Source organism: Furipterus horrens, unplaced genomic scaffold (assembly GCF_987537825.1).
Source record: "Furipterus horrens unplaced genomic scaffold, mFurHor1.1.pri manual_scaffold_10, whole genome shotgun sequence".
Taxonomy (NCBI): Eukaryota; Metazoa; Chordata; class Mammalia; order Chiroptera; family Furipteridae; genus Furipterus; species Furipterus horrens.
The window spans coordinates 13,438,928-13,511,016 of record NW_028327180.1 but is presented as its reverse complement, the minus strand read 5'-3'; the positions used below and the strand labels follow the sequence as shown (position 1 = coordinate 13,511,016).

Below are 72,089 nucleotides of genomic sequence, written 5' to 3'. Positions count from 1 at the left end.
TTCATTTTAAAGCAAATGTACGAATGTGTGAAACTGAAATTTTGTCAAGAGTTTCATTATTAGCTATGATGATGTGTTGGGCTTTTTTTTTTTTAACTTTATTTTTTTTGCATGTGGTGTAATGAATTGTATTACTTTTAATGTGATGGTGAGATCCAAACCACAGTGTTGAATTACTACTGGCATGTGTCCCAGCTGGATCATACCATTCATGTCATATGGCCATCTATTAGAATTCCCTCTCAAATTAATATTATCCTGGTGACCGGACATTGAGAACTGTTTACTCTCACAGCTCCTAAGAAATGAAAAAGGTTTTCCTGCTTGTGACCCTCATTTGGGGAAGGCAAAGTTGTGCATTGTGCTTGCACGCACGTAACATTGTTTTGCCAAATCAGACAATCTTTCCTCACGGGATGAGGTTATAATGGCATTGCAAAGTAGTTCTCTTGAAACCTTCTAAAACAGATTATGTTCTTAAAAAATGTGATGCTTGACTCTGCATGTTTTGGCACTGCATTCCATTAAATCTGTGTTTGAAGTTACTAGGATTTGCTAAAATATTTGATAATGCCTAAGCAGATAAGAAATTATATGCTTTCGGTATATTGTGGACGGATTTGTTCCAGCTTGGATACAGGGTATTAATTGGCCACCTACAGTGAGCAGTGTTGAATATTTTGCCCCCACCCTCCCCCTCACTCGTTTCTCGCTGCTTTTCAGGCAGAAGAGCATGTAAAGTATTCTCGGAGCTAGATTTGCTCACTTTCTGGAACACATTTAAACAATGTGTGCTCCTTGTGTCATATTACATTAACTTCACTTCTAAAGACAAGTTGTATATCTCTGCAATAAATAGCCCCTCAGGGATCAGATCAAGATTAAGGGAGAGAAAGTATACTGCCGGAGTTAAGTAATTTACAGTATCTCAGTAAATGCTTGCAAAGAAATGTTTGCCTCACTAGAGCTGGTAAGCAGAGTTATGGACGTTCATGTTAAACTCCCCACTGGAAAGTTAGAAACACTTGGGCTCCGATTTAAAAAAAAAATTAACCTTTAACTCTATATACTGTTTGATACTACATCGTCCACCATACAGAGAATGTTTACCACAGAGAAGCACCATTTTTCAACAGACGATCATGGGCACAGGGCATTGGCCCTGGGAGTGGGGGAGGGGTGATGTTGGGGAGAATAATCTCCGTGGTCATGAGGTTGAGATTTGTGTAAGAGTGCATGTGACGTTCAAAAAACTATCTCTGGCATGCTCGTTTTAAATCAAAGTATTCGTAATTAATCAGAATAACACAGAGAAGAAAAATACAAATATTTATGGGTAGAGCACAGTCAAGTTGAGCAAAGGGCCGATGAACCAGGATGTGTGGGGTTATAGTAACCGACCGCGCAGAGGAGCCGAGGAGCCTACAAGACTGGCCCTTTCCCTAGTGTGAGGTTAGAATAGCCCACGATGAGTGGGTGGGCCCTGAACTTAGGATCTGCTCAGATTCACCTGCAGACATGGAAACCCGGTATCACAGGATTTAAAAGTTGGTCTTTTTCCCCTTCAAATTTGTTTAGTCCTGTTCCAGATTTGAACTTAAACCAAGTCACTTCTGGATGATTCGTATCTGAATGACATTCAGCAAATCTTGTTTTGGGGTTTGGGCAGATTTCAGCCATTCCTATGGCAAGTAGTTGGCAGCAATGTCCTGGGAAGCCAGAACGCTTAACTGTGTCTTGTCTTTCAGGAAAGTTCTGAGAGAGAGGTGATTTCCATCAATTGACTTCAGAAGTTAGTCAATTTCTGGACTGAACTGAACAGAGGAAGCAAATGAAGAATCTAAGCAGCTCCCTGCCTTCTCTGAGACATCTATCCATTGTGAGTTCATACCTGCTGTTTAGTGTAAAGTGAATTGAACATCAAATGCACTCTTATACAAAAACTCAAAAATGAAATCAAATTTCCTTTAAAATCCTCAAAGAAAAAAAAAGGTTGTAGCAGGTGTGCCTCAGCCATGATGGAAGGCATTACAATGTTTATTGTTTAGCCTCATTGCACACATAGGTGGGGCCTCCCTGGTTAATTAGAATACCACAGACACCCAGGGCTACCTGGCCTTTTGCAGGGGGCTTTTAAGTATCTTGATGGTGTCCACAAAGGAAGGCCAAATAGCCCAAGGAACATCTTGAGGTACCAGGATGGCAGTCTAGTCAAGCTGGGCTTGCTGAGGTGAGGATGTTCTCACCTAACGGTGATGGATGCTTCTTGCTCCTGTGAAGGTGCTAGGAGGCGACTTAACCCAGCGAAGGGCCCCCAAGGCAATCCTTTGAGAGGAGGCCCGCCTTTCTATCCCCCTCAGCCTTTCCATCTTGCTCTCACTGTGCCTCACACAGGCTGCCAGGAAGCAGGTTCTGAAATCCATCTAATTTCTTCTCCAGTGTTCTCTCTCTGGTCAAGGGAAATTTCAGAGAAACAGCAGGAACCACCACCTTTGACGGATTCTCTCTCGTCTGATAACTTGTCATACCTAAGAAGCAACTACAGTAGTCTTAATGGATTTGTTTTGGGAAATCAAAGCCAGGAAAGCCTTATTTCTCTGCTTTTCCCTCTTTTCTAACTATCTCTGATGCAATGAACCCCAGCCCACAGTCCGCTGGGAGGAGCTGATGGGAAGGATGGCAGAGAACAATAAAGTGCAGAAAGGATTAGAGTTAATGCTCTTTTAAGAGACTCTGTCCTCAATTACTATTTTTTGGATTGTCCATAACCTTGTTCATCCCCTTAGACTGCATAACTGATAGCTCTTTGGACAAACGAGAGCTTCCCTTCCTTCCGGAAGCCTAGCTTTTAAGAAATCTGAGGTCATGAGGTTTTTGTTGGTTCAACAGATTTTGAGAGTTCTCGTGCAGCTCAATGCGTATCGTGTACCTGAAAGGCGATCATTGCTTCTAAGAGATGCACCACCGGTTTATATCTTTGAAAGAGTTTAGTTCTAATTGTCATACTTCCTTTGTGTTATTTTTATAAATATAAAACAAAGCTATTTTCATTTTCCATTACTTACGAACTTCATTTTTAAAAAGGCAATAAAATAAAGGTTATGCCAAGTAGTGAAGACCAACCTGATTTTCCAACACCTGTTTAGACTACATTTGGAGGGATCTTTAATAACTTCAAGCAATGCCATGAAATTATCTCTTAATTCAGTGCCTCCAGTTAAAATAAGACAGGAAAGTTTACGTGCCTTTATATATCCCTCTAATCTTCAAAATAAATTTATACTGAGTAAAATTTTACAAGACATGATAGTTTATGTAAAAATCAACTACAGAATGATAAAATGTGATAATATCAAAGATTCTGAGAATAATTGGCCTAAAAAATATAAACACTTATTTTACTACTTTTTTTCCTAGTCTTTCCAATTCAGCTCCACCATTATTGCCATTTTGTATTTGAAAAATGAAGCACAGAACTATAACGTGAAGTCCAAAGTTCGCAAAAATGCACCTATTTTTGACAAAACAAACTTTAAGTTTCCCAGCTTTATAGATTTCTCTCCACTAAGTTCCAGTCCTGGCTTTGGCTTTTTATTTTCCCAGGGGAAAAGCTCATTGCTTGATAGAGAAATTATTAACTAATTTGCTTTTTAAAAATAAATTCAGTTCTGTGATTTTTCAGGATGGATTGATTAAATTTTTACTGTGACACATGAAGAGGTAAGACACATGCCTACTTTTGTGAAAGTACTTCCTAGTATAGCTGAAGCCTTCAGCATGGTGCTATAGTACACTATGAATAAAGGATTGCTCAAGGTCTGGAAAAATGACTATTCCCTGGAAGAGCTGAATTAATTTGTTCCCAGTTAATGATTTGGGAGTATAATGACAATGGCCTGGACTCTCTTCTTCATCCTCCCAGATAAGTAGGTATTCGTGGGTGCAGAACGAGTCTCTGCTCTGGAGTCTAATCTTATTTCTAATCCTATGCTTTTTCTTGCCTAGAGTAAAACACTTACTAACTGCTCCTCTTTCAGTTCTCCCGTTGCGAGAAGACCATATGATAATAACCTTTTCTTTCCTACTGTAGCGTTAGGAGCAATATTTAGTTAAAGCTTGAAAAGTATGTTGACAGTAATAAGATAGCATTTCATAGCAGATTCTTCATGCTCTTATGGCTAACCAACCACTGAAATATCTGCATAGAACATACCCAACGTAATGTTGGTATGTGAGCAAAGGATTCTGGAAATTACATTATCTTTTTCTTTTGGGGGCAGAAACTTTAACTTCTCAAGAATAAAAGAAAAGAGAAGAAATAATGGACTTACATTGGTTTTGTAAATATGCAATCATAGAGGTAGATTTTTCCCCCATTCAAGTCCCCAGTACTGCTAAGTCTCACTTTGGAGGGGGAATTTGAAGTAGTGTATGAGTACTGAATATGTGACGAAACAATTTTAATGGTTTTCTTAGCAATATGGTTTACAAATTAGTATATATCCAATTCTAAGGATACATGATATTTTGATGTCATTGTAACACTTTAATCTGGGGACTGTAATTGCCATTGAAACCGGGTTTTTCCATGTTCTCAGAGACTTCATTTCTTTTTTTCATCTCCACCCTGGGATGCCAGTACAAACATGGAGTCCCCTTGACCTCAAAGGGAGCTTTGTGCTTAGATTCACTGCTTTGGACCTGAAGCAAATTGAAAAAAAAAAAAAGGGACATGAAGTTCTAAATTCCACCTGATTTAGGTATTTCTCTAAAATGCTATATTTTTTCTTAATGGTTTTGTTTTAATTATAAAAACCAGCAACCAAACAAACAAAGAAAACTGGATTTAACATTTTATACCAATGCACAATACTTTGTGCCCATGCAAGAATAAGTTCAAGTTGCTACGGTATCATGTCTGCACCAGGCTATGTGGTCACGTACATTTCAGAAACCTGTACAGCCTTCGTTGTTTTCTTTTTGAAATTTCAATGAAAATAGTCTTAGAGCTGTATCAAGTGCAACCAAAATAAAACAAAATAAATTGCAAACCTACCACAACTTCAAGAATTATGTGGACACCATCTAAGTTACTTTAACGTAAGATATAAATCCAGAGATTTCTCATGCCATCATTTTGTAAATAATTACAGTTCTGCTGAATCTGTTGTATAAAGTTTACATGGGAGGTTCAGCGCACCCTTGCTCTTGTTTAGACCATTCGGAACCACCAGAGAGCCGTTGATATATGACTGCGCTGTTTCAGTGCCTAAGACATCTACTACACGGAGCATAATAAACAGGGGCATAAAGACAGGTTTGTGCAAGCAGTTCGGAGTGACCTTTTTGGCAGCTGAAATCCATCTTGAGTACATGGTGCTGATGTGGACAGACATGTAAACTTAGTCTTGTTACCACAACTACTAGCTCTACAAATATACTCAGATGCCCAAAATGTGCATCACTCTTAGAAAAGTGATTTTAAATGGAGAGTTGTAGTGGAGGAGCTGCAATTCAGAGCAGCTCACAAACCGTATACCAAGAAATCTCTGTGACTGAGTGCACAGAAGGGGGGAAAGTAAGGAGTTAGGTAGATTTAATCCAGAAGGTAAGATCTTCTTGATAACTTGTGTAGATCAAAAGGTAGAGCGTGGTAATTTTATTTTTTTTTAAGTATAGAAATGCATTTGATGCTTGCTTCTGAAAGTTAAACAACGTAAGAACAGCAAAGTCAAGTATAAAGGATCCAAGGACATGAACGACAAGGTGGGGATTGACTGGGGGGTTGGGGGGTGTGCAGGGCAGGGGAGAGCAATGGGGGAAAAATTGGGACAACTGTAACTGAACAACAATAAAAGAAAAGAAAAAATAGCAAAGTCAATGTATCTATAACAATAGGTTTAAATATAAGTGTGGTTATACTTACCTCGTAATTTGAGAAACACAAGAGAGTTGTTGAATTTGAACAACTGGGGAGCAGTTAAACTTTAGTTCCATACTGAAATATCTCTTGGCCCACGAGGTCAGCTCGGTCTCTGACACCAACACCACTCTCCTGGCTTGTCTGCTCTTTCTAGGGCAGCAGTGACAGGGAAGCCCTCGGACTTGGCCAAGTGAGTTTGGCTCCTTCTCCACTAGCAGTAGACACACCAGTGACATCAATTTTAGTCTCCCGCTGTGGTTTGTGCCTCAGAGCACTTGGGTTTCCTTGCTGTTGATTCAGACAAGCCTCTTGATGAATCCACTCCTTGTTTCTTTGGGGATGACTCACACCTTTTCAGGAAATGTTTCAAGCTATCTTCAGTTACTATTTGTTAAAAAGCTTTGCAGATCGTTGACTAAGCATTGTCATCCCATCAATGAATATGAAACCTGAAATTACCAGAAACTTTACAGGGAAAGCCCTGAAGTCGCCATGTGAAGAATACTGGTTTGGAAATAAGGAAGGGTAATGTGTGGGAGGTGGCCTGGAGGGGATGTCAATTCCCCACTCCTCCGTCTGCCTCCAAGAGAGATTTTCCCTGCGTTCCTGCTCTCTTGTCTCCCAGCCCCCACTCCCTGCTCATCCATAAAAGTAGAAAGATTGATCAGATTGACGAATTGGGGGAAAGAACCCGGCTTGTGTAAGCTGATCCTTCTTCCCCATTTTCTACTTAGGAGCCGAATGCTTAGGAGCAGAAAGAACAACCTCTGGCCTGATTCTTCCTGCTCAGAGTATCCACAACCAGGGCTCCATATGGGAAGGGGCCAGGTCGCCATATGCTGTGGTCTCCGGTTGTGGTGTTGTGTCTGTGCCTGGCTGGACTGATCCATTTAATTCTGGGGTTGCATATAAAACATCTATTCTCTAACCTAGACCTCATCCATAAAAAAGTGACATCTTAACCTGCCTCTGCCTTTTTCCTTGTTTTCTCTCTTCACTGGGGAACCTGTGAAGAAAAACCTTGTTCTAGGAACAAATGGTATTTATTTCTGGGTCTACTCAAAACCGAACAAAGAGAACCGAAACATTTTAAAGGTAAATTTGTTTATTGGTAAACTTTAGATCCATTCTAATGTAGTTAATATCTATAGCATATGAGAATCCGTCCCTAAAACTGTGCTATTGAATTGCCATTTACAAACTTTCCAGGAGGAGAGGCATGGCTCTCTCTTACTGAGAAAACTATGCTTAAACCAGTGGCCAGAGAAATGGATTGACTGACCAATCAGACAAGACTCTCCCATATAGTGGTCCATTCAGCAAAAATCTTTATACAGTTATCCCTCTGACTACTGTTGTTAGATGTGTGAATTGAATAAAGGCTGTGTTCAGAGCTTGTGAGAAATGACTAGCCCTTTCATGCTTAGGTAGAAGTTTAGGTTCAAAGGGAATGGATGAGTTTAATTTTTCAAAATAAGTGAATCCTGAAAACAAGTTTGGCAACTTGATATTCTCTTTCCTAATTAGTTTTCCTTTTTAAAATATCTATTTTCAAGGCTACTTTTTCTGGTTAAAAGTAATGTTTTAAAGAAACACACAGGTGTCAGAGATTTGAGAATAACATTTACACATGTGCATTTATATACATCAATATCAATATGTAATCAGCCTCTGATCAGGAAACTCCCATCTTTAAAGCCTCAAATGGTTTTCTCAGCAACAAAGATAACTTATTAACAGCCTCATAGTTGCATGCGATGCTGTTAAGTGCCTGAGAAAGAGAACAATGGCATAACTCCAATTCCTAGCTTTTAAGGAGCTTCTAACCTCAGGCAGGGCGAAAACCCTTTAAGGGACAAAGATCACTCAGAAACATTCTTATAGGCAAAAAGAGAGGACACAGTGTTAGTTAGGAATTAGCCCAGGTTCTTAAAAATTAAGATGAAAGGTAAGGGTGCCTACAATAACCCAGGGGTCTATTTCGCTCTCATGTAAAATTAAATCCAGGGATAAGCAGCCCAGGGACCATTCAGAGTCTCCACAATATCATCAGCATCCCAGACTCCTTTTATTGTGTCTATTGTAGACTCATTAGTGCCGGGTCCCAAAGTCACTTCACGTTTGAAACACGGTCCCCATTGCTCCGGCCATCATGTCCACATTCTAGATAAGAACAAGGAGAGAGGAGGAGTAAAAGAGCTGTTAGAACTATGGAAGAACTTTTCTGGAAGCTCTGCTCATCAGCATCCTCTTATGTACCATGGTCTTCCCCTATCTGTAAGGGAGGCTAGGAAATCAAAATATGTTACATTGCTTTAAAAGAGGCAGAATTGATGTGAGGGACCTAATATCTAATTCAGCAGTTTCTACCACAGGAACTTGAGAGATGGTTTCATCAAGTAATGCCAAGACCTGCAAGGTGGCATGAAGTTAAAAAGGAAATGTGGTAGAATGCAAAGGGCGGACAGTTTAAGACATTGATCAAGCCTCCTATCTATGTTTAGTATCAAGGAACAGGTATGTTCATTCTTTGTCCAAAATGGAGACACCCTTATTTTGGACAAAGAATAAAATACTCTTTCTATTAAAACTTAGATTTATTTCCTAAATATACATGTTAATTTTGCAGATAAAAACCTTCCAGGGTTTAAAGAAATGGCCATCTCCCAAGTTTTTAATATATTTGAAGGAATTGGTCTTTTAAGGCAGATCTGCAAAATATGGTAGAGTTCCTGAACCCTAAGACATACAAATGCATGGAGATATTTTATGATAAATGATAATAACCATCATAGTAGCAAATTCTCCTAGAGCATGTCCTATGTGCTTGGCTCTCAAAGCTTCACATTCATTAAGTCATTTGTGGAAGCTTACTTAGATGTCTGCAGAGGCCTTCCCATGATGCATGAGAATGAGGCAGTGACACATGACTTTTGAGGACATCTTCTTGATTCCTAGGTGGCATTCTGATCTGAAACTGGCAGCTCAAATTCTACAATCACAGGGCAGATTTGACCTTACTGCAATACAGACATAATTTTGGTTGACACAGATGTGCAGAGAATACTGGTTTCAATGTTCATGAAGCGTTTGTTCTCATGGGCCTTGGGAACTTTTGAAAAACCTTGGCTTCCCAGTGTGTGTTCATGAAGAACTCCAAGCTGTTTAATGAAGATTTGTCCAGTTGTGTCCCCATTGACAGCAGCATGGTCAGTGCATTCCTCATTACCAATGGACTGAAACAGAGACTTGTGTAATAGGTCAGTTTTTATTAAATCCATATTCCGCAGCCATGTTCAAAGACGCAACAAAGGAAGTTAGATTTACTCAATGTAAGATTTTCATTGGCAACATGGCTAAAAACCATCACTGAATTCTCTTTCCTTGGCAGCACTGTGTCTAAGTGTGTTGATTGACCAAGATGCAAAAAATTAAATCCATAAGGCCAGGAGGTCTTTCAGGGGACTGGTGGACAGGAGGAGACACCATTCTATCAAGCATCACTTTCAGAAACCAAAACTTTTTCCAAAGCAGTATTCGTGCCAATCTTTTTTTGCTGCTCCAAGACTTGGACCTGCTACAGGAATTGATTCAGGCTCTTTAGTAATTCATCAAAATCACTTATGCCATTAGTTAACATTAACTAGCAGGGGCGAATGAACAAAAGTCTGTAATGTAGCCAATCCTACAGCACTGACATGGAGATTACTCCTCGGTAAGACATATGTGAAGAAGGAATGACAGCACAGACCACAGTGGTCATTGTCTGTCCACTGCAGCTTAGACGTGAAGACTCTAAAATATCCTGGGGCAGAATTTCTCATTGCAGCTGCAAGTAAACCAAGGATAGGGGCCACTACAATCAGGAAAATTATTACTGCAGAAGCCATGAAGCTTATAAAAGTACAGGAAGGAGCTGCTAGCTGTGATAGCTTTTGCTAATGATGGCTGCGATTTCAAAAAACTGCTCAGCCCTTGGGGGGCCTCTCTTGAAGTAGAATTTTTGTGGAAGTCATCTTCTGACTAAATGTCAATTGTTCAAAATAGAGAACATATATATGGGTCTCCATGCATACATACATGGCTCATTTGTATTTGTTTGTGAATAGATGTATCACTTCCACATTTCTAATCCTGGTGTTCTAGACCTTCCATAACCTTGACTTGATCTACTTAGTCAGCCTTATTTTGTATGCACTGTTATTTTATGTGCTAATTTTATCTGCACTATTCCTAGCAGAGATTTTTGATCCAGTCAAACTAGCAAGGGACCACCCTGTACTGAGAAGACACTTAACACAGAGCTGTGCACATTCTAGTAAGCATCACTCTTAGAACCAAAGCTTCTCCTGAAGTGGTATTTTTATAGATCTTTTATGCTGCTCCAACCCTTGAACCTACTATGGAGTTGACTCAGGCTCCATTTTGGTAATTCATCGCAATCGCTTGTGCCATTAGTAAACACAAACTAACAGGAGTAAACAACCGTGTTTTCAAAGCACTCGACGCACTGATCACAACTTTACTAATGGCACTCCGCGGGGATAGCAGAACAGAGGTCAGTATTTGCATCTTAAAGATGAAGAATGTGAAGCCCTGAGACTATGGAACACCTTGTCTAGTGATATAGTTAATGACAAGGCTGGGAATAGAATCCATATTTACCATTCTCAACATTACTGACGAAAATAATTTGATATAAAAAACATAATCAGGAACGTCCACCTGGATTTTCTATACTCAGCTTTTGCTCTGAATCTGCGAAGAAAACGTTATCAGACCTAGTCTTCTAGAGGAATTGGCGTGCAAAATAGTCGGGCCCCTGTTAGTCACCGATCGTTCCATTGTTCAATGGCCTACTCTTTGGGGACTCTTTCCACAGGGTTCCAAATGAAACTCGGAGTTGACGAGCTTACAAAGTGAAGCTTCCTGCATAGTTCAGCTATCTGGTGGCATTTAAGTATGAAAACTGCCACTGATGACTTCTTTTTCTATTCATTCCCACAATACAAACAACGTTATTCAACGTAAACTGTCAGAGATATGCTTACAAGTCGAGTCTCTCCAATCTCGCCCCACTTCCCTTAATACATAGGCAGGGGAAGGGAGCGGGCAGGAGATGGGGCCGCTGGCTGCCGCCAATCCACTCGCTGCCTCCTTAATGGTGCTTTGCATCATTACCTATTACATCTGTGAAAGGCTTTTCTATTTGCACTGTCAAAGCCTCATTTTTCCCTTCATGTAACTGAGGCATCAAAAGCAAAGGCCTAGCGATGAGAATGACTGAACTCCGATGCCCACTCACTCTTTCAGGATCCATTCATTCCCTTCCACCCCTTACAACACAGGCAGAGATCCACTCAGGGCAGCCACATGGCTCAGGTCCACATCGAGGGGGGGAGTGGGCCTCGGCGCTCCAAGCTGTAACAGGATAGATAACAAGGACGCACTTAGGACTGCAAGGTTAAATAAAGGACACCGCAAAAAACCTGCATTTCAGATTTAAACACTTTCTTTTTAGTATGAGTAAACCCCATGCACTATTTGGGACATACTTACACAACAGATTATTCATTGTTTATCTGCAATTCTAATTTTGCTGGTCATTCTATGTTTTTGTTTATTACCTCCGGCAGCCCTAGATGTACCATTCGAGACCTGTAATGCCCACTTTTTTCATCAGGGTCCCAGAGCAGTGGGCCCTTGTACAGTGAGTCCCTAGGTGGGGGCATTACCCCTTTCCCTGGATGGAACTGCTCTGTCACAGAAAAAAAAAAAAGAATCAGCACAGTGACAAGAGCTTCTTTGCCTTCGAAGGACGCCTTCTGCTCCTGCTCCATGTTGAAGGCAGAGAAGAACGGCCTGTGTCTCAAGGTAATGCCACAGAAGCAGAATTTCCTCTGCAATATTTTAATTGTTGCTAAAAAGAAATTAGATGTTAGAGCACCATTTAGGCCAGTAATTGGTTTTGATACTATGTATTACTTAGTTCATAAATAAATAATTTTTTTTTTCTCTTAAAAAACTCACAGGAAAATAAGGAACTCAATATTTAGCAACATAACCTGTGATTTAAAAAAACAAAAAAAAAAAACACAAAACTGGGCTTGAATTCTAAGGAAATTACTGGAAGTGCCATTGAAGAAATCAGCACCTTAGAGCAGTGATTCATGAACAGGTAGCTTTCAAATTCATATGGGCACATTAACTCTGTATGTTGATGAGAAGGGTAGAAGCTGCTTGTTCTGTTTATGATTTATAACCAAGATATATTCCAGAGATGTGTCTGAATAGCACATGCATATATTATAGGGCTTGGAATCTAATAATCACTTCTCAGAAAGGTTTGTCTCATATATATTACTGAAAACAACAAATGCCAGATCTTTCATAGACACGGTGATGTGTTGAAGATAACTTTAGAGATGACTTAAAAACTGAGATACATCTTATTCACGAAGTCTGGTAGAACTCGTCTGACAATTCACAAAAGAAAACAAATCCTTCCTTAAGTGAGCTTCATCCATTTGCAGAGTGCTGATCCACTAATCATCAAGCCCTGGTTAGGCACTAAAGACAGAGCAGTGAAAAACAGATCAAAATTTCTTCAAGCTTACCACTGCTGGGAGACAGATGCTAATATGTACAATATATTCTTTGATGAATAGTATTAAGTGCTAAAGAGAGAAAATATAAATGACAACGCTTTCAAAATGCAGTTTTCTGCATTTGATTTGATTATAACCATTTGTTAAATAGAGAAAAAAAAAAAAAACCACCTAGTTTAAGATCTTGTTAAAAGTCTTTCTAAATAATATGCACTGTACTTTCAAGGACTATGTAGAGACATCCCAGGGACACTACGCTAATATCCAAGGCAGGCTGGCCCTGCCCCTGTGTGCTGGAAATCTTAATCATGCTCCCTCGCCTTCCTCTTCCCTTGAATCGAAAGCCTTATGGCTTTATTACCCACTTCTTCCTGGGTATGCTCTCTACTGGTTTTTCTATCATCCTCCTTTATTACCTCACTATTCTGGACCCCAGATTTTTAGGCTGCTTTCCAACCACAGTTGCACCGAGATCTTGAGCGCTTTCGGTAACCACCTGAACAACAACAACAAACAATAGCATCCAGTACAGCAGCCTTCCGGTTTCTTCATTCGCAGCTCCAAAGACCACCACTCCCCTTGAGCCAACCTCTCCTCCTCTGGGCTCACCTTGAGCAATGTTATTGTGAGAAACCTCTCCAACTCTGAAATCTAATCTCCAGCGTCCCCCCATCTGTCTGCGCTCCCTCTCTGATTTCCTGCCTCGTAGCCCTGAGGGTGCCTTTTAGGATGATCAACTCATGTTGTCATTCTCTCAACAAATGTTCACTGAGCATCTGCTGTGAGCAGAGCACCATGAAAGACACAGGATGTGGTCGTAAATATGAGAAACACGCTCAATGAACTTGAAATATGTAGGGGAAGAAAGAGGGGGTGAGTCATTTCAAGCGTGGTGAGCATTAGGGAATAGAGTGCAGGTGCGGGGGCCGCCTACCGAGGTAGGGAACGAAGGCTGCTTCTCTGAGAAGCTTGTCTCTGAGAGTTTCTACATTTAAGTAGAAACTGAAGAAGGCAGAGAAGCTTAGCCAGGCAGAGTTTGAAGGCTATTCCCATAGAAAGATCGGTGTGAGATATTTGCACATTCAAGGTGTGTGTGAAGGAACTGAAAATGTCCCAGGGAGTCTGGGGCATAGAAGCTGTGCCAAAGAATGAAGGCTGACAGAGCCGTCGCAGGGGATAAACCATGTGTGTTAGTGGGTCACTGTATAAGGATTTTGAACTTTATCCAAAAAGCCCTAAAGAGCATTTGCCCAACCTAGACTTCCTAGTCAATCACATAACATACTCTCTTACCAGTACCTATGACGTTTTTGAACTCCAAACCTGGAACAAATTAAAACCTGCTTCCTCTAATCCTTGTCCTTTATAGCTCAGCGCTATTGAGGGAAATTGCATAGCCAAGATATTGCAATCTCTTGCCTTCCCAGCTCCTTTGCAAGTTTTTTGACATTGATCCAGCTCTTCACTCCTTGTTGGTCAGCTCTCTTGTTCTTCTCAGGGGATAGACCAACCGTGTCTATCCTTCGTAATCTTCTATTTCCTATCCCACCCCACCCCACCACACAGAAAATGTTGTTTCCAATACCAGCAGGAACACTGAGCAAGAACTCAATGTCATGCCTGCCCTGCTTAAACACGGTCCAATACTTCACTTCCACAATTACCTCTTTGCCTCTCTATTCATGGGTTGGGGGTCATTTTCCCTACTGAGCTTGTATTTCTCTACTTTTACTTTTGATCGTCTGACTCCTTCATATATCCCATTGTTCTTCTGAACCTTTAGCCTGCCTACCACCTCTGTTTTGTGTCTGTGTGGTGCATATATTCTTTTGTATCTCACCTCACACTGTCATGCCATAATCTGCTAGTATATCCATCTTGCCTAATGGACCACATGCTCCTCGAGGGTGGGGACCATGTGTTCCCTCTGTGGCCCCGACCACAGCTATCACCTTTCGCTTTCCCTTCCCCCCAGGCCTTTCTGAAATGGAGCACAGGTGATCGTGTCTTCCCCTTCCCATACTTGTTTTTGAGGTTTTATATGCGCTAATAAAACAAGAAACGGAGAGGATAAAAAGATTCCCCAGGTCCAGCAGCGAAGGTATGTTAGATAGTAATGGTAGTCTTAGGACACTTTAGAGGCATGCCTAGACCCAGGGGTCCCCGGGTGTTTTGTTACAGAAGGAGGCCAGGATGAGGAGCATCTGGAAGGAATGTGGAAATAGAGAGATGAGGAGGAGGGGGCTGGATGCTGCCCAAAGCATTTGGCTATTTGCCCTCAAAGGTCCTTATTCAAACACTGACTATCCAGGGCCAAAATGGAGGCTGGGGAGAATCAGAAACTTGGTTTGAAGGTGTGGGATACTAAGATGCAATAGGGATCCAGTGTTGAGAAGGAAAAAGGAAAAGGGAAGAAAGACACATTCGACACTCTTGGGGGCCCACTCATAATGGACACACGTCAGTCGTAAAGTAATCCACTTTAATGCCACTATCCTCATCGCTCAATGTTCCAGCTTCGCAATGCTTTAGCTCACAACCTCTGTGGGGTAAAGCTTTCCAGTCCACGTGCGTCCAAATGATGTAGTTCCTACACAAGGCTCTCAGTATGCGCGCGCACACAGTTTCAGCCACACAAAGGACAACCAGTTCTGGCTGAGTTTAACTCAACGAAAGAAAGTTGCAAATTATACAGCATAAGAGCTCATCTTCCCAGTAACTGATGTCTATTAATAAATGAAAGGAATTTGTTTCTGAACTTTGTCTTAAATTCCATCAGTTTTCAGTAGAGTTTGTATTCTTCTGGAATATTTTCTTTGTAATTGTTTACCTTCTCCTGTAGGGCAGAGACCCCCCACAGATGGGCGCACAGGCCATTTTGTCTATATGTTGTGTGTCCATTGTGGTTAGATGGACATGCAACTATTTCCAAGAGGAATTGGGCAGGTCCCAGAAAAGCAGCTAGAAAGCATGCAACAGTTGGCCTAATTCTTCCGAGCCCTCTGACTCAGGAACGAGGCTCAGAGCATCTGTTCAAGAATATTTTATTTCTCAATGACATGGAAAATCCGTGCACACAAAGAGAGAAATGAAAGTCATTCCACAAAGAGGAGTGAGAGTTTGTGAGCAAAGGGTTTTTGTTTAAAATGCTTTTGGTGCACCGTGGAAGGAGCTTGTTATTACATAAAGCTGTATGTAATCTAGCAAATGAAGAGTTTAATGACCACATTTTTAATGGGCTGTAGGTTATCAGCAGGTGGGTTTGCTTGCCTTCTTGCTGTGATTTCTAGGGCATGGACTGTTGACAGTTGGAATTGCTTCACTATGACCCTATGATTCCCATATTGTCATAAATGTACCAGTGATCTTGCCCTCCTCCCTGGTGGGCATGAGTCACAAAATCACAACATAATGTGTCCCAGTGTGGACCGATTGGCTATCCTGTCTTAAAGCTGTGACAAGGCGACTGAAGATGAGGATTTTGGAGACATTTTAGGCAGAGTTTTGATCACGGAGGAATTGCCTGTTTTATCCTGACTTTCAGTAAAGATTAAATAAGTCTATTTAAGAACCTCATTCTCTTCAATAATAAAAACAACAACAAAACCTTACAAATCTCCAAATTACAAACTTGCCAGACAACAGGGAAGCTCTTCGTGGGGATACAAGTGACCAGCCCTCATTTCGCTTCACATTCCTTCAGGATCCTACACCCTACCCGTGCACGGGTCTTTGGGTCATCATTAGAATCCCTTTTTGCCAAACTTTAAACTTTACATGGAGGAAGGCCTAATAGATTTGGGGGTGGGGGACGGTCCCAAATGGCAGTTCTGTTAGACTGGGGCAGTTGTTTAAAGTCCAGCACACTTGAACAAATCAAGTCAAAAACCCCCATCCCTCCGCCTGAGCAAGCGTCCTCCCCTCCCCCTCCCCCGCCCCCACCTCCCACAGAAAGCCTGCTTAACCTAATGAGCCTCGGTATGCTGATGGCAGGGCAGTGGCCGGCTAAGAGTTGTGTTTAAAATTCCTGTTTCTTATCTTATTTACTGATTGATGGGGACGTGACTTCGCAGACCTCCCTTCCCGGCCATCTTTCTCCCGGCGGAGTGAATCATTTGACACAGGGAACATTTAGGCAACACGTTTGCTTCCTTGTTAAATCCCGATTGGCGATTGGTCGTATCCTGCAGCCGGACGCGCAGCCCCCCGGGTTGTGTCTGCATTATGTCTTATCGGAACCCCCTGAAGAGCCCGGCCACACAGGGTGGCCTTCCTTAATTTAAAACCCACAGAGGGGGAAGGGAAAAAAAGAAAAAAAAATTTTTTTTTTTTGGTCAGCAAACTCCAACATATGACAAAAGGCATGCATGTGGCTTTATTTTTCGACCTACTCTCCTTCTGAAATCGGGCTTCTTGGTTTTTTAACAAATAAACAAACAAATAAACAAGTCTCCAGGTTACTCTCAGAGAGATCACATTTAAAAAAAAAAAAAAACCCAAACGATTTCCTACAGCCAGGCTGTTGTGCAGTGTTTCTCCTTGTTTTTCTTTTTCTGCTCTCTCTCTCTTTTTTTTTTTCCCTCCCCTGTAGATTCTGAAAAGAAAACGCGGCTGCAGGCATCGCCTGTGGCTCGCTGGTCCTGCTCCTTGGGTGGTCCGAGCCGACTTTATGATTTATTCAGCTAATGGGAAGGGAGCATGACCCCCAGTGGCCACAGAAAGAGAGCTGCATGTGGGTTTAATGCTTTCACCACAAAAATGTCTGCTATGACTAAGCTCTGCGGCTGAAGTCACTGTCTGAATGGTGCTAAAAAGGAACTTAGGCATTAAGTGTGCACTATTTACTATAGATCGGCTCTTGGGATTAGGCCAAGGGGTTCGCACTCAGTTTCAAAGAATAGCATGGAAGCTGCTAGGAAAATTAGAGCCGTGCAATTTATTTTTACCAGTCTCCCTGGTGAGTTCCTGGTGAAGGATTTACCTCATAGGCATTTTTTTCCCCTCCCCTCTGTTACTAAAGAGTCATTTAAAACGTGCCAGTTTGGGCATTTTATAGAGTTTTATTGTGGTGGTGTCCCTACTTTTTTGTTTATCGCAGCCGTGAATCACTATGTCATTGTGCTTTAATGTGCATTGGAAACCAGAAAAGAATGTCTAATGTTGAGGGGGAGAGAGGGAGAGAGGCTGGAGTAAAGCCACACACGGTCCTGCAAGAGAGGCCTCTTTGATCCAGCGAGGGTCCCCCTCCCCGACGGCAGCGCTGCTGGTGGAAAGGAATGAACACATTCCGCTTCACGTTGCTTCTTTGACCGTGAAGGAAGGGAGTGGACGGGGCAGGGCGGAGGGAAGCAAGGAGCCCTGTTTGTAACTTTGACTAAGATGGATGATCTTTACAGTCCGTGTAATACCTGCTGTGGAAGTTTGCTTCGGGAGGACTCAACGAATGTGCAGAATTACGCAGTGAACCGCTCTGAAGTCGGCCGCTCCGGTTCCTGCGTTCAGAAGGCAGGGAGCCTTTTTGGAACGCGCCTCCCCAGTATTTTGTACTTCAAGGTCCACCGCACACCTGGGCAGTCCGAGTCGCTGGCTTTCAAACATCACACGTAGGAGGGAAGTCCCACGTGACTTAGCTGCCTGGCGATCGCAGCTCAAACCAACTGCAAATTACTAGACTCAGCTCCGTGCCAGCCGGAGTTCATTACTACCGGAATACGGACCCCGCTCCCCGCCCCCACCCGACCACATGTACTAAAGGACTCCATTTTCAGTTTCTGCTCCAAACGTTTCCTTGTAAAAGCTTTGGCCTTGCATCCCTGCAAATCAATGCCGTTGCGAGCAATAAGGATTGGGGTTAGCAGTTTCGGCTTCAGGGCTGAGCTTGAGTCCCCCCAAATCAAGCCTTAGTCTTGTGCCACGTTTGACAGGCCGTTGGGATCCAAGCACGGCAGTTTGGAGGCAAAGCTTCATTTCCGCCACCTCTGAGATGGAAAGGAATGCAGGGCTGCATCAGACTAATTGGCTGTGGGGCCCCCAGAGATTAACAAGGTTATCAAAAGAGAGTACTTGACCTTTCTTTTTCCCAGGGCTGAGAAGACAGGCAGGGTCAGGAAGGCGCTTTTCTAAGTCATTCTGTTCTGGCTGCAGGTCGATTAAAAAATATGAAAATCACAGGAGCTTTCCCGGTCTTTTGGCTTTGTCTCGTTTCCTTCCTATCTCCTTTTCCGAATTTTACAGATGAAGGGGAGGGAGGAGGGTACCTAACTTCTTCCTCCAGGTGGTGAAATCACGACAATAGAACACCTACTGAGCACAGACAAATAGCTCATTTAGCTCCCAACAAAACCCACATGCAGGGGGGATGGCCTGGATTAGATCCTAGTACGGAAAAAGGAGGTTCGTGGAAAAGCTGGTGGCATCTGAATCAAGTCTGTCATGTAGTTAACAGTATTCCACTGATATTAATTTCTCGGTTTGGATACGTGTACCATGGTTACATAAGATGATCATATTATGGGAAGCTTTGTGTAAGATATACAGGAACTCTCTGTACTATCTGAATCTCTTCTGTCATCTGATGTTATCTCGAAATAAAAAGTATTAAAAAAGAAAACAACAAAATATTACTATCCAGAAACTGATTTCTTTTTGGCCCTGACTGATATTCTCCCTCTCTCCCCACACCTATCCATTCCCCGCACCTCAGCACACTTTTTAGCATTTGCATAATCCTCAGAGTTTAAAGACCTGCTAATTTGGCATGCTACCTCTTAACATATTATTCTCACAGAGTTGTTACTAGCTACTTGCACCACGTTGGAAACTGTACTAAGCAATTTAGACTCATTCTGTGTTCTCGAAGGACATTGCCCTCTGAGAGAAAAAGAAATCAGGTTGTAAATAAAAGCATAAGCATAAAGATGGGGACAATTAAATCTATTAAATGTGACATTGTTTTTACAGTATATAGTGCGGGCATTTTTACTGCCTTCATCCTCGAGCTCTGATGAGGCCTCTTTGCCAGCTGCCATACCTCCCGCGCTTAGCACAATATCAGGCATGTTAGTGCTCAATAAATATTTTCAGCGTGAAGAAAGCTCAGCACATATTTCACGTGTGCTAAAGAGTCACAGCCATCACAGAAAGGACAGGCTTTTTATGAGTATTGCGTTGTTTTTCTTTCCATTTGTCCTTCCAGCCCAGATCACAAAGGCAGGATAAATAGTGATGGAGGGAAGCTACCACATGAACGAGGACTGCCTTTGGGCCTTTTAAAAGCCAAAGAGTGCTAGTGAGAGGGAGAGAGAGAAGCGAGAAGAATTGCAGCGGAATGGGGATAATGAGGACCAAAGGAAGCTTTCCCTGCAGTGTGGGTTTCCCGCCCTAATTGCTCGCCACCCCAAAACCACCAGGCGGCTGGGCAGATGGGTCTGCAGCACTGTGTGCCTGTCTACATCTGTGTGTTTCTGGAACACAGGTGTTTCAGCTTTATTCAGCCAGGAAGCAGCTTTTCCCCCTTCATTTTCAGAGTTTTGGGGAGGTGGGAACACCCACGATTGTTTCTGAGAATAAGAAGGCGGCAGGGGTTGGGGGAGGGAGCGCAGCCCACCCACCGCTTAGAGATTCAGGCTTTCCTGCAGGTCAGCCTTATTCTGCAAGGTGTAAATCAGAGGGCAGATGCATGATCTGGGAAGTTTTCCAGATGCACGTTGCACAAAGGCCCATGTGTTCTCATTGTGCGGAAATAACATGCCATCAGAGCAGGCCTGGGACACCAGACCTGTGTTGGGACATCTCATCCTGTCTGCACGTCTTCCACTTTGCAGAGAATGATCTTGCAGACACAGTGTAAGAAGCTTGAGAGCCAAGGGAGTGGACAGTTAAAAAGCTGCCTTGTCCCTTGGTAGAGGCTGCAGACAGGCCTGCTGGGCTGCTCCAGGAGCCCAGTGCCAAACAGTGCCTGCCAGATGTGCTTGGGAGGGGCGAGACCCACCAAAGTCAAGGGGAAGCAGTTCCACATGGGCCCCCAGAGCTCCGGGAGCCTCTGCATAACTGCTCCTCCGCCATGTACTGGCAGCAGCTCCAAACCGACAGAAAATGTTCAGTTCTTGCTCCTTCTACCTGTAATTGGCTCTGACTTTCTAGGGCCCAAGCAGTTTTATATGTATATATATAAGCTCCCTCCCCCATTTTTGAAGTGAATTTTCTGGGCAGAATCTGAGAGTAAACTGTTTTCTTGAAAGTAAATCATATGCTAGGAGGTTACTTTAACTTCCAGATCATTCGGGTGACATTTGGTTATTTCCTGCCCCAATCTGGAATTAATTTTGCATCCAGAAACCTCTTAAGGGAGGGCTTTTGCATAGGGAACATACATTTCCAATTGTGTTAACTTCTCTCCTATTCAAATCTTTTCTGCTGTCCTTTTAGCAGAATCCTTTTACTCCTTTTGGGTGGAGCAAGAACTCGGGACTGTCCCTGTTGTCACTCCCGAGTCGGACTGCACAGCCATTCTCGGCGGTGCAGATAGACTCTCAAGAAGCTACGCCATCGTCTCTCGAGACGGACGGCTGCCGACGACGACGAATTGCTCTTCCAGAGCTTGTTCCAGTCTTTTAGTCTAACTTATCCTCACAACACGAGGAAACGTGTTTCCGTGATGGCTGGGAATGTGAGCACGTACGTTTCTCCTCGTTTGTCATAAGGCTGCATAGGCTACTATCATGGTACAGCTATTTCTTCTTTTAGTCACATATCTCTGTTTCTTTTTGTTCTCTTTAATGAGTCCATTTCTCTGGCATTTGTGCCAAGCCCCCTCAATTCCTTTTAGGAAGTTGTTAGCATATAAAACAATTAATTAGTGAAATGCAGAATGAAGAGTAAAGGCTAACAGGCCAGGAAATAGGCTTGGGATCCCAAAGAGGATATTGCCCTAGCCCCAAAGGCTCCAGAAATAACCAATAATAGGATTGTGAATTATGGAAATTCCATTCTCCAGAACCCACTTGAGGTCATAATCCAACTGGAAATGATCTTGGTTTTTCTGGCTTATTTTCCCACCCTATTTGCAATCCTGTTTTCTAGTCTCCCCCAAAACCGCTAAAAAAAATTCCAGACATATAACTTCTATTAAGAAAAATAAATTTCTGATCCACCTGTTAATTGGACTCAAACGCTAGGTAGGTTGAGAACGGAATATGTGTTACCCCACCTCGCTCTCTAAGCCCAGCACTAACGGATAGAGGTGAATGTATTAAAATGAAACTGCTTTTTTGTACCTTAAGAAATTGTAACCGAATACCTTTTAAATTTTTATTCTTTCTACAAAGGAAGAATTTTTCTTTTCTAAGCAAAACAAACTGTACCACCTGGCACCAAAATTAGAAGCTTGCTTTAAAGGTACAGCACTAGTAATTGTGTTTTTATTCTTTGCCAAAATCTAAAATAACATGATAGAGTAGATACTTTATTCATAGCTACAATGCAAATGAAAGGTATTAATAATCAGGCAGGTGTTGAGGTTGAGTAGTATTTGCATTTACCTTTAGAACCGGCATTCTTTGGGTTTAGAGTGTATGGAGTACTTAATGCATTATTGCCTTCATGTCTTGCTGATTTACAGTTACGTCTTCATTTGTTGTCTTACAAGCTTTCTGGAGTGATATTGTCACCAGTCACGACAGGAAGGTTTATTATTTCTTTGGACTCTTCCTCTCTCTAATAGCCAGTGTTGGTCATGGTTAACGTGTGCCAGGTCCCACTTAGCCGTGACTTTCACACCTGCATCTCTTCACGCTGCGTCTTTACTATCTTGAGTTCTCCCAGGAGACATCTTGCTGGCCCTGGATGAAGATTTCCTTCTTTCACACTTTCTTTCTTTTCTTTTTTTTTTTACCATGACATCCTGTGTGGAACCACACAAGCTACAATTTTTATTTTAAAACTAGCAGTATGCTATGGGAGTATCTCAAAGGAGATTTTCAGTCTCTGGTTTTTTCTTAAGAAACTTTTTCTTCTTCATTAATCTGGGTCACCACTTGAGAGACTGAGAAGCATATTATTGCTAATAAAATGAGTGCAGGTGTATTGAGTGTTTACCATGTGCTACCAACCCCGCTAAATGTTCTAATCCTTAGAACAATTCAAGAGATAGATACTATTGATAGGTTAGTCTTTTTAGAGGTGAAAAAAGTCTGGGCTTCCACAAGTCACTTTAGTCAACATTAGTAAGTGGCTGAACAAACCCTGGAGCCAAGTCTATGTGAGTCCACCATTAGTCCTCTTAACCAACACAACAGATACTTCCCGGATGGCTTGCCTTGTCTCTGTTGGGGGATTTCCTTTTAGTGATTTTTTATTTTCTAATTACAGTTGACATACGTTATTATATAAATTTCGGGTGATTAGATATTTGTATATTTTACAAAGTGATCATCCCAATAAATCTAGACCCCATCTGACACCACACATAGTTATGACAATTCAGTATCATTGACTATATCCCCTGTGCTGTACTTTATTTACATCCATCCCCATGACTGTTCTGTAATTACCCATTTGTCCTTCTTAATTCCTTCACTGCTTTTACCCATCCCCCCAACCCCCTCCCATCTGTCAACCATCAAAATGTTGTCTGTATCTGTGAGTTTATTTCTGTTTTGTTTGTTTGTTAATTCTGTTTTCTAGATTCCCCAAATAAGTGAAATCATATCGCATTTGTCTTTCTCTGACTTATTTCACTGAACACAATACTTTCTAGGTCAATCCATGTTGTTGCAGATGGCAAGCTTTTATTGTTTGTATGGTTGAGTGATATTTCATTGCATACATGCACCACTTCTTCATCAGTCTATTGATGGACGCATAGCTTGCCTATTGTAAATAATGCTACAGCAAATGTATAGATACATATGTCTTTCTGAGCCAGTGTTTTGGGTTTCTTCAGACGAATACTTAGACGTGAAATTACTGGATCCTCCTTTGTCTCCTTATAGCCTTTGTTTTAAAGTCTATTTTGTCTGGTATAAATATTGCTACTCTGGCTTTTTTGGGTGTTTCCATTTTCGTGAAATATTTTTTTCCATCCCTTCACTTTCAGTCTGTGTATGTCTTTAGATCTAAGGTGAGTCTCTTATAGCAAGCACATGGAAAGGTCTGTTTTCTTATCTATTCAGCTACTCTGTCGTTTAATTGAAACATTTATTTACATTTAAAGTAATTGTTGATAGATATGTAGTTATTACCATTTTATTATTCATATTTTTTATCTTTGTTTCTTCATCTTAAAGAAGTCCCTTTCACATTTCTTGGTTTCTCTAGGGTAAATGTTATTAATGACAATTGTGTCCTACGGCAGCATATCTTTGAAAACTATACAAAAGGAACCTGAACTTCAGAAGTTTTTTAAAATGCTATGTTTTGAAGTTATATATGACTAGAGATGTCTTACATACATTCAGTTTCTTGTTCTTTAATAAAATTTATATAAACTTCCTGTGTTATATCACTCCTTCCTCATATAAGCACACATTGCAATTTTAAACAAATGGTATCTTTTAAAGCAAATAACTCAAAATAATGAATCCCAACGTTTTCCTTATCAGTTTATTACAGCTATTGTTAAGAAACTCCTCATGCTGAAGGTTTTTATTCTACTGAATTTCAGTTGTTAAATGACGATACATTGATTTCATCTGTTTAAGGAGTTAACAACTATGATTCAGCAGCAATGCTTCACATGATTAAAGGCTACTGAGGATATGTATGAGAGCCCTGTACAGCCTAGAAATATAACCACCTAAACAACGAAACGGACACTTGGTGCCACTGACTGACTAAAACACAACTCAGCACTTCTCCCTGAGTCTGTCCAGAATGAAAGGCTTTAGTGGAGGAGAGTCTTTCTAATTGCCTCAGTTTCTTGTGGCACACGCCCAGGGATAGCCGAGACCATTTCAGGACTAGCTGTGAGTGATAAACCGAGTTAAATAACTCATTCAACTGACATAGAATTATAAAAATTAAGTTGACCCTTTTAGGCAGTGAACTCGCTTGGCACTGATGCAGTGCCAGGAGTTGGGGGCCCTGTGTGCTCTGGGAGCAGAAAACCAGCATTCAGTCACCACCTTCGTGACTCTTTGTAACCCAGACCTCGCAGGATCTCGGACCAGAACTTTCCCTTTTTTCCTTGACTTGGTTCCTTTTATGGAAAGCATGCAGAAAGGGGCCGGGCAATGTGCCTGAATGCATTATTTTACCACTGCCTCGTTCCTACTTCTTTCACTAGAAACAAGGACACTTTTTTTTTTCCTTTTAAAGTAGGACCAACGCTCTCTGTTCTCTCCCTTGCGGTTGGGGCAACGAACACGTAGAGATGAGCCTCATGAAAGTGAGCCCAGAAGGTGGGGGCTGGAGATGGATGTTTCTCCTAAGAGTCGTAGAAAGCTATTCCTTACAAATAGAGCAGTTGCTGTGAAGAGGTACAAAACCACATTGTTCCTTTCTTTAGTTCTGAATGAAGTTGGTTAAGCTTCCAGCCTAAGTGTGAAAAAGGCAAGAGAAAGAAGAACATATCCTTGGTAAGTGACTCTGAGTAAAAGAGATGGAGGGGGACAGTGGCAGCGGTTATAAAACGTTCAGAATTTGTCAATGAGACTGTGGTTTAATTAGTTTCTGAACTATCATCTAAAAGGAAGTTCACTGAAGGAATAATATTACAGCACATTGAATGTGCAACCTCTCAGCATTAGGGAAAATTATAGCATCATCATCACCTCCTTTTAATGCCCAGGAAATATGTATTTAAAATATCAGCATTCATCAGTCATGTCCAACAATATAATTTCTCTAGTGTCTTCAAGTGTCTGTCCTGAAAGATGAAATGAGAGGACCAGGACCACAATTATCAAATCTTTGAGTTGTTACCTATCTCTATGTTGAATTTCTTAATGATTTATAATATGAAGATACTCCAGGCAAAAGCTCACTTCATTACTGGTGTTCATTCATTTATGCGTTTACTGTTCTAAGGATGCCAGATGCATTATCTTCTGGCATGGCCTTCTGGGAAAAGCCGTGTTTGAACTCCTTGATCCTTTAGAACAAAATCTGAGTTAGGGACAAGTTCCAGCAATTTGCATCTCTTCTCTGGCTCTTGGGCATTCAGAAGCACAGCCTGCGTGTGGGAGTCACCAATAGGCTCTTCCTGACTACACTTGTTTCTCAGTTAGCAAAGGCAGAAAGCATCAGAGAAAGAGTGGCCAAACTCAGAGAGATGAGAATCTGATTTCCAGTTTAAGTTTAAATGTGTAATCTCTTTTCTCTGCTCACTCGAAGCTTCTTCCACTATCACAGTTGCCCGTTTATGAGTTCCTAAAGACTCCATGTGGGTGTCTCTACCTGTAGGGGCGGGAGAGTGGGGAGGTATGTTCACTTTAGAGTACTCTATACCTGATGGGTCACTCATTTTTTATAGCATTTATAGGTAACTGACATGCTCATAAAACAATAACCTGGGAAAATAATTTCAGTAACATTGATTTAAGTTGGGCTTTTAAGGAAATTTTTTATGTTTTACTTAGCCCTTTCAATTTCAAAGTTGAACATATGCTAAATATTCCTGATCATAGTGGAAGTGAATTTTCTACAGTGTGTGTGAGCTTAAATTTATTAAACTTATAGGGAAGACAATAATAAGATTTTCTCAGAAAAAAGTCAAATTACATTTGCAAAGGAGAAGACTAATTAGTAGTAGTGGTGGGTGAGAAAGGATAATTAAATTTGGCACTTGGTGGTTTGAGTTTTTAGATGCTACTAGAGAGCACTAAAAAAAACAAACAAACAAAAAAAAAACCCTGATATACTAACTGCTGTTACTGTACAGGCATAAATTTCCTCACTTGTGAAATGGAGATAATAGTAATATCTACTTCAGGTGTTGTGAGGATTAAATTAAATAGTAATAATAATGTGCTAACACAGTGCCTAACACATAGTAGTTGCTGAATTAATGCTAGTCATTGTTACTGTTATTATTATTACTATTATAATGCTCTAAAGCTGAGATTAAATGCCCATTAGAACTAAATCTTAAGGGTAAAATTTTTCTGATAAAATTAGGAAGGAAATTGGGAGAGAAGCTGAAGGAGGAAAATAACCTCACCATATGTGCTGATGGAACTTGATGACTCAGATCAGAAGGAAACTAAGAATCTCCATTATCAGTTGAAAAATTAGCCAAGCAGTACCTGGAGGCAGGAACAGGGGCATCAGAACTTCATGTTAGCCCAGTACCAGGGAAGCCCCTTAGAACGGAAGTCAAGTGGGTCCAGTGGACTCAAACTGTTTGGCTTTAGTTCTTTAGAGAGCCATGGACTAAAGGACAAAGCCAAGCCTGAGCCAGGGGAGGAAACTGGAATCTATTCTACAAGCCAGATGTACAAGTGAAAAATGATCACCACAGGAGCCATTGTCCAGGGGAAGAAGTGGCTCTTTCTTGGAAAGAGAGATAATAAGGAAAAGGAATCTTTACTATGCCCAGAAAATGCCTGGCACATAGTACATACTCAAATATTTGTTGATCGAATGACCAACTAATTGAATGAATGAATGAATGAATGGTCACTGGCTCAGGGGAATGGTTTTTAGAAATTATCTCAGTCTCTTTTTTGCTCCTGGAAACAAAGAGTTCCCCAAACCATTGGCAAATGAGGATCTAGGGGAGGGGTTTCTGTGTGCACTTCTGCACGTACACTCTCAGAGGATGTTCTTTCTGGTCACACTATGAAAGTGACACACTGTTTAGAATATTGGCTCTATATTAATAGATTTAAAGACTTCAAATATTTGGCAACTTTGTCAGGCATTGTGTTACCTCATTCATTCTTTCTTTCTTTAGCAGACTTTTATCGAACATTATGTACCGTGGCTATTGAAAAGGACACACACAAAAGTGTTTCAATTACACTATAAGTTGCACAGGTGGGACAGTTTTGTAAGAAAGCCAGAGAAAACACTTACCAAACTAGCAAAGTAATATAATATAGACTCAGAGATTTGGATGACTGGAAAATACAGACAAGCCAGAGAATAATCAGAGATTCTGTCTCATGTTAGGTTTTTGCCGGGCTTTGAAGAAGAGGTGGGATTCGGGTAGATTGAAAAAAGTAGAAAAGCAGCTCTGTGGCAAAGGTTGTGTGTAGCTGTGTGTGTGTGTGTGTGTGTGTGTGTGTGTGTGTAAAAGTGCCTGTGTGGTTTATTTCTGAAACAGGAAGGGGATGGAAGGTACTGGATGCTCATATCAGTTAGTAATGACAACTATTAATTGGATAAGGGAGGATATATTCAATAATGGAGATTGTTAGTTGAAGAGATTATACTTCCTTTTCTCAGTATGAAATATATTAGATATTTGGGAACAGACAATGACCTGGTGATTTTTCTCAATGTTTAAGTTTAATAATAGAAAAAGATGGTGGGAAGCAAAGTATATATATATAGGCAAAAGACCACTGATATAATCAGGTAGAATTAGGCAATGAGAGTGGATCCTGCTGCTTTGGGCTGTAGCGAGGGAAGGAAAGAATCAAAGGAGTGGGGGGGAAAAAAGAGTCAAGTTTTTGAACCACGTAAGATGCTGGGAAAGCGTGGCAGCTGTGATGAAAATGTGGCCATACGTAAGGTTTCAGAAGATGTGCTAGTAGAGAAAGTGTCAGGTAGGTGTGGTTATTTAGAATTCAAATTTATAATAGATCTCATAAAAAAAAGAAAGTGTTTCTCTTATTAATTTTGCGTCAGAGGCATTAACATTTCTGAAAAGAAGACTACGGTTCGAATTGATAGATAAATCTGATGTTCACTCTGTGTGGGAATGAGAAAGTCACTTCATTTCAGCAACCTGGGTTTCCTGCTACACCCAACATGGGAACTGGATGGCTTACACCTGGGTCTCCTCCAGTCCTGCCATAGGCCCAGCACCTGCTTTTCGTTTAAGCTCTAACATGAGTTTCTTATTTCTTGAACCCTGCCTTTCTAGTCGGCTGCCACATTTATTACCAGGCTTTCAGTCATTTCCTTTTATTCTAAAGAGAATCTATATCCAGTTTTTCAGCTTTAGCTTTTCTGTATTATAATCTCATAGCATTGAACCACTTTTGTGAGAACAGCTGCTAAAGTCATCTTTCAGTGGTAGACACGGTCATGGTTGTAAAGCTACATTGGTCAGGCTACCTTTGGAACACTAATCCTGAGACAGTGGTTTCCCGCCTTTGATGAGAATTCAAAGTGATGTCTTATATTGGAAGCTGTTTTAACTTATCTGGAGCAAGAAGGAATGCCTTGTGACAGCCCCCTATCCTGGACTTCATTATTTCCACCTCAGGCTCCCTGCCTCTGATTCCTACCGTTTCAGTAGAGGTCTCTTTGTGGATTCAAGTGATCTGTTTTTTATTATTCAGTTGCTTCTTTTTCACTTCTCTTCTCTTTATTCTGTTACCACAGCATTAACTGTCATTCATTATCAGTCATCCAAATTAGTCCATGCTTTCAGCCAGGCACCTAAGTAAAATGAGGACTTCAAGGAAAAATGACATCAGGCCTAAAGACATTCTGGTAGAATTTAGGGTGGGTGGACACTGACCCTCTCTTTCCATGACCAGGAGATACTTTTTGGTGGGCCAGACAAAAGGACAATATCCAGAACTCTTTGCTGACCTGCTGTAGATGGGATCTGCATCATGACAGTCAATAGGGAAATTTCGTCTTTGTAGATTCTGGATGTACTTGATTCTCTAGTAGTGGATTGAAATATCAAGAAGACTGCATGATAAGGCAGTCCTGTCTGTGAGATATCTTACCTACGTATCTGTGAGATATCTTCCCTACGTACCCTTTCCCAGGCCCCTGAAACTACCTGATCTATCAACACATCCGCCTGCAGAAAGGCATGAAGTCATCCAAAAAGAACAGTTCTCCTCTCGGGCATTCACCCAGACCACCCACCTTCTCATCCTCTCAACCCATTAATCCTTCCTTCTTGATGCCTCTTATTGCTTTCCAGATCCCTGTGCCTGCTCCAAGACTTCTTCATTGCGCTGGCAATCTTTTCAGACTCCAGCTCTGGCTTAATGAGTGGGCCCCTTCTAAGGGATAATGTTCAAAATATTGAATAACACGTCTGGCAGGGACACTGACCAATCGGGAAGCTGGCTGTAAACAACCAGAACACCCACTTAGGGTGTTCCCAGCAAGCAGCTTCCATCTGTTCTACTGGCTCCTGGCTCTGGCTTCTCCTTAAGGTCCTGCAGAGGAAGGCCTTCCCTGCCTGAGCCCCAGAGGATAGCCACCAGGGGCCCTTAGCTCCCCTGCCAACCTCCCCCATTTCTATGCCTCAACCAGGGATGATGGATAAGAAGAATCCTGCGACAAGAATTGAAGATGGTGTTATAAGATCGTCAAGTTGCCATTTCTATAACTTTACTTATTTGGCAGGCAGGGGTTTGTTTCCTCACTCCTGGTGAAAAAGCATAGCAGATGCTATTGAAGCCCCATTTGTGTGCCTTCAGGGCTTACTCTTCCCATGAGAATAGGCTTGACTTTCTCAGGTGACAGTGATCTCTTTGACTGGGGACTTTGGAGAATGGAGTCAGCTCTGCCCTGTGCATGTGGCAGAAGGGGAGTGCTAGAGAATTAATGCCCCTCCTGGGAACTTGGTGGATAAAGAACCCAGCTCCTTAGCCTCTGGGGTGGAGTAACTCTGAGATGAATATGTGACCCAAAAATATGCCACTTTGACATATTGATTATTTTGAGCTAAAGACACCTGAGAAAGATCAGACGTAGGGATTGCTCTCTGGCCTTCCCTATCTACCTAAAAGCAGGACATACATTTTTTGTGGAAAAGACTCCCCAACACACACCAGGAAAAAGAGAACACTCTTATTGATGGAGACAGGAAGTCGATGCCAAGATGAATTTATGCAAACAAACCTACAAAATGATCCTTATCTCCCGTTAGTTTCCTCCATACATTTCCTAGTCACTTTCCCACAACTTACCTCTTTTAGCCCAAATCCCTTTTACTTTTGTCTCGTCACATCACAATTTATCTTTTTTGTCGTTGTTGTTAGAATGCTATGTAAGTGCTACCACTTCTTTGGGTCTTCATTTTCTTTTCTATGAAGGGTCTCATGCCAGGTAACAGTACTAACTTCAAATAAAACTTGTATGCTTTTCTCCTGTTGACCTGTCTTTTGTCTGTTTAATTCTCAGGCCAGCCCAGAGAACATGAGAAGACAGAGGAGAAGTCTTTCCTGCCCTACCGAGGCGTATGTCCTTCACTGATTCCCAGGGTCCCCAGGAGGCTGAAGCTCCCATTACCCATCATGTAAGTGGAAGGTTTTAAAACATGCTCCTCATCCGCTGCCTTCCCTTCTCTGTCTCACATCCCCGGAGCCCTAGCGGTGTTGACTGGCATCACCTTCTGAGTAAACTCCTTGTACTTGGATTGTTTGCTTTGGGTCCACTTCAGGCAGAGCCCCAATTGAAGTAGAAGACACTTTTTAATTTTTTAATTCAAATATGCATTGTGGCGTCAGCCTGCGAGCCAAGTGTCGCTGGTTCGATTCCCAGTCAGGGTACATGACTAGGTTGCACGTCAGGACCCCAGTTGGGGGCGCGAGTGAGAGGCAACCACACAGTGATATTTCTCTCCCTCACTTTCTCCTGTCCCCTCTCTCTAAAAATAAACAAACAAATAAATTATTTAAAAAAATAAAATAGTCATCTTTAAAAAAAGAAAGCATTGTGTACCTTCTAGATACCAGTTATTATGTGAGGATACAAGAATAAAAAAATTCAGACAAAAACCCCTGCCCTCTCAGGGCTTGTAATAAATATAATAATTAAGTGATTATCTACAGAATGTTAGAAGGTGATAAATTCTAGAGAATAAAAGGATTAGAAGGTGTAGGGATAGAGTGTGGGTTACTCATTTCAATAGCATAGTCAGGGCAGGTATCCCTAAGAAAGGGGCATTTGACCAAGTACTTGAAGAAGGTGAGAGAACCAGCCATTTCGATATTGCACGCAATACCTTGTCACCTAACGAGGGCAGCAAGAGCGAAGCACCTGAGATTAAAATGTGTCTGGGGCATTTGAAGAAGAGCAAAAGACTGGTTTTGCTGAAACAGTAGGCAAAAGGGAGAACAGTAGGTGAGATCTGAGAGGGACTGGTCAGATGATACAGGGCTTGCCGGCCCCTTGGGTGGACTGGGTAAGATGGGGAGACTCTGAGGGCTTTGACCAGCGCAGTGACATGATCTGACTTACCTTTCAGTGGGTTTATGCAGACGGCTGTTGGAAAGGACTGTGGGCTGGGCTGCTGTGCACAGGTGCAGGGTTGTGTTTTGCATATGGACATTCAATCTCAACTCTGTTCTCTGACTTATGTACCTTGGCATGGGCGGTATCTACCTGGAGTGACACCTTTTCTCTTTTTCTTTTTTTTTAAGTATATTTTATTCATTATGTTATTACAATAGTCCCCAATTTTTCCCCTTTGCTCCCCTCTGCCCAGTAACCCCCTTCCCTTCAGCATTCCCACCTCCCTTAATTCATGTCCATAGGTTGTGCATATATGTTCTTTGGCTTCACCCTTTCTTATATTATTCTTAACTTCCCCCTGTCTATTTTGTGCCAAATGATTATGCTTCTTAATCCCTGCACCATTTCCCTATTTCTCCCCCCCTTCCCCTTTCCAGCTGATAACCCTCCAAACCATCCCCATACCTATGATTCTGCTCCTATTCTGGTTTGCTTAGTTGGATTTTGTTTTTAGTTTTTAGATTCAGTTGTTGATACTTGTGAATTTGTTGTCATTTTAATGTTCATAATTTTGATCTTCTTTTTCTTTAATATGTCCCTTTCACATTTCATATAATAATGGCTTGGTGATGATGAACTCTTTTAGCTTTATCTTGTCTGGGACGTGCTTCATCTGCCCTTCCATTCTAAATGATAGCTTTGCTGAATAGAATAATCTTGGTTGTAGGTCCTTGCTTTTCATCACATTGAATACTTCTTGCCAGTCCCTTCTTGCCTGCAAAGTGTCTTTTGAGAAATAAGCTGACAGTCTTTAGGCACCCCTTTGTAGGTAACTCTCTGCTTTTCTCTTGCTGCTTTTAAGATTCTCTCTTTATCTTTAACCTTGGGCATTTTAATTATGATGTGTCTTGGAGTGATCCTTTTTGGGTCTTGCTTGTTTGGGACTCTCTGTGCTTCCTGGACTTGTATGTCTATTTCCTTCACAAAATTTGGGGAATTTTTCTTCATTATTTTCTCATATAAGTTTTCAATTTCTTGCTTTTCCTTTTCTCCTTCTGGCACCCCTATGATTCGAATGTTGGTATGTTTAAAGTTGTCCCAGAGGTCCCTAAGCCTCTCCTCATTTTTTTCAATTCTTGTTTCCTCATTCTGTACTGGTTGACTGTTTTTTTCTTCCTTATGTTACAAATCATTGATTTAAATCCCGGTTTCCTTCCCTTCACCATTGGTTTTGTGTGGCTTTTCCTTCGTTTCACTTATCATAGCCTTCACTTCTTCCCTTATGCGTTTGCCATACTCAAGCATATCTGTCAAGCCTGTGAGCATCTTTATCACCAGTGTTTTGAACTCTATGTCTGTTAGGTTGGCTATCTCCTCGTCACTTAGTTCTGCCACTGGAACCTTGCTCTGTTCCCCTTTTTGGCCATACATCTCTATTGCCTCATCTTTACAGTCTCCTGTGTTCATTTGCCTCTGTGTCTTAGGTAGAGCTGTTGCACCTGTTACATGTAAGGGGCAGAGCCTTAGGTATTCATCATATGGGTGATTCATTTCACCATGTTGTGCTGCTGTATGTGGAGGAGGGGTCTAAGAGGGAACAATGCCACTTGCTCAGCACTTGCTCCTTTTCCGGGCACTTTTCCCACTTCTGTATGGGACTTGCACCTCTCTAGCTGTTGCCCTGGCTGTCGTTCCCAAGAGTGGGTGGGTCCACAGACATTCTAGGACCCTGGGGGCCCTTTAAACAAGCAGACTCTGGTGAGAGACCAGCAGTTTCTCCCTTCACCCCAACCCCCACTGGTTTGCACAGTCAGAAGCAATGAGGCTTGATTTTCCCCGGTGCTAGGACAATAATCTGTGTGGTCTGGTCTGGTGCTGGGAGTGCTCCCCAGGTGTCACTCCTGATTTTTAAAATGTGTGACTGTGCTTTCTTTTGGCCTGCCGCTGCCACCACCAAACCATGTCCTCTCCGCCTGGTTCCACTTCTTCTACCTGCCTGGATGAATATTTCTTCTTTATATCTTTGTTGGACTTCCATGCAGCTTGATTTTCTGGAACTTCTGGTTGTTTCTAGTTTTGAGGTAGTTGTATTCCTTCTTAGCTGTGGACAGAGATGCAGCGTGTCTGCCTAAGCCTCCATCTTAGCCAGAATCCAGGACACCTTTTTCTGATTCTCCTGAAATTGCCACAATGCCTTAGTAGATGAGCAGGAACAGGAGGTTGGAGAACAGTGGATGAGAATGGTTAGAAGACTATCGAAATCATCCAGAACAGAAATGCTGCTGCTAGGACCAGGTGGTAGGAGGGGAAGTGGTAAGAAGTGGTTTTGTTCTAGCTTTATTGAAAGTAAAGTCGACAAGATGTCATCTCAGATTGGAAATGGGTATATTAGTTTCTATTGCTGTTATAACAAAGCACCACAAACTTAGTGCTTTCAAAGAACATAAACTTACTATCTTATAATTCTGGAGACCAGACGTCTGATATTAGTTTCATTGGGCTAAAGTCAAGGTGTTGGCAAAGCTGATTCCATGTAGAAGCTGAAGGCAGAATCTGTTTCTTGTTTTTCTTCGGCTTCTAAAAGTTGTCTGTATCCCTTGGCTTGTGGCGCCTTCCTTCATCTTCAAAGTGTATCACACCAGACCCTGCCTCCATCATCACATCAGCTTCTCCTCTGCCTCTAACTCCCCTTGGGTGTCACTTAGGAAGATTGTTGTCACAGGAGTGAAAGCACAGCATAGAGAATATAGTCAATAATATTGTCATAACTAGGTATGGTGTCAGGAGCATACCTGGGGGATCACTTTGTAAGTTATATAAATGTCTAACCACTACGCTATACACCTAAAACTAATATAATATTGAATGTCAACTGAAATTGAAAAGAAATTTTTAGATTAACTGTTGGGAGTGGAGGTGAACAGGGGCGTGGAGAGCAATGAGAGGAAAATTGGGACAACTGTAATAGAACAATGAAAAAGATAAATTAAAAAAAATTTTAAAGAAGGAATCAGACGATTGGGAAATTGATTTTAATTAAGAATTGGACTGTGTTTTAATGATATTAAAATACTTTTACATTAGAAAAAGAAACGACTGTTGTGATTATTTTGGTCACCCAGGTAATCCAGGATAACCTTCCCATTTCAAAGTTCTTAATTTAGTCACATCTGCAAAGTCCCTTTTGGCACAAAAGGTTCTGGGGATTGGGGTATAAACATAGTTAGAGTTTCCATATTTCACCTACCACACGAAGTATGAGAGGAAGAGAGCTAATTTCATGTTTTTGGCCTCAAAGACTAAAATGATGGAGTTCCCCATGGTAAGTGAAGCCAGTTTGTGAAGAGCGCTGAGGGAGAGAACAGGTGTTCAGCAAGGACATGTTCATGTTGAGTTGTATCCTTTAGACATTTGTGATGGTCTTTAACGTTTCAGCTTGGCTAGACTATAGACCCTGGTTATCCGATCAAACATTAAAAGTGTTGTTGCAAAGGTGTTTTGTAGAAGTGAGTCATGTCCATAATAGATTGACTTTAATAAGGGAAATTATCTTTGCCAGTCGCCACAACTGCATAAGCCAATTCTTTGCGATGTATTTCTTAATGTATATCTCCTACTAGTTCTGTTTCTCTGGCTGAACCTGACTGATAAATATCCCAGTGGTATGTCAAGGAGAAAGTGGGATAGGTAAGTCTGGAAGGGAAGGTTTGGGTGGCAGATATACATTGTTTTAGCATAATAGTGCATAACACTATATGATGCAATCAATGGTGATTAGCATTACCCAGAGAGAAGTGTGTGCGGGACTGTCATTCAGACTAGGGTTAGAATCCAGGGCAAAACTTTTGTTGACTTTGGCTGCAAGGACAGAAATACCTACTTGGTTTCTGACTTTTTCCTGCACATCCAGGTGTGGTGTGAAGGTGGGTGGTGGAGAGCTGGTCTGGAAGGGTCACTACGGGTAGGAACTTTGAAGGGAAAAAAAGAAGCATCTAAGGGTTGAGAAATAAGGTCAACTTAATGGTACATGGCACGGGTGAGGCAGAGTAGATGGGGTGTTAGATTCACTCTAGTGGCAGGCAGGGAGGCCAGCAGAGCTCCAGTGGCCGGGCAATCAGTCACTGGTCCACTGCTATGGCCCTTCCAGCATGCCCAGTTCATGTGAGTGAGACACAGGAAGCAGGTTAGCAGGGGAGAGACAAGGAGTTTAATCTTACACACTTTCTGTTTGAGGCTGCAGGGAGACAGACATCTGGGGGACTCAAGATCAAGTTTAGAGGTCTTAACAGCACCCCAAAGCAAATGAGTCAACTTTTCATGATAATTTTATTTATGACGTACAATTTCATAGCAAAGGCAACAAATAAAAACACTGTGTACCTGTTGTCCTCTAACAAAAATAAATAAATAAATAAAGCAGGAACCTGAGAATCAGAAAACCTGGAACATCACCCAGACTCTGTCACGAAAAACCCATGTGTATGTGAACTCGATCTAGTCGTTTATATTTGAAGCCCAAGTTTCCTCACATACTCTCTCTTCCCACAGAAGGTTGCAGTTAGCATGAAGCAAACAAAAATTGTCCAAGTTGGAAAACAGAGTGCAGAGTAAAGGGTGGTGATTGTTACTCTTTCTCTGTCGAGTTCACCCCGTTACATCAGGGGGGAAAACACATTTTAAAAACAAACCAAACCACGAAAAGACAAGGAATGCGATGCTGGATGGGATTTTCAAATTAGGTACCTACCTGAATAAATGCATTGAATAATTACTCTAAAACCTCACTTGGGGAGCATGGTTTAGAGAATCAAGTCCCAGGTGTGACACAGTGGTAACAACTCATAGATTCGGTCCTCCTTTTTAGATTTTAGCTTTTCCCTTAGTTGGTGGGTGGGCTAACCAAACAGAGGCCTTTTACATGGTACTTTGCTATTTTCTAAACAGAGCTGCTATGCATGCTCTCTGGTTTATATACAATGTATTGTTGTTTTTTAAAGCAAAGCATCTATATAAATACCACATTTCAAAAGATAAAGCATTGCAGCAAATAATTATATAACGTATTTTACATTTGCATTCAATTTCCTATTAATTCTCATTTGTAATTTCCATGTGTTTTTTTTTAATAACTCAGGCCCTAAAATTGTAATAACGTCCTTAACAGATTTATTTATTTTTTTCTCTTGTAGACTAAAAGTTTATGAAAAAGGAAGAATCTGCTTTGTGTGCATTAAGTACATTTTAAGATCTTATTGTTTAAGAAAGTTTAGATTAATATGCAGAACAGAAACACAGAGGTACGTGATTAATCTGGATTGAATAAGACAGCTCTCCTATTTAGATAATAAAACAGAAAAGATTCATTTGCTGCCTGGGACCCACATTTCTTAAGACAAGAATGTTCTTGTCTTGTTTTTCGTTGCATTATGGGTCACAAATAGAGGAAGAAAGAGTTAATAACAGCAATAATAATACCTCTTAAAATTCTGTATTAGGTGACCAAATCAATTGGAACAGTTAAGTGCCATGCAGAAACAAATTAACGCTTTAAAAGACCATTAAACCTGCTCATACGTAAGTGTAGCACTGGCCTTATTATAAAACGGTTTTAGGACTATTTTCCCTGAAAATTCTGATATGTTTCACAGTTTTGCCAAGACGTGAAGGGGGCTCATAGGAATGGTTGAAATACTGGAATCCTACAGCTGGAGAGAATGTGGTTCAGAAAGCACCAGTATCAGAAAAGTTCTACCAGAAACTGAAAACCTTTCAAAAGGAACTTGGTTCAACGTTGTGAGAAAATGTTTTTACTAAGCAGTTAAGGTTTAGATTGTACACTCATTGGAAAGGGTTTCATTTTTACCGTGTGAATTAGTTCCCTTTCTCTTAGCAATGTGAACTATCAAAGCAACTAGTTCATGACACTCTGATGTCCTGGAGTTTGAATGCAGTCAGATCAAAATCATGGCATGGAAAGAAGAGACTTGGGTTGCCAGCATCACCAATACAAATGCATTTGCTAACAGCAAGCAATACCCAGATGAAACTCTGTCAAGAATCTTGGTCTGCACTTAGAGAGACGTCATGTCCAGAAGTCTGCAGCCTAGCAGATTCCTACCATATTCTGACTGCATTTGAAGGCCCATATCCTATCCTTGATATGACCCTTGGAGACCAATTCAGGAACACTGAAATATAGCTAGAAGGAAATAATGGAAATCAGTGGAAAGGATTTTGTAGTTGATGGAGGTAAAGTTCATTATAGTCCTATCTCTGCAGTTCAGAACCTGCGTAGTCTTAAATTAAAATTATTCAATCTGGGTCTCACTTTACACTGGACAAAAGGGTGGACTTGTTGAATAATTTATGAGGATTTTGTTCAGTCTTAAAATTCCAGCGTTTTTTGGCAGGACATTTTGAGGTAATGACTAAGGATTGTCCTTCCAGCATTCTCGTTGCCTTCCCCTATGGAGCCACTAGCTTTCATTATTCCAGACAAGGGTAGATACAGTAAACAATGAAGTCATTTAATTTTTTTATTGCTGTTTTTAAGCTCATGTTAGCCACAATAATCTTGAAACCCAAGGCATTTGATTGCAAGTGTGATGCTATTTGATAGAGAGTTCCAAATGCATTTTTGAAAAATATGAGAGCCAAATTTTAAACTGTTTATGTAAATAATGTGGAATGACTTAAGAGCTAGTTCTTTAGCAAGAAAAAGATCAAGTGAACTCTCTGGGAGGGAGAAGTGAGAGAGGATGTGACTAGTCACCTTAGATGGTGATGAATCCCTGACTAGGAGCCCAGGGCCCATCTCCTCAAGCTACTGCCAGGAATGGGAAGAAACAATAAAAAATAAATGATTTTGAGGGTATCCCAGACCACAGAGAACCATTGGCTAGCTTCCCGAAGAGGTTGTGAGCGGCCTCACAGAGAAACTCACATTTGTCACCACGTCCGACCAGTAGAGTAGCAATGGTAGGATGAGCTGTCTAGGCAAATTGCTTGAAGGCAGGCTCACAGAATTGCATGTCCCCTAGCAAGATGAAAACTAGGAACTATATCCCCAAGAGGAACACAGAAGTGGCTAAGAGAGTAGAGAGCTTTTACAGACACAGAGAAGAACATAACGAGTGACTTGTTCTTAGAAAACAGCTCAAAAGGAAACATGTTCATTTTTATATGGCTGCAGGGAACGTAGACGTAGACAACCAAAGACAGGCAAGGACAATGCATCTGCGATTGAATGGCAATGAGTTAGATGTTTCTTACTCCATGATAATAACATTCATAAGTGTGGTGCCCCAAAAGGTATTGTCCATGTGTTAAGGACTAAATTATGTCTACCCCCTAAACCCATATGTTGAAGTCCTAACCCAAAATGCAATGGTGTTTGGAGGTGGGGCCTTTAGGGAGTTACTACTACATTTAGATGAGGCCATGAGAATGGGGCCCTCATAATTGGATTAGTGACCTTATAAGAAGAGACACCAGAGAGCTTGGTCTCTCTTTCCCCACCGTATGAGGACACACTGTATACTAGCCAAAAAGAGACCTCTCACCAGACCCCAGAACCTGACCACACAGGTAGACTTCTAGGCTCTAGGACCATAAGACAATAAATGTCTGTTGTTTAAACCACCCAGTCTATGATATTCTGTAATAGCAGCCTGGGTAGAATAAGACACCAAACCAAAACATGTTTCAGAATGAAAGGGAACACTAAAATTAATTAGAATTATATATTTCAAATATTTATTCATCAACCAACCAACTGGCTGTATTACTTATATTAGTTGATGTATAACAGAGTTTGGGGAATAAATTATTTTTAAACTATAATTATAGCTACAAATAAAAGGACATATGTCCTTGTAGATGAAATCAAAGTATAAAAATTATTTATATTGTCTAAATATTAAAAAGTAACACAAACTATGCCTTTCTCTAATACTGATTCACTAATAGTTTTCTTAAGAATGTATTTCAATATAATCTTATTCTTTTTAGTTATTCAGAATTTGACTTCACCCTTTAGTTACATTTCATATGAATATGTTTGAAAAGGACACATTTTCTTTTCTTTGTAGACTATATAACATATTGAGTAAGTATTTAGAGGTGCTGAGTTACCTAGTAAGTTCAGAGAAAATTCTACTAAGTGGAGGATATTCTCAATTCTAATTTTTATGGAATGTATAAATGTATCAGCTCAAATATTTTTAGAGGTACTTTCTTTTGCCTCAATTTAGAGTTTTTTCCATACTTATTTTATAAGACAAAGCTCATAACATAAATTCTCTATTTGTAATTTTTTAATTGTATTTTTCCATTACCATTTACTCTCCTACACCCCTCCCCCCAGCAGTCACCACACTGTTGTCCGTGTGCATGAGTCCTTTGTCCTTTTTGCTCAATCCCTCCACCCCTAACCCCCATCCCTTAATTGTCAAGCTGCTTTCTATCTATGAGTCTGTCTCTATTTTGCTTGTTAGTTCAGTTTGTTCATTAGATTCCACACATAATTGTTCTTAGTGTTTTGCAAATAGACGCTGCAAAATCACAGGGCTTTTAATTTCATTCCATTCTAGTACATAATATAATCCAATTACAAAAAAGACATTTGATCAAAAGATTTTTTCTACAAGTCCTTCAAAGGCATTCACAGAACTTTAAACTTTAAAATTAAATCTTTTATATTGTTTGAGGTCTCATTATTTAATTTGCTCTTTTCTCTGCTTTTGTAGGGATAAATCTGCCTTTGTTTGCAGTTATCGCAAAACCTAAAGTTACCTGGTTTTCAATTCATTGGATATTTTCATAAAAGATTTCCAATCATTTTTTGAAATACAGGGTTGTTTTAGAAAATACTCAATGCCATTTTTTAATAGAACTCCTACATTGATTGACAAAGTAGTTCCCTTGAAGACTGAAACATTTCTAAAATCTGATTGAATGTGAACAGCTAGAGAGAAAGCACATAGGGCCTCGCAAAGGTATTTTGGGGGGTACTTAGCATAAACTTCATCAGAAAATTTTTGTAGTACAGTTACTTTAATGTTTATAAATTTTGACATTTATAGTTTCTATTTCAAATAATACACTATCTCACTATGTTGGATGAAATTATAACGTATTTGTCTACCACAGTCAATTCTAGGAATCTTCTAAAAACTCTGTAAGTTCCTTAATTTAATAAGACTATTATTTTATCCATGACGTGTGGTGTCCTGCCAAAAAGAACTTCACATCCCTGGAGGAAAAGTAAACATCGGGGCTGCCATACAACACTTGGAAGATGCGGTGTGCAGCTATCCATTGTAACCTGGGTTTCCATGCTCATTGGTTCTGTTGAGAAGGCAGATGCCCCTTAGATCATGTCTGTGAGCTCTTGTAAACTAGGCAGCAACCTTGCCTGCAGTTATGCTCCAGATCTAATATCTTTATTGAAACAAATCAGTACAGTCTCTGGCACCTGATATGAAGCTATTGCTTAGAAAATACTCGTTTTCTCCCTCCTCAACTAATATGCAGGAAACTCAAGAGGCATTTTTATGTTTCATCTTTGTTTGTTTGTTTTACTCCTTTTTTTAAACCTGGTTAACAATTTATATCTAGTTATATGTCTAGTGATATATTGAACAATACTTTGAAACATTAGCTTTAAGTTTACAGCAAAACCACCATAAGCAAGAACATTCAGAGAAAAGTCTCTGTGTATTCTGTAGTAAGAATGCTCAATCTCTACTTTCTGTACATGTTTCATAAGACCTAATTTTTTTTTTTTTTTTACAGCTGTGCATGTCACAGGCCTGGCTGTTGCCCATCTGGGTGTTACACCAAGTAACCAGCAGGGGCAGCATGTTGAATTTCCCCGCTACCACTTGGGACATAAACCAATTTACTTCCCGTAGTTGCTCATGATCCAATGCATTTCATTTTATTAGTAAGTGCCTCAATGTGCTGACCTTGAGAGGAAAATGTTTCCATAGATCTGGGAAGGCAGCTTACCATCACTCATCCTCAGGCTCACCACATATACCAGAGGGGCCGCTATGTTTGCCAATGCTAGAGGAAACCAAAGTGGGAGCTACAGGCACAAAGGGCAGGTCTGCCAAACTCATTACAGTTCATTTTAATAAAATTATTATTAATAATACTTTATTAAAATTTTGGAATAATAGCTAACCTAGTTGGGCTCCCAGGACAAAGAAACAAGCCAGGACCATAGCAGACAAATCAGGGTGTATAATTAATACACAGACACACGAAGACACTATTTCACTGTCACCTCCCCCTATTAATAATCTAGATCCTCACCAGAGTGGTAGAGAATGAGAATGGTGGAAGGATAACCTTAAATTGACTGCCTTTCAGCCAAAAGAAGCTTTAAAAAAAATTCAAATTAGTCAAGTTTGGCCTGAATTATCAAAACTAAATTTTGTGCCGTCGGTCGAAATGAACACTTAAGAAGGAACATAAAATCAGGAACAGAGAAAATAAGAAAGTTCTAATGTTGCATGCTTTATTTTTATGACGTGGAATTTATTCTCTCTATAAACTCTAGAATGACGAGGTGTCTATAGTCTTTGCTTGCATGATCTTTTTCCTACCTATTTCTTCATCATCGTCTTAAGCCTGAATTTCCGAGGCTGACTGAACTTTGGATATTTCCTAGATCGCAGCAACTTTTTCTCCTTCCTCACGGTATTTGTTCCTGTTGTTCGCTTGACCTGGGACTTCCTGTCATCTTGCAGGTCTTTCCTCAATTTTCAGGAGTTTTTTAAAGTATACTTCATTGGTTATATTGTTACAGTTGTCCAATTTTTTTCCCTTTGCTCCGCTCTGCCCGGTACCCCTCTTCCCTCTAGCAATCCCACCCCCCCAAGTTAATGTCCATGGATCATACATATCAGTTCTTTGGCTTCCCCCTTTCTTATATTATTCTTAACTTCCCCCTGTCTATTTTGTACCAAATGATTATGCTTCTTAATCCCTGCGCCATTTCCCCATTTCTCCTCCTTCCCCCTCCCAGCTGAGAACCCTCCAAATCATCCCTCTACCTATGATTCTGTTTCTATTCTGGTTTGCTTAGTTAGATTTTGTTTTTATTTTTTAGATTCAGTTGTTGATAGTTCTGAGTTTGTTGTCATTTTAGTGTTCATAATTTTGATCTTCTTTTTCTTATATAAGTCCCTTTGACATTTCATATAGTAATGGCTTGGTGATGATGAACTCTTTTTAGCTTTACCTTGTCTGGGAAGCACTTCATCTGCCCTTCCACTCTAAATGATAGCTTTGCTGGATACAGTAATCTTGGTTATAGGTCCTTGCTTTTCATCACCTTGAATACTGCTTGCCAGCCCCTTCTTGCCTGCAAAGCTTCTTTTGAGAGGTCAGCTGACAGTCTTATAGGCACCCCTTTGTAGGTAACTCTCTGCTTTTCTCTTGTTGCTTTTAAGATTCTCTCTTTATCTTTAACCTTAAGCATTTTAATTATGATGTGTCTTGGTGTGATCCTCTTTGGGTCTAGCTTGTTTGGGACTCTCTGTGCTTCCTGGACTTGTATGTCTATTTCCTTCGCCAAATTTGGTGAGTTTTCCTTCATTATTTTCTCACATAAGCTTTTAATTTCTTGCTCTTCCTCTTCTTCTGATATCCCTATTTTTTGGAAATTGGCATGTTTAAAGTTGTCCCAGAGCTTCCTAAGCCTCTCCTTGTTTTTTTTCATTTTTTGCTTCCTCATTCTGTACTGGTTGACTGTTTTTTCTTCCTTATGTTCCAAATCATTGATTTGAACCCTGACTTCCTTCCCTCCACCATTGGTTTTCTGTGGGTTTTCCTTCATTTCATTTAGCATAGCCTTCACTTCTTCCCTTCTGTGTTTGCCATATTCAGGCATATCTTTCAAGCCTGTGAGCACCTTTATCACCAGTGTTTTTAACTCTTCATCTGTAAGGTTGGCTATCTCCTTGTATGTGAGGTTGGCTATCTCCTCGTCGATTAGTTCTCCCACTGGAACCTTGATCTGTTCCCCTTTTTGGGCCATACTTCTCTGTTTCCTCCTCTCAACAGTCTCCTGTGTTTGTTTGCCTCTGTGTCTTAGGTAGAGCTGTCACTCCTGTTATGTTGTAAGAGGTGGAGCCTCAGGTATTCATCAGTACAGGGTGACCCATTTCACTATGTTGTGGCGCTGTATGTGGGGGAGGGGTCTGAGAGGGAACAATGCCACTTGCTCAGCACTCACCCCTTTTCCAGGCACTTCTCCCACTTCTGCATGGGACTGGCACCTCTCTAGCTGTTGCCCTGGCCATCATTTCAGAATGGGTGGGTCTGCAGATGTTCTAGGACTGTGGGGGCCCTTTAAACAAGCAGACTCTGCTGAGAGACCAGTTGTTTCTTCCTCTGCCCCAACCCCCACTGGTTTTCACAGTCAGAAGCAATGAGGCTTGATTTTCCCCGGTGCTGGGACCATGAGCTATTGGTCTGGTCTGGTTTGGTGCTGGGAGCACTCCCCAGGTGTTCCTCCCTACTTTTTAAAATGTGTGACTGCATTTTCTGCCAGGCTGCTACTGCTGCCACCCCCACACTGCATTCTCTTCTCCCCAACTCCGCCCCTCCTACCTGTCTGGATGAGGTTTTTTTTTTATCTTTGTTTGTTGGACTTCCATGCAGCTCAATTTTCTGGAACTTCTGGTTGCCACTAGTTTTGAGGTAGCTGTATTCCTTCTTAGTTGTAGAGGGAGATGCAGAGTGTCTGTCTAGGCCTCCATCTTGGCTGGAAATCTCGGGTATTATTTTTACTGGAACATCCAAAGACAGATTTTCATCATTACTTTATTTAAATTAGCACTAAGGCAATTTTTTTCTAAGTAACTCCCTGTTACTTTGTGCTCCTTATCTTAATCTGTAATTATTTTATTTATTTGTTTACTGTTTTATTATCTCTGTACCACTGAACGTGAGTCCTAGAGGGGAGGGAGGCTATAGGAACCATGCTTTTCTTATGCAATGTTAGGTCTCCAAGACAGAGTCTAGTGCCCAGAACAGATCAGGTTCTGAATAAATAGTGATTCACTGCATGAAAGAAAGAATAAATGCATATAAGAGGTCATTAAAAGAGCCAATTTCTTCTCTTTCTCTTCTTCTGCAAAAGCTACAAGGGGGATTTTACCTCAATAAAGAACTTTCTGATTCTATCTAAACCTACATATCTAAACCAGGCAAATTTCCTGGGACCTTCAGTTGTTTGTGTCCCATAGATGTCTCAAAATCAACGTATCTAAATGCACAAATGATCATGTCTCCACCTGCTTCTGTATTTCAAGTTAGAGTGGATGGCACCATTCAAACATGACTAAGTCTGACCAGTGTTTGCTCATTAATATTTCTTGTATGTGTCTATTTTCCTCTTTATTCCTATTATTCCTTGTCTATTTTGGTTACTCTTAATCTGCAGTGAATTCCTAATTGGTTTCCTGCTTCCAGCTTTATTCCATTTCTGATTATTCTCCACTATGCTCTTTCAGATAAATCTTTCTGAATTACAAAGCTGATAAGCTCATAACTCTGTTTACCATAGAAACCAAGTTCAAATTCTTTAGCTTGATATAAAGAACCACCACAATTTGAGTTTTAGTCACCTCTCTGGCTGCAATTCTCAATGCTTCCACCTTTTTCTATCCTTAAACTTATTCTTTTGTCTACAAAACTACTTGCAGCTCTCTGATCTTGCTACGTATGTTCTTTTATGTTCATGTGTTTACTCATACTTCTTCCCATGTCAAGAATACTCCTTTTCTGCCTGGTGAGAATGTCTGTTTGTTTTTCAAAATTTGACTCAAACAGCAAAACTTTACAGTTTTTAATCCTTCATGGAGAAACTGGCTACAATTAAATGCAAAATGTGTTATTTCCTGAGATATCACATTATTAGTGTTGATTAAGAATTGATATTAAAAGAACTGAAGAGATGATTGAGCCAGTTGGTAATTCAAGTCCCTTCATTTTCTTAAATTCTGGGAATTTGAACCTCAACATATCATCTGAGAATAACAATTAAAATAGATTGAAAAAGGTATGGATTGAACCTGTAGAAAATCTCTTTTAGATGCATTAGAATGTTTGACAACACTAATATAAATGGCCACTTTATTGCTCAATTCTATTTTAAAGAAAGTAGAATATATTTGAAATTTTAAAAATCTGGTGCCAGAAAACAAATAACAATAAATCTAAATGAGAGTTTCAACCACAGATATGGGCCCTACAAATTGGATACTGGGGATTTTAGAAATCTCTAGGGCACAGTAAATGGAGTCTTGAGTCTTAAGAAAGTTAGAGAGACAGAATTAAGCCTTCTACACAAAACCAAATCAAAGTAAAAATTAAATAGAACCCATGATGAAAGAATAAGTCTGTATGTAAAATGAATAGGCAAATTTGAAATAGAGCCAAATAAAACATTTAAAAAGAATTTAAGGTATACAGTCATTAAAATTAAATTTTTATTATATGAGTAAAAAAGTAAATTAGATACAGCCAAAGAGAGAATTGGTGAACTAGAAAATGGTACTTATAAAATTAAACAGAATAAATAGCACAGAAAAAAACAAAGTAAATATAAAAAACATAAAAGCAAGGCTAATAAACATGAAGAATAGAAAAATAAAATTTAATAGATGTTTAAGGAAAATTGCAAAAGGGCCAAAAATATAGAGAAGTTGGAGAAAGCAATATTCAAAAAAAAAATAAAAATGGATAAGCATGATCCAGTGTTGGAAAAGAAATCAAAGAGAAAAGATAAATTACCCAAAAAGGAAGTGTCCTTTTGATTTATAGCAGACTTTACATCAAAGAAGACAATGTAATCATATCTTTAAAGTTCTGAAGGAAAAATAATTTTTAATTTAGGTATTAAGCCCTAAAAAATTATCACTCACAAATGAGGCTGAAATAAAGACGTTTAGATAAGCACTAAGAATATTCATCACTCCCAGACAGACCCTCACTGAAACAACAAACAAACAAATACTAAGAAATATATTTTAGAACCAGAAAGATAGGTCTCAGAAAGGAGGAGTGGAATGCAGCTGTAATAAACTTATGTCAAGCATGTATGCTAACAACTTAATGGTAACCATTAAAAAATAGATGTCAAATGTTTAACTTCTCAAATGCTTCTCTAAAGATATCTAGAGGCAGGATGGAATGTGTGAGACAGCAGAAATATATCTGGGCTGAATTACTGGCTGTGGAACTTGAAGTATTCAATTACTTTTTCTGCAGAATGAGAAGATTGTAAATCATTTGCCCTAAGGCCTTGTCTAGTGTGATTTTATTATCTAGGATATCTGAAATTATTAAATAAGAATTTATGCTTGTGAAAAAAAATACCTTAGAATAGCAGAGAGTGAGAATTGTAAAAGATCTTAAAGGTTATCTAGTCCAAACTATGGTTGATAATTTAATGTCCTCTTTAGTAGAAAATGCATATTAACCTTGAGTATTTTATATACTGTAGCTCATATTGTAATTTCATTCTTAACATACTTCTGCTAGTTCCCAGGGAAGTGGTAGGGGCAGGGGATTCATGTGAGGCTTTCTCCAAGTAAATGACATCAATTTCCTTCTGAAAGTTAAATGAGGAAAACTTCTGCCAGGAGTTTTCAGTGTATAGGTTGGGGAAATCACTCTGGGAGTACCATAAATACTCTCACATCTGCAAGACTGTATTGTAACCAAATTGAATCTATTAATAATACTGGTAAATTGTTCTTAGGAAGGATCTTTGTGACAGAAAAGGACTGTATATCCTCAAAAGCCCAGAAAAAGGAAGTCCCAAAGGCATACTCTGTTCATCTAAGCTCCAGTGCTTTCTGACCAAATCTGCAAGCCTCCAGAAGGCATCAATGTTGCAGGATGAGAGGTGCAGCCTTAATTCTCTGAGACCCCGAGCAACAAAGACCTAGGGCAGGCGAGTTTTAATAGCAACAAGGAATTTAGAAAATGTTAGGCATGTGGGAGGCTACAGAAGTCAGGTGGGAGCCAGTGCGGGGAAGAAGGCAGTACTTGGCACAAAGACTTTGCTCGGGGGTGGGTTGTCTTACATGTGGCAGGGAGAGATCCCAATGGCTCTACGCACTCTTTCCTTTTTAAACATCGATCATATTCTGAGACAATTGCTTTGGAGCTTCAGTTAACAAATCTGCATCTTTTCTAACTCCTTGCACAACCTAGAAAAGGCATGAATAATTTTACGAGAACTGTTGCTTTCTCCCATGATATCATATAGCTGTTTGATCAGATTTTAATGAATACCATCCCAAAGTATGAAACCAGTGGCTGGGTGTGTGGACATATTGTTTTTTTATCTTTCGTTTTCATCTGACAATAAAATTATTCTTTCTGACTTTACAGTACCTTGGGCTGATTCTGACTCACAGATAAGGTTGTAAAGGAAAATTAGGGGTCGTCTAAGATTTTTGCCCAGCCAAGAGGATGGCTACCCATACACTGTAAAGAATTGATTTAACGACAGAGTCATTTAGGAGCAAATGAGCAAAGAAATAGACAACAAATGTACAAAAAAAGAAGAAGAAAAAGAAAAAGAAAGAAAGAAAGGAAGGAAGGAAGAAAGAAAGAAAGAAAGGAAGGAAGGAAGAAAGACTGATTTATTTCCACAAAATTATTCTGTGGAAAGATCTACAAACTGGTTTAAATCTAGGATTTGCCATGAATAACAAATTTTACTTTGTTCTTGATTGAATCAAAAATCGAAAATGTCTTAAGTAAAAGGCTTTTGTGTATTTTTAAAAGAAATCAGCCTTGAAGATTTGTTGTGAACTTGGTAAAATCCTGGTGGTTTGGTTGTGAGCTTTTAACCAGAGTTGGTCACAGGCAGCTTAGAATATGCATAGCCTATTCTTTTTAACCCAGGTTTTATACTTCTTTTCATTCTTGGGAATACTGGTGGTGTGGAATGTCAAAGTTCTTTTACTCACTCTTGTCTGCATATGAACAATGAAAAGTGCCTATCAGTACTTTGAGATTTTGTTCCACTATTTCTCTTAAGTTTGCCACATCTAGCTAATGTTTCCGAGTAAGATAGCCAATCTGCACCGAATTATGATATTACTTGCTCTTGGATATCACTTACCTCTGCTTAACTTACAACTAGAAAATAATGTAGATCCTAGGAAAGGTCGTCTCTTCATCTGCCTGCCACTGTATTATATTAAATGAAATTCAATTAAGAAAACAAGAGAAATAATACTACTTTATGTATATTCATTGTAACCACCAGGAAATATTTAACATCAATAAAATGAAATGCAGGATTGTTGTTAATGCTATTAAAATAATTATCAGTTCGCGGCTGACAGAATAGGCAGCATTTAAAATAAGGAAAGGATGCCATGCCTGTCCTCATGTACTTACACAGTATGGAAAAGATTAGTGCCATAAACATTTTGGAGATACTTCATATTTAGGAGAATTCTTGTTTGGAACTTTTAAAACCAATCAAGATCGAAAAGCACTTTGACTATCATTACATGCAGCATCTCACATAAAAAAGTGTTGTTGCACATTGGGAAAGGTACATGAGAAGTGCATTTACTTGATGTTTTCCCATTCATCTGCTTCGTCCTTAAATCTCTCATGGGAGACTTAGCCCTTTCGTCATAGCATCATTTTTCAACCATAAGATAAGTGATGGCCAGTCAAGAGTTTGGGTGGTACATTCTTTTTCCTAAGACACGATATAAAAATGTATGGTGAATGATATCAATTTTATTTTTGCAGGTGGAGGGAGTCCTTTTTCACCCGTTGAAAGATGATGCCATGACTAATATGACATCATTTGGTGCCCCACAAAGTCGGCTCTTCTGCAAATTTAGGAAGAGGCAGCTGTGAGAGAGGCAGAAACCTTTCCAGCCGTTAAAACTCAGCATAGTTTTTGCCTGTGAAAATCATCTACAATTAAGAGGATTGGAACAGGGTATGCAGGACTGGTAATGTCTGAGGACCTCACACTATGGTAATAGACAAGGACTCTATAAATCGAACACAGATCCGAAGGATTTGTTGATTTCTTTTGAGTATTTCCATACACTGATGCCAACAGATGACAGGGGACTCTAGAGTCATCTACTCCCCACCAGCCCTGGCAGACACCAAGGCCAACCATACACCATAGGATTCCATTTCCCCGTGGGTCTCAGCTCAGATGCCATTTATATCCTGACTCCTTAATTTATACAAATGAATGCTTTTCCTCCACTTCGACCATCAGCGCTCGTTCTATCCAAATAAGGAATGTAACTATGATTCAGGAGTAGGGAACAAGCATTTTTGCCCTTTGGAGTAGAAGCTGGAGCTCCCAGAGTCTAGAGAGCGCATTGTTGGAGCTCCCCAGGGTGCATAAAGACTCGATTTAAGACAAGTATTTAAATCCTGAAATGAAGTGATTTTCTTGTGGCAGGTCAAGCTCCTCCTACTTTTGTTGTCATAGCCTTTCCCAGGAAGCTGGGGATCTCTTTGCTCTGAGGAATCTTTCAGGGTTTTTTTTTCGTTAACTTTGTGGTCCTTGGACCTGCGTGGGGGTCTTTATTTCAGTTCAGTTAGCACCTCAACGGAGGATGGCTGAGGACTGAGACTTTGCCCTGGACATTTAGCAGCGCCAGCAAACAGTCTGGTGGGGAAGAAGAAATTAATGACTAAATAAGGCTTGAGCACTCCCGGAGGACCTCCATTAGCCATGCTCCCCCTGACCCAGTCTCCCTGGATAAGTGACAATTGGCTGGAGTCACACCACTTCCTGGGGTCTGAGGGCGACCAGAGCGTTGAGGTCAGGGGGCTGGGTAAGTGCTTTCTCATGCCTATCAGATTTCCCTAATGATCCATTTCCACCCTTTCGGTATTTCAGAACAGGGATATCTTCTTGTGCATATTTTCTGCAAGAGGTATGACTGCTAAAATTTCCCTTTTCCCTCCGTAGGCAAGTTCAGTTAGTCTCAGGACAGGTCTGGTCTTGCTGTTCCTTCCTGAGCAGCAGACAGCTTATGTTTCTCACTTAATTCAAAGCATTTTTTGTCCCTGGATTTTAGCCTGGGAGGAGGCTAGGTCTGGCAGGAGAATGATTGGGTCTGAGCTGAGGATGCCACCGAGGCAGGCTCTGCCTGGGCAGGGTCAGGAGTGTGTGCTCAGGACCAACGGGGACAAACTGCCAAGATGGAGGAAAGGAGGCGGGGCCCAGCGAGGGAGACAGGTGATGATGATGACTTCAGGCAGGCCTGCTCTGCAAGTGGTGACATCCTTCACTCTGAATGGCTCCGACATGGTAATTGCAAGTGGCCTTTGCATTTTTCAAACTATTGGCTAACTTGTCTGCACCAGTTATGTTAAATCCAACATGAGCCTGTCTCAAAACGTCTGCTAAGCAGAGCATGTCAATTCTCTTGCCAGCTGACCACCATACCAGGTGGAGTTTCCAAAGGCCACTGAGAGCCCCCGATGTTCAGGTGTCCCCTGGAACCTCAGGGAGCAATGGGATGTCAGGTTTTGCTCGTCAGCTGGGTGCCTGAGTGTGGCATTGTAAGAGCAATTGCAGAGTGGGACTGTAGCAACAGCTAGAACACTCAGAGGTAGAAGGAGAGTCTTAGGGGAGTTCACAACTCACTAAGGCCCGATCTTGCCACCTTGAGGCCTGCAGAGCTGCTCGAGAAAGTTTCCTAAGAACCAGATGAAATTCACCTCACAGACAACCATCTTTGATCGTGCTCCTCCCAAGTATGACACACGGCTAAGTACTCCAGATGCTAATGTGTCAAAGATAGGCATGGCCCTCACAGTCAAGTACAGGAAAAGACAAATTCATATATGATATATGATATATATCTATACACACACACACACACACACAAACACACGCTCCAGCTATGTTAATCTTGTGTATGAACGGGATATGCATTTCCTAGTACTATCCTCTCGAAGGTCTCGTTTTAAAAATTATTTTAGAAAAGTTTCTAATGCTCTTAAATACCATGGCCACAGTACATATTTCTTGCCTCAACTCTTAAATCTAGATATTCAAATGTGATTATTTCCTTTGATTAACCCTTTACTTAGTGCCTCACTCTTGGCTTCAGCCTGTTTCCTCGGAGTTGAAACTTTTGGTCTTGCTGAGCCTTTCTGCATCCAGGACGCAGGCTTTCTTTTCTCTGTATTTTGAAGCTGCAGGCCAGTGCCTTATTCTTCAATGTCAAGACCACAGCTGTGGAAGAGCCCAGCCTCAGATCTCCTTGGGTTCAGAGGAAGAGGGGCTAGACCCTTATAAAAGTGACTCAGATTCTCTGGGCCTCAGTTTATCGCTTGTACAGACAGATACATTATCATCGAAGGTCCCGTTCAACTCTAAAATATTGAAAGTCTATGAAAAGTGTGATAATGGTCAAATCAGTGGTAGGAAAAGAAAGCACTAAACGCCATTGAGAGGGAAATAAGTCTCACAGGCCCGATGAGTTGGGGCAAATTCCAGGTAAGGTGTTGAGACTTGAGCTTGATTTTGAAGGATGACCAGACAGAGGCAAGTGGGGAAGAATTGAGGGAGGTGATGCTACACAGGTGATCAGAGTGTGAGCAAACGTATGTAGGGAGAGCTAATAAACTACTGCATCTATTTGCCTAAGACATCGTTTGACAAGAATGGAGCTTGAGGTGGAGATTTCTTATCAAACAAGAGTTTTGAGATTTACTCCGTTGGGTCTGGCGTGGGAGAGCTATTGGGAAGACAGCTGTGAACTGTTGTGGGTACTGTAGGCAAGGGAGACCCCAGAATGGCACGGAGTAAACTGTTTCCTTTTTGGTGGTGCATAGTCTCTCTAGATGACAGCATTCCGGGGAACAGTAACCAGCACTCTTCAAGGGGAATTGCTCTGCCCGGCAACAGACCCAGCTGGTGGGATTAGCATTTCAGAATGATGATCTCGCCCTGCAGGAAGCACAAGCTTTCTTGGGGTATAATAACTGCCCTGCCATAGACAGTGGATGTGATATGAGCTAAGTTTGGCCCAACAGCTGTTGCCTATCGGCAGCGGGTCAGAAAGGAAGACAGATGTCTCAAGGGTGAGTTTCTTGAATGAGTGTGTTTAGGAATTTAGGAATTCCCTTGGGGGTTAAGGACATGCCATTGCTTGGCAACCACAATGAACAGTGTAGCATTACATTCCTTAGGTGCAAACAAACCATAAAACTCTTGACAGGAAGGCTGGAGAAACTATAGCAGCCAGGTTGAGGAGGTTGATGGGTAGAAATTGATTTTCTGGAGGAAATTGGGGGATGGTGAGGAATGGAGAAGGAAAGCAGAGAGGCTAGAATTACCTGAGGTAGCGTCATGAAATACCAAGTTCCACAGAAATAAGAGACAAAAACTGAATTCAAACCAGGAAAACTGAATCCATGTACCATTAAGGCAGTGAGAGAAATTTGTGAAAATCTCAGCTGTGGTTTTGCTATTCACTTGAATGAAATGGAATCACCTTGTGAGGGAGCTATTGGCAACCCGTCTCTATTCTGCAAAAAAAGGGGATAAAACGTCTTTCATCCCAAACTCCATAGGTCATGCTAAGCAGTCACATGAAATACCTTGACCTTCATCTTGGCCACAGCCTGGGAAGGGATCTATTTCTCATGTCGCATGCCTAAAGGCTTTAATGGCCCCCCAAAAAGGTGGCACAGAGTCTTCTAATTACCTGGAGATACCAGTGCATCTAGAAACTACATGTTAACCTCCACTTATACAAATATTTGTGAGTTTATTTTCAACTCCAAGCACTTGCATGTATATACAGATTAAATTAGCAAAGTAATTCATATTACAGAAAGGATTTGTCGTTTCACCAAAAGGATCTTTAATATGCTATCAAATTTTCAAATATTCTTCTGTACTTAACTTTTTAGTCACACAGCTATTAGGAAAATAATGTAAACTTGATTTTCTTCCATTTTTCTGAGTAGAAACTATTTTATGTAAAAATATAGTCATTTTTATGTAAAATCCAAAAATAATATGTATTTATTACCTCCATAATTACAGATTTATTTTTTATCTTGAACGGTTTTTTATATACTTTTTACTCTTCAGAAGTGCTGATTTTACTATGAATCAAAACCACTATGTAATTAACACTTTTAATAGTCCACCATTTAATTGAATCTGTGCCTTATTTAACTTTTTTTTTTTTTTTTAGTTTAACTTCTGCCTTATTTTACTGTATTTTCTTTAGGAGAAAAAAGGATGTGGAATAACCTATATGAGCAGGACAGGCTCTCTCACCACGCATCTCCACTGACAACGTTAAAAAACACAACCAACACAGAGGAATAGACACATAGATCAATGGAACGGAATTGAGAGCTCAGAAAAAAAATAAACCTTCTACTTATGAGCAATTGATTTTTGACAAAGGTGCCAAAGCAATTTCAAAAGGGAAGGGATAGTCAGTCCTCTTTTCAACAAATGGCACTAGGACATTTGGATAGTCACATACAAAAAGGTGAGTTTAGATTCTTATCCCAGCAATGCACATAAATTAATTCAGCGTGAATTAGACTTAGCAATAAACTGATACATTCAATGTCAATTAATTTTAGATAAGGCAAGACAATTCAATGGACAAAGAATAGTCTTTTTAACAAATGGTTAAAGACAACTAAATATCCACATGCAAAACCAAGATGTTGGACCCCTGCCTCACACAGTAGATAAAAAATTAACTCAAAGGGTCAGATATCTGAATGTAATAGTTAAAACTGTAAAACCTCTATGAGAAATCATATGTGTGAATCTTTGTGACCATGGATTTCGCCCTGGCAACTTAGATATAACACTTAAAAAATAGATAAATTAGACTTTCTCAAAATTAAAAAAGTTTGTATTTCAAATGACACTATTAAAAAAATTAAGACAACTTATAGTATGGAAAGAAATACTTCCAAATAATATATCTAATAAGGGTCTAGTCTAAAAAAAAAAAAAAAAAAAAGGGCTTCTTTGGAGGAAGGTGTGCTAGGCACATCTCTCCTGTCCAAAACCCTTTTGTCCATTTTATTTAGTTTGGGCTGAGGGAAATAGTTTATGTTTCCCCCCTCTCAGACCTCTGGGCCCTTTCTGTCCAAGCCATTAGGATAGAAAAGAGAATTCAGTTTTAAAGTGAAGCCCACAGACCACCCCATTCTTCACCAACTCAGCCATAGTTCAGCCAAACTGTTGAGTCTCCGGAGGCAGCGCTGCAGAGAGGATTAAGTGAGGCTTATGCGTACAGACAATCACTCAGGTAATGCGGTCATAGGCTTATGCCCTTTGAAAACAGAAAACACATGTTAATTTATGTAACATAACCAACAAAAAAGTCTCTAAATCTGTAAGACTGTCTTATTGGGAAGACATACAGTTGCAAGGCACTTGACATTCTACTTGCCTGCAACTTGAATCTCTTTGGTGATATCACAGATATGGTTTAATTTTCAAGTGAAACCATTTTTTAAATGAGAAGAAACTTTTAAGACGGTTAGCTGCCCTACTTTACAGTCTGCCACTGATCATTGTGATTTTCCTTGAATACTGATTTTTCTCCCTAAGATTACTCTCCTTGTCTTTAAAGGGACTACATTAAGTCCATTTTTAATTTATCCTGTTCATTTGCATAAGCATAACAAGAGCAGCAAATGATCACTTATGATCTTTAGTTCTGTTTTGCTGGAACTTACCCAAGGAACATTTAGGGTGGCCCTCAGTCTGCTCTTCAGTGCACAGAAGCTGGGCCACATACCTGGCATTCATCCTTGCCTGTACACACCTGTCCTTTCCAAGTCTTTCTGGTTTTCCATTGTGCCTTAAGGTCCCTTCTAGCCATCTTACAGGAAAACAACCTTCGTTCCTTCCCTGGAGAGATTGCTGTGGACCGCACAACCAACCATGGCAGCAGGCCTTTTATTTCGCGGGCTTTTATTACCTTTGAAAGTCATTCCCAGTTCCTTAGGGCTTTTTGGTAACAACATGAGCCCAAGCATGTCTCCTTTAGGCTTGACATTCCAGTCAAAGGCTTGTTCAGAAAAAGGAACCTCTATTAACAACTGGTCTTATTAGGTCTATGCAAAGAAACTTAAGTCATTACTTACTTGTTTAGAATGCCAAACTCTGGAGAGATCAAATAGGGAGAAAAATATACAACGTGAAGGAAAATCTTTGTCCTAATATTCACTGAACTGGCATTTCCATTCTTCATATTTTCATTTTCCCCCACTAAAAAAATTTTTTTTGTTTGTTTTTCCATTACAGTTGTCTCACTTTTTTTTTTTTTCTTTTCTCCTAATGTAGAACATTGAAAAATTAATCCCTGCCTTTTGCCACCTAGTAGTTATGGATTGAATGATGCTTTTTAACCCTTTTTGCCAAATCTGTTGCCCCCAGAACACAACAAGGATGCCAGCCTGCTAAACCAAGCACGCCATTGTCCGGAGACAGCCAACTGACCTGGAGTCTGCACAATCCTTCCCCATGTGGGAAGGCCACCCTCCCCTCCACACCCCCACTGTTATTAGGGATTTCTGGACCCAAGGGTAGGTAGGACGACGACCATGTCCAGCTTGAAGCAGCTAGAGGAGCTTGAGACCTTCGCCCATTGTCCTTTACAAGATTACAAAGGGTCTTAATATCTGAGAGGGAGGGATAGTTATTTTTTACGAACCATGGGTATGGACTTGGGGGGGGATGCTGGGGGAGGGAGATACTGGGTGGAGGGGAGTAAAGGGGAAAAAATTGGAACTACTGTAACAACATAATCAATAAAATATACTTTAAAAAAAAAAGGGTCTAGTCTATAAAATACACTAAGAATCCTTATAACTCAATAATAAAGTGACAGATAACCAATTTTTTTAAAAATAGGCAAAGGACTTGAATAGACATCTCTTCAAAGAAGATACAGGAGAAAATATTTCCAAATAATATATGTGATAAGGATCTAGTATATAGAATATATAAGCAATCTTTATAACTCAGTAATAAAAAGGAAAATAATCCATTTTCCGTATTAATGTTAGCTGTTTTTAAAATTTATTTATTTATTTATTTATTTATTTGTTTATTTCAGATTTGAATAGACATTTTTCCAAAGAAGATGTATGAATGGTCAATAAGCACATGACAAGATGCCCAACATCATTAGTCATTATGGAAATGTAAGTCAAAATTACAATTTGATACTACTTCACACTCAATAGGATAGTTATTTTTTTAGAAAGGACAATAACAAGTGTTGGCAAGGATATGGAGAAATCAGAACATGTACACAGTTTGGAAAATAGCTTGGCCTTTCCTAAAATATTAAAAACAGAGTTACCATATGACTCAGCAATCTTATGCATAGGTATATACACAAGAGAATTGAAAACATATACTTACATAAGAACTCGTATGTGAATATTCATAGCTGAATTATTTATAATATGCAGAGTTGAAACAGTCCAGATGCCTGCCAATGGATGAATTATTAAACAAAATGTGGTATATCCATAAAAAGAAATGAAGTACTGATATCTGCTACAACAAAGATGACCTTGAAAACATTATTCAAAGTGAAAGGAGGCAGGTCCAAGAGATCCCATAATGTATGATTATATTGACATGAAATGCCCGGAATAGACAAATCACTTATAGAGACAGAAAGTAAAGTCATGTTTGCCTGGGACTCATGTGAGAACAGAGATTAGGGTGTAGTTAAGTTGTGTCACGTAGATCATTCTGCTCGGGTCTCAAAAAAAACCTCCCCGCTAAGAGCTCATACTATAATGCACTCATTAAAGGCATATGTTGATTATTTTATTTAATCCTCACAAAAACACTATGAAGTAGCCATTCTTTTTTTCATTTTCATTTTTTTCAGACGAGAAAGCTAAGGTAATTCACCCAAACCTCTCATTTAGTAAGTAGCAACTCTGAGATTCCAATACACAGCAACTTGATTTCAGAACCACCCTCTCAACCTTTCTGAGATGAGATGGCTGCATGGTTATTCAGTAAACCATGCTTTGAATTTACCAGGCAAAACACAGTCCATGGCTTAAATAATTATAATATGATGGATTAATCAAGCATTTCCTTGAGGAAATCTCATTATAAGGGAATCGAACAGTCCTCTAAATCATTAAAAGATATTCATAAAAGTTATTTTGTACAAATGAAATATTGTGTACAAGTGAGCCGTCATCTTAGCAGAAAGTAAGTTGGGCTGGAAAGGCAAGTGTTCAGATTTATTCTTTCCATTCTGACCCACTTGTAATCTCTCTCTCTTTTACGTTGTGTGTCTCAGCCTGACTCCCCGGTCTCATACCGTCTATATTTCTTTGGCTACGTTCTAAGCAGCATTCACCCAATCTAAGCTCAGACCGCTTCTATGGTCCTCACTCCACAGGCCAGGGGACAGGACTGTAACCTAAAGCGGCCTCCAAATGGTTAACATCAGTCAGAAGCCTGACCTGGCAGCTCAGAGAGTCCATGCCATCTGTCCATGTCCCAAACACCCAACCACCGGCCACTGGACTCAAAGAAGTGATCTGACAGGCTGGAGGAAAGCACTTAGCATCTTTAATTCATCTGCAAGGCAGGGATAATAATTGCCTTCTCAATATAACAGAGTTTTGGGAACATCAGAAAAGTTAGCCAATGTGACATCCTTTGAAAGCTATAAAGCACTGTAACAAGTCATGATTATTAATGTGTAGTGAATTCTGTGAAGCTAATCTGATTTTTCTCCAGACTTCTATTACACCCAAATTTTCCTTTTAAGTTAAGCTTAAATCTGGCCACCATAACTACTAAACATCCATCTGACAAAATCTGACCTGGTCAAAAATGTTGTCATTATAATTCAATAAAACAATAATTTATGGCATTGAAAAAACTCAATGTTAGCTCTTCCGCCAAAGTTTTATTGTTCGCCTAGCAATGTGAGTCTCTCTTAACCAGGCATGTGTTTCTTTAAAATAACTACAAAGTAATTAATGTTCCAATATCAAAGTTAAAGTTAAATAGTTCTTAAAGTTTCAGGTAACCTCTTTGTTGGTATTCATGGTCTTTCTAGAATTTCTAGAGTCCTGTTTTTAGTGGTTGTGTGTTTCTAGGCCTTTATTAGTAAGACTAAGATGACTCTATTTGGGCTTTGTTCCTTGCAGGGTGTGGGGCCAGGAGGGGATGGAGTTTGTGTGCTATATCTGGAGAATTTCAAACCTCATTCACTTTTTTTTCTTTTCCCCAAAAGATCGTTCTATCCGCCTGTGCCTTCTTAACCCCCTTTCCGTGGAATCCCTCTGTGAGCGTCCAAGTGTCGGAGCCCGCGTGCTTCCCGGCTGCAGATTACTTAGCGCACATGGCAGAACTAGCGTGTGTATTTTTCTTGTCCGCGGGTCATTTCATTGCCACATACCTAAACAGCTGGAAAGAACTGACACTCAGTGCTGGTAATCCACTCTACGTGATGTTTGCATTTGTGTCTCCTTAGCCCTCCAAAGGCTAGTTTGGGGGCGAATGTCAATTTTATAAACTTCTCTTTACCCAAATGTAACTTGATTTATCTGCTGTTTAGTGTACTTAGCTTATCTTTACTTTTCCATCATTCATTACAAAGAAATATTCTCATTAAAATAAATACAGATTATCACGTAGTTTTTAGCTGAGCAATTCTAAGAAACTAGCAGCATGGTGATAGAGCAGAGGGCAAAGATACATATAAGGAAAAAGTTAACCTCTATTAGACAAATCTTTTTTTTCTCTTGATACTATGTATTGATCTCTATCGAGAGTCCCAGGTAGAGCAGTGCATTTCATTAACAAGTTTCAAAACAAAGACAAAAGCACCCTGAATTAAATTTTGAGCCAGATTTTAAGAGGAAGTTTATGAAAAACAAAATAAATCAGGGGGAGATAACTTTTTTCTAAGTCTTTCTATGGAATGAGTTCTTTCTTTAGATATAATCACCATCAAGATTTAATTTAATTTTATTTTTTTCGTCTTAATCAATGTATCACCCTTTGGTTTGACTTCGGTCATAAGTTAGACCAGGTGGTGTTCAGAATGGTAAGTCATGTTGCCTGAGTTCCTCTCTGGGTCTGTCAACTCAGCCAGCCCTGGGCCCTCTGACCAAGTGCAGGCCAATTGAATCAAACCATCTGACTTATTTTTCACTAAACCAATGAGCTTATGGGTCTTCCTTTTCTTGAAAAATATCTGCCTCACTCACTGAATTAAGCACATGAATGGTACAACCTATAGGCAGCTCGGCCTCTGAATGTGTTGGGTGGGGGGATCTGCTCTTAGGGTGAGGTATAAGCAGAAGAGCTATCCTCTGAGAAGAGCTTTGCGCATCTGGCCCTCCCTCTCTCTGGTCTTGCTCCAGTTCTAGTGCTTGGGAGGCAGGGATTCTAAAGGGCCTTATTTGGCTAATATAGCTCTGTTATTAGCTGGGGCAAGCATGATTTCACTTGTACACACATCTAGTTCTCTCAATTAAAACATCTCCTGTTTAAAGTTTCAAACCAACCTAAAACACACATTTTCTTCAGCGAGTTGTCTTTGATTGTTTGGCTTGCAACATTATTCTGTGCCAAATTTGAAAAGCATTCTGGAAAGTTTATTTGCAGGCCAAGCAATCAGAGCTGTGCCTTTTTAGTTTAGGGTGGGTGGTTTTTCTGTTTTGTTTTCTTTTTGGAACTGCCACAATTTCATCACAAAAACAATTTCAAACAGAGCTGCCTTCTGTAGTGAAATTGCCTGTTTGGCCACATACATGTACAGGTAATTACCAGGGTTAAGCAGTAATGTCACTTAAGTAATCATTTTTATATTGTATAATTGTGATTATATGTGGCACATTAGTCTAGAGGTTTCCAAAAGCACCTGGCTTTTTAGCAGAGATAGATAAATTCAGGCATGATTCATTGGAATCATTCAAATTCATGTGAAATAGACAATCAAAGAACTTCTAGTCTCTCTCTTTTCTTTCACTTCTTTTTTAGTGTTCCTGTGATGCAGAATATCTGCAAAATGTACCCTTCACTCAAAAAAAGAAGATTCAGAATCGTTGTTTTCATTGACACCCAAATGCAAATGAGCAGAAATATATACGATCTGAAAAACGCTTCTAGAAACAAAACTTTTGCTTTTTATTTTTCATGCTATAGACTTGAAACTTTAGACAACATCAGCGAGGTCAGAAGAGAGAACAGAGGTAGAAATGGTAATAATAACAATCATTAGCTGCTGAAGCTAAAACGCCTCGCCCCAGCATTTTACCTCCCAGATCTTGACCATAACGGTGGTTATCATCCCCGTTCTTAAAGAGTTTCCACCCTAAAAATACTCCGTCATTATGGGTGTTTTTCACTAAATCTAAGTTTCTTCTGCTGTTAGATCCAGCAAATAAGATTCCCTCCAAGTCATTTAGGGAAGTGGAGACTTTTACTAAGATATAAGTTCCCTTGGGACACAGATGTGAAGCCTTTGGAAAAGATAGATTGATTTGAAAAATGGCTGCCATGTATTCTTGAGTCATTTCTTCCTATACAATATACATCTTTATTTATATATTTTTGGAGAAAACGTGGTCTTTGGAAGCCTTTCAGGAATGTGCTTAACACAGTCCCTCGTGCCCGTATTTTAGTTACTTTATCAATGCAAAGCATTAATTTTTAACTAAACAACAAACATTTCCAGTTTTAACACATATTTGATAACGCACAAATTTCTAATCATTGCGCCACCTCAGATTCTCTCAATCCCTATAGTGTGGTTTGCATAACCTTTGGGCTGGTTTCCAATTGTTTATTCTAGCAGATTTTTATTGTGTCAATTTGAATGAGAAAAACAATTAAAAAAGAACTAACTCCTGCAAAACAGAGATTTCAGGATTCAGGAAGTGAATTAATGATGCCATTGATTTCTCTTTCCCTCTGAGGCTGGTTTTACATATATTTTGACTACTGAAAAATATAATAGTCATAGTGTACAGTCTAGCCTAGGGATTAAGGTCTGTATTTAAATCCTAGCCCTGACACTTACCAGCTTTGAGCAAAACACGTGACTTCCATTTCTTCTCCAGCATATCAGGGCACGTGTTCATTTCTACCTCATGGATGTGCTGGGAGGAATAAAGGAGTCAAAGTGTAGACAGCACTGTGTCTTTAAACATAGTTTTGACTGCACGGCAGATTTAAAGTAATAACATTTTAACATAGTAATGCTTTTCCTAATTAATTCTTGAGACATATTTAAAATTAAGGTCATGCATTGTATGCCAAGGCACCAACCAACAACTGCCAGCTTATGTGGCCGTCCCCTTCTCCCAGTCTTTTTCAATCAAGCAAAGCATCTCCTCATGTGCTAATGCTTTTATTACCCAAGTCTGTGCCCATCCCTGAGTTCCGTTCCTTGTCTTTCACCAAATCTGTTTTACCTTTTTTGCAAATACTATTCCTTTCTTAACCTGCTCCATGAAGTTTTTCCAATGGATAAGAAACTAATTCTTCCCTATTTAGTGTTCTAATCAATTGGACTGCTGCAGTTTGGTTATGGTTATATTTGTTTTATACTGTGTGTGTGTGTGTGTGTGTGTGTGTGTGTATGATATGTGCTGTGCAGAATCTTTTGTCTAGCACTTTTTTTAAAATCCAGGAGAGTGACGTCCCAATGTGGACCATATGCAGAAATACCATTCTGGAGGTCAACTGAGATCTAGTGTGGCCAGCTGATGACCAGAGCATCCTGAGACAGTGATGGGGCAGCAAGAGACCCTTTTTAAACTCTAAAAAACACACACTTGCATATTTCTTCATGCTTTTACGTCACAGCTCTAAAGTAGATACCGGTGCTTGAAGGACAATAATCAATGTATTTATTTATTATATGACCCTATCTACATACAGTTTTATTGTGAAATAAATTAGTTTAGGAAGTTTCTTTTGCTTGCCAGAAGTAGAGAGACCCATTCATAGGTATCAGGGAGATAGTAGTAACTTAGATCCTTGTGAGTGGACATCAAGGAAAAGCTGAGCAAGGGAGCAATAGCAGCAGGATATTTGTCTCCTGAGTCACCATTATTGTGCTCAGCTGCCCTCAGCGTGTTCCCTCCTCTCCTTTCAGTGCTGACAGGCTCAGAATTGACCAAAGCCCATTCATCTAGGCTCCAGCATCACAGTTTTTGCCACATCAGATCACCACCTGCTCTATTAGTCACTTAATATTTTTTTAATCAGTTCACTTTTTCTTGTTACCTTAACAAAATGATTTCATAAGGAAACTATATTTTTACCATAAATCAGAAAAGGCAATGCATCGGCCTTATGACAGAGGGGAAGAGGAATACAAGGACATCCTCAGCCCATGGCTCATTTCTTTCTTCATCTTGATAGAGCAGAAAGAATCTATAATCGGCCCTCTTCTTGCCTCCTTTCCGGCCAACAGCAGGTCCCAGCTTTGGCTACATTTTGGAAATCACCTAGGTGATCAAAAAAATACTTAGGCCATTAATCACCTCCAGAGATGAACGGTTTTGTGGTGAGACCTGGGCATTGGTATTTTAAAGGCCCTGAGTGATTCTAACATGTAGCCATGGCTGAGAACTAGTCTGAGAGTTGTCCCACTACCTCTATTTGAATGAACTGTAGAGATAGGAGTCTCTGTATGTCATAAATAAGAGCAAGGTAGGCTGCATGTGCCCTCCCCTGGAGTATATCTCCAGGGTAAACTGAATAGGCATCAAAGAGTGTGTATATCACAGTTTTAAAAATGCTGGGATGGTTTAGTCTCTCCATATATTCACCTTATTGTTTTTATTTGTTTTTTAACCTCATAGCTTGTTCCTTCCTAGCTTCTGCCTCTTTTGAATTTTAAGAACTGTCCTAGTTCCAATTTCTCATGAATTTTTTCTCCACATCTTGAACATCAGTTGCCTTGGCCCAGTGAGCTCACTGTCCCTGTATTTTGTAGGGAAAAATGCAGGAGAGAATGAAGTTGGTTGGTGTGTATCATCTTCGTAGAACAGTCTGCATCACTGTTGGGGTTACCACTGCCAGCCTGTGGGTTCATCACACTTTGCTGACACACTGGGGAGAGGCCAGGACACAGTCATCGGCCATTGAACAGTGAGGCCTTGACAATGAGGCCTAGAGGTCCTTTAAACGGATGTCATCCTCACTTGGGCATTGATAGATTTGAACTGGAAAGTGTTTTCCACACCTGGATCATCATCAGAATCAATACAGGGCTTTGAGGGTTTTGGTTATTTCCACCCAAATTCTAAATCAAGAAGTCTAGGACAAGGCAAGACTTTGAGATTTGTATCCTTTTTAATGGCTGTCAAGAAAAATGTAATAGTACTTTGGTTTGGGCACCAGTGGGTTAAGTGATCTCTGGCCTTCTTTACTCTAAACATTTATAGTTCTGCAATAACCTCTACAATAGAGACATGAACCTTTTCCTGAAAGCAGTGACCACAGCTCACATTGAGATTTATGGAACACAATTTCCAAAAAATATTAATTGGTGCTTGGATAATAAAGGATGACAAAAGGAAATGCTGAATATTAAATCCTCCTTTGGATATTAACAATGTGTTAGAAGATGAGAGACTCTGAGAAGGCCTGTTGTGAAAAGAAACTTGTTTCTTACCATTGAACTAACATAATTGCAAATGTGAAAACTTGGTCTCAAAAAGGCTATTAATACTCCTTCAGATGGTTTTCCTTTAATAGGGTTTGGAGGCTCCAAGTCTGCACAATGTTCTGTATATAGTGAATTCTTAATAAATGCTCCTGATTGACAAACGACCAGACGAAAAGCAAAAGGCTGAAACTCAGATTCATCAATTTTGTTAATTGTTAGCAGCCTGGGTAAAAGTTTTGATAAAGAGGTCAGAACTAATGGTTTCAATGAGGTTTTAGTATTAACCAAGGTTTCATTCATCTTAGCTGCCAGTGTATTTGATTAATCTACACACGTACCTCCTCCCTCCCAAAGAATTATATTTTGCTTCCATACCATATGGTTGTGGAATAAGAACAGGACTTACCAATGTGGACGGTAAGCCATTCATCATCCTCTTAAACCTTATTTGCATTTCAGAGTACAGTAAAATTAATATCCTTTAATTAAAAATACTGCCTACCCAGCGCCCGTAAATAAATGGCACCCAATACATGTTTGTTAAACGACTCACGAATGATTCTTGCACCTTAGCCCTCTGGGTTTTGTTTTTTCAGTCATACCCAGAGCAGATACTGCAAACACCTAGGCAAATTTGCATTATTGATATAGGGAGAAGAACCGGTGTTGGCCAGAAGTTGATCTTTGTCTCGGGTGGATTAATCGCAGCTGAAGTCAAGATGAATAAATCTATGTTCCAGAATGTCCCGGTTACAGTTCAAGACTAAAAGAAAACACAGGAAGTTAGAGGCTATAAAGAGGAAGGAAGAGAAAGACTCCCCCAAAGAAAATACAGATGTTCTAAAAGTCTCATTATTGTTATAATTGGACTTTGTAAAAAGTCCGGTTGGACTTTAGCGATGTTTGGTCTCAATCAGCAGCCTGCTCTATTCTGTCAACTCCTTCATGGGACAGGAGAAAGGAAATATCTTTGGGCTAGTCTTATTCAAAGTTGTATTTACATACAAAATAGGAATATATGCTTTTTAAAATTAAAAGTCATACATATAGTACATTATATATGTGTTTATATACATACATACAACACATACATACACAGAGTCACTATAATACTTGCTTTTTCCTACAGGAAAAATAGCTAAATATTTTCCTTTGAAATTTTCCATGCTATCACTCTTCAAAATAAACTAGGACTGTGAATAGTGGTATTTTTACAAAAGCCACTGGTTTAGGTAAAAACAATTTAAATAGCTAGATGCCTGCAAATGCACTTAGAATATGTTTATAATATAGAAGATTCATTTCCAGTGCTATTTCACTAAAGCAGTTGCTTACATTATTGGAAATGGGGAAATTGTTGCCACTTGGGTCAGTCCATTTTCATCTCTGGCTACCCAGGAGCATATGTGCGTATTAACCCTTCGAGAGCCTGACCAGACTCACTGTCCACTGGTTTCAAATGAATGGAGGTGGAAATTGGACTTGTTGTAAAGCTTCTCGTCTGGATGTGTAGATAGCATGGTGATAAGCATCATATAAACACAGAGAGGGATGGAATTCAAGTTACCTTTATCTGTGCCTCCTTTCATATACAGTATGTGTCATAGACAGACACCAGTGTCTCATTACATGACCACCCACAGAACATTACCCAATGTGACATTCTTCAGGGGGAAATTAACAGAAATGTTTTTACCACATCAGTCCCTTCCAAGAACACTGATTCAATAATAGTACTTAAAAAGTGACCAGATGCCCATGCAAGCCTCTCTCTTCCATTGTTGTGACTGGGGGGCATTATAAACATATCACATTCTAAAATTATTTAAAGTAGGACAATACAGAAGGAAACACAGTCACACACACAAGTGTACTCATGGATACACACACACACACACATATGTGTCAATTTATCATCTAGATAGTATTTCTATTTCTCTAGTAGTTTATATATGCATGTAGCCATTCCTCTGTTAGTGTCCAAATTTTCCTACTAATTGTACATAAACATGGTAAACATATAGAGTATGGTTCCCTCACCTTTAAAAACATTTTTAAAAAGTCAAAAGGCTCACTGGAGTTCAAAGAATAATAAGGATTGCAAATGGAGTCGCAGATAAGAAATATTCAATAATATATAGTATTAGAAATATTAGAAATCTGAATTTTATTACCTAATATTTCTCTAAGAATCACAGTATATGAAAAGTACTTTCACATGCATTTCATAATAGTTTTTTCTGAAATAAAGAGAATTTGACATGGATTTTGATGCATATTGCTTTTCCAGAGCACTGATTTGAGGGCTGACACATGAACTGGAATATCCATGGCAGGAGTGAAAGGCCACCATGAACCTCATGTTGTTTTTACATAGCTAGTATGTTTCTTGTGATCTGAGAAGCCTACATGACCATTGTTTTTTCCAATTGTATATACATAATTTGGCTATTAGGAGGGATTAGATAAAGAGAAAGGATAGGTAATAACAAAGAGAGTTCTGTAAAGAGAGTGAGGCCTGATGGAAAAATAAATTTTGGAAGAGGAATATACGCTGAACCACTATTTATTGAACATCGACTAGGAGCAGACCATGACTTGCGTGTGGTGGTGGTGGTGGTGGCATTGAGTGTGAAAGAAGATGGCAAAATTACAGTGTCATATTTTCTAGCTTTATGAGATACTCAAGTATTGCAATTTGTAAGACTTGGTAAAAGAAGCTAAACTATTTGTACCACACTGAGTTGAATTGACATGAACTATGAAGAACCTTGAAAGCCCAGTTGGATAGAGAGTTGAAGTGCATTTTCTTCTCCAAATAAGCCTATAATTATAGTCTCAACTTTGAGCCTATTACTTGCGTGTATTGTCAATTTGTTTTTCACTTAAGTGGAAAGCAAGAGCAAATAGGAGCGATGAAGACCATCTTTCCTTTCCTTTTTGCTTGGTGCTATCAGTTGGCCTAAAAATAATCAATAATCCCATGGAATCTAGTATGTAATTACTTCTAATTCCTCAAAATTAAAATTTTGGTTCTTTTTTAAATCTTCAAACTAACTACTTTGGGAGGTAGGGATATGCTAGAAAGAAACTATTTTGGTTATTTGTTTGGATGAGTTCTCTACATGTAAGTGAAGTAATCTTGAGAAGAACAGGAGGTGCTGATAGAATAATTGTGTTTACTCTTCCCACTTCATGATTTCTCTCTTATAAACATTGTTTTGTATTATTGGGCTCCACGTTCCTTTTTCTCATCTGATGTTTTACAAATATTTTTCTAATTGCCTGAGACAGTGTGGTCCAATAAAGTTAAATTGACTTTGGGTTGAACTTGTTTGTCTGATCTCTTGCCAGAGGTTATAGTCACCCACTTGAACTGACTTTCACTCTGTTTCTTGGTCTCTGTCTCTCTCTTTCTTTCATGTTCTTCTCTACTCATTATCCTTTCTGCTCCTCTATTCTAATGTATGACCCCAGAATTAATTTTCAAGACTTCCATAAACAAATTATTTAAAAAATAAGTTTATCTAAATATCTCTATCTACCCATCCATCCATTTATCTTTCATCTAAATACTTTAGCCACCTAAATCAACAGATCAGAGTTTCAACCCAAGTCCATGAAGGAGGTGCACTAAATGCTTAGAAAACAAGAGTACTTGGAACAACCCATTTGTTTGACGTCTGGAAACACTTTACAAACAACCTCCAGGAAAATAACAAAGCAAATAGTGCTGGTCTACCGCAAGGGAACAGATATGGTGTGTGATCAGTTAGCTGCAACCCACAAATAAACACAGACAGGCAATCTAGCAAGCAAAAAACAGAAACCACATTATTGTCCATCACAGACTGAAGAGTTTAGAATAAACTTAAAGCCTCGTATGTGTGACTTCTAGGCTCTGAAAAGAAGGTTAAAAGCTTCAAGGACTCTTCCTGGTTTCGTATAGTAAGCTCTCGAGTTATCCTTTAAACCCAAAGATCAACATTTATTTTAACATCTACCCACTTTGACCAAAGCCTAAGTCGTGGGAGTGCTCAGTCCTGGTGCTTCTCTGACTCATTTAGGAGACAAGAGCCCTGTGGCTCTGCAGGCCTTGGCTTCTCATGGTGCAGTGATAATCCCTTGTCATATTTCCAGCAGTCAGACCTAGGACTGGTCCGTCAAAATGACACCATAAGACATGAGCCTTTTCCATGCATTCACCCTATTTCCATATGAACTTCAAATGAGTATCTCTGGGCTCCAGTTCTACTTTTACTAAGGCTAATAAACATATTCTGCTTGTTTGGAAATTCTAAACAACTTTTTGCCTTCCTTTCTTTAAGTTATACCTGTTGGATTCTGTCATAACTTTCTTTCTCTTAGTCTTTGAGGACAGATGACCATCCTTATCTGTGTCATATTACAGTTAGAAAGGTAAATTGTCATCTTGATTCCTTTTTCCCATCCTTAATTGTAGATTCTTTCTCATTTGAATTGATTTGCAAAGTGGGATTGACCGTAATTTAGAAACAAAAATAGAATTTTTGTTTCTCCTGGGTCTGAGGCAACAATATGTTTCCTTTTCTAAATTTTCATCATCCCTTTTGAAAACTCCAGTCCCTTTTATTTCTCCTGAGCAGGCTATTTTGGGATCGCACCATTGTTTCCTTTTCCTGTGGCCTCCCATAGGATCACATTCATAGGTTAGATTTATGAACATTAAATTAATGTTGCATTAGACACTAAGCAGAGATACAAGGGAAGAGAGAACACATTTTGTCTAACATGTTAAGATGAGGTGAGGCTTGTGATTGGGGCAGGGAAGAAAATACAAAGTAACTAACTCGTCTGTCCAATTGGCATTAGACACAAACATGAGGCTGGTCATTAGCTTTTACTTCTCTTAATGCTTCTCTTACAGAACCACACGCAAAATAAACAGTCCCACGGGCTAGGGAACCAATGGCCAACAGTTGTCCGGAGAGGATAAACCTTCTGACCTTTCTTATTGGTGTTCTGGTAAGAAATGCCTGTGCCCATTCCTCCATCCCTACAATTTCATCATCTCCAAAAATTTACCAGAATGTATCAAGAGAATTCCATCAGAACCATCATCATGGCCTAACAAACAGAGAGAGAAGGCATTCAAAGTCAACATAGCTCTCGGTTGGTGCCGCTGGTCTCCAGAGAAAGAAAGAACCTGATAGTGTCCAGCCCGATTCTGAGGAATTATGAAGGGCTAGAATACTTCAAATAAAAGGAATATTTTTCTTCAAAATGTTTTCCATAAGTCATGCTTATATTTAAAGGATCTGATTACTAAATAGATCTCAGTAAGGATCCAGGATGTCTATACCTCTCATGGATGGGAAGATTGATGTAGGAATGGCAGGGCCAAATCCATTTTTGCTCAGGTACTGGAGCCAGCCCCTCCTCACTATTTTTCTCTCCCATGCATAACTTTAAAGTGCAATACAAGTGAAGAAGCGTCTTTATCCAGCTAACATTTGGGATGATAGCAAGGCATGAGAGAAACTTTGGAAAGGGGAAGGAATGGAGGTGTTGGTGGGGTTGTGAATTAAGAGACTGGAAGAATGAAATGTGTGTAGGCTGGGGCTAAACCAGCCCACATTCAAGGTTCAAGGAGTGAAGAATTAAAGTTTACCTCTTAAAGAGAGGAACTGCAAAAACTAATAATAATAAAAAGGAGGACTTTCATGTAGGTGTAGAGATTTGATTGGGAGAAAGGAAAGAACTTTTTTTTCTGATGGTGAATTTGACAGACTTCCCGGTACAATGGTACGGCGCAAGGGAAAATTCAAGTTAGCCAGAAACTTTGTTTCTCATGTTTGCATCTCCTGAGATTTCACTTGCCACGGAGGACAAATGTTTCTGTTCTGCAGGAGCAGGAGTTGATGTTACAGAGTTGCTGAAGGAGCTTCTGCCCCTCTCCTTATTATCTCTGAAAGCCCCTATAAGCCACTCCAAATAATCACACAATAAAAATATTGTTTCTGCTAGAGTATGTGTCTTGAAGTGATATAAACTAAATACCTTCACTTGAATTGCCTCTTATTCTGGCTAATGAGTAACACAGACACTTGAGTAAAATGGATTTAGGAATAAAATTGGTACTTCTGGTTAATTGCAATAGAACCAGGAGCCAACTCCTTTAAAACATGATATATAAAGAAAATATGGGGGAAAGACTTTAAAGTATGTACAGAATGTTCCCGATCCCATTTCTCTAGATTATTTTTCAATGCCAGCCATCATTATTCTCATTAAAAAATTGAATACTGTTAAAAATTTGACTTTCTTGAAAAATTTTTCTCTTTAATGAAAGAGCATTATAGTGGATTTACTATAATATCTTCATTTTTATCAAGTTATTTTTACTGTTAAATTAGAATAACTTATGTAAAATATCTTTAGGCTGAAGATGAAAATTTAAAGTAAGACTCCTGTTCTCCTTTTAATTCCTTCTGCTTAGTGCTATATTTTATGTTTTTCTTATATAAACAGCCCTGTCCCTTAGAGCAAGAATCAGTAAACTATGGTCCACGGGCCAAATCCAACCTAATACCTGTTTTTGTGACTGCCCCCTCCCCATGAGCTAAGAATGACTTTTCTGTTTTTTAAAATGGTTAAAAAAATACAGAAAAATAATATTTTGCGACATGTGAAAATCACATGAAACTTAAATTTCCAACTCCATAAATAAAGTTTTATTGGAGGCCAGGCACATTTGTTCATTTACATATTAGCCCCAACTGTTCTCCTGCTACCAGAGCTGTGTAGCTGCGAAACAGCCTGTCTGATCCACAAACCCTAAAATATTTATTCTCTGGCCCTTTGCAGAAAGTTTGCTGACCTTACCTCAGTACAAGTCAACATTTGCGTGCCTACACAGAAAGCCATGGGGCCACCCTGAGACGATTTGAATATAAACACAGAGGATTGCAGCATTTCGCACGCTTTTGGAGTCTGGAATATTATCGGGCAGTAGATGAGGTACAATATGAATTGTTTTGGCATCCCTGGCCTCATTACCAACCTCCCTGCGTCTACACATCTGGGTCTGCAACAACAAGGGGTCATTGTTCAGCTCTGCTGTTGCTGTTTATGAATCAAAAGAACAAAAAGGCACAGAATAAACAAAATGTCATGTTCATACAAATCTCGATTGGGGTAAAATCGTCTGGCTGGCATTGCCTGTGTACAATACCGTCAGCGGGGCCGCTAGCTAGTGATGGGGAGCCTCCCAGGTCTCCTGTCTTGGGTCTTCAAAGGTTGGAACAGCTTATTGGAGGGTTTACACAAAAAGCTAGATCGATCCAAAACAGTCAAGATTTAGTCTCGGAGGCTTGGTTATTATGAACCAAGTTGTCTTTAGGAATCCTTGAGGTCCTAGGAGATTTTGGAGCAACTGTAGCATCCATGGAAGGGAGGTTACAGAAAGAAGCTTAATTAATATCTTAGAGCAAGGCCTCTCAACCTCAGCATGACTGACATTTTGGATCAGATCATTCTTCTTTT

General features: G+C 39.9%; 1 long non-coding RNA gene across 2 annotated transcripts; it reads left to right on the top strand.

Annotated features, from left to right (window-relative positions):
• The first annotated feature begins 24,889 nt into the window (after positions 1 to 24,889).
• LOC149999257 (uncharacterized) lies at positions 24,890 to 71,663 on the top strand. Of its 2 annotated transcripts, none has more exons than XR_016513674.1 (3): positions 24,890 to 25,106; positions 30,796 to 30,910; positions 71,412 to 71,663. It is a non-coding gene; the product is annotated as an uncharacterized LOC149999257 (long non-coding RNA). The 2 variants fall into 2 exon arrangements; XR_016513675.1 differs by lacking the exon at positions 71,412 to 71,663 and adding an exon at positions 69,472 to 69,563.
• Positions 71,664 to 72,089: the final 426 nt, after the last annotated feature.